Raw genomic sequence first — 71,637 nt, forward strand, 5'->3', positions numbered from 1 at the left:
CCTTTTTATAAGTCTTGAAACCCCACTGAAAGCCTTCTTTCCAGACAGACATTCAGATGAAATGCTGCAATGTTAGTTGAGTTTCTGAGTTTAAAATCTATGTGTATTCACTTTTTAGATTTAAAATTCTGGGTAGTGAGAATAAGGATTTTTGATCTGCATTTCTCTTATAAGTAACTGACCTTTTCCTCTGATTAAATTTAGAAGGTGTGTATAAATAGGTCAAGCAAAAGAGAAAGGATTACAGGTTACACAAACGCATTGCCTGCCGTGACTCCACATTATCAATGTTCCTAAGTTACTTATTAAATATCAACTGAGATACAAGGTGGGATAAGGAAAGGTGACTTACCCATGATCACAATGAATTCTGAGGTTGGCTTTTGTTTTCTTCAATTACTGAGAAGGGTATTTTTTTCAGCTGATTCTTCTGAGACTTCCACATTCTACAAAACAACTCCCAAATTAGTACCCAGGATAGGACAATTAGAAAATGCTTAAGAGGACAATACACAAATACAGCAGAAATGCCTTTAAAAGACCTTAGGGAATGAATGAAATGCAATGGAGAGTAATTTCATACGGCCACCAACCATCCACCCAGCAAAGATATACTGACTTCCCATTCATGCGTGGGGCCCCTCTGTCTCTAATTCCATAGTTGGAATGCTCTGTTGGCTTTACTGTGTGTGTTATGGCTAAACTCTGGCAATCAGCTAATGCCCAGATGTAACTGGGTCTTTGTCAGCTTAATATAGACCTCGGGGTGAGCCCTGTGTAAAGACAGTGGTCACTGGTCATCAAGAAGAATCAATTTTTTAATCCATTACACTGCCTACTGAGGTTTTAGCTAGGTGGGTTTGGAGGAGATAGCTTAAAAAAGAAAAAAAAGGGAGTTCCCGTCGTGGCTCATGGGAAACAAATCCGACTAAGAACCATGAGGTTGCAGGTTCAATCCCTAAAAATCAAAAACAAACAAACAAGGTAACAGTAGGCTCCACCGGAGGGGAGGGGATTAAATGAGATAATAAGTGAAGTGTGGTTGACACAATGTAAATAAATTTTTTTTTTGGTCTATTTTCCTTTTCTAGGGCCGCTCCCGCGGCATATGGAGGTTCCCAGGCTAGGGGTCTAATTGGAGCTTTTGCTGCCAGCCTACACCACAGCCACAGCAACACGGGATCTGAGCTGCATCTATGACCTACACCACAGCTCACGGCAACGCCGGATCGTTAACCCACTGAGCAAGGCCAGGGATCGAACCCACAACCTCATGGTTCCTAGTTGGATTTGTTAACCACTGCGCCACGACAGGAACTTCAAGAAACTCTTTATTCACAAATGAATGACAAGACTGTCTACATAGAAAATCCTAAGAAAATCTACTTGAATATCAGGTGAATTAAGCAAAGATGCAATTTACAAAAAGCAATTATAGTTCTTTATCACCAAAAAACAATTTGAGAATGAAATTTAAAATACGATATATGATGGCATCAATAAACAAAATATTAGGAATAAATTTAACAAAAGATACCTACAATAAAAATCACAAAACATGGTCCAAAGAAAAGAAAGATCTAAACAAATGGAGATATACTCTGTTCACAGATAACAGTTCTTCCTAAATTAATCTAAATTCAATGAAATCACAAAATCAGACAATATCAGAGTATGCTTTTTTTTTTTTTTAAATGAGAGTTGCAATGTTTATTTCAGGTTCTTTCTCTTTTTCTTTTTTGCCACTCCTACAGCATGTGGAAGTTCCCAGGCCAGGGATTGAACCTGCACCGTAGAAGTGACCAGAGCCAGAGCAGTGAAAAAAAGAACTGCCCAGATTGTACTTTTAAAAATTGGAAAATTCAGAACATTGTAAATCAACTATAATTTTTTTTTTTTTGTCTTTTTGTCTTTTTAGGGCTGTACCCAGGACATATAGAGGTTCGCGGGCTGGGGTCTAATTGGAGCTACAGCTGCCGGTCTACGCCACAGCCACAGCAACGCCAGATCTGAGCCACATCTGTGATCTACACCACAGCTCACGGCAACACCAGATCCTTAACCCACTGAAGGAGGCCAGGGATCAAACCTGCAACCTCACAGTTCCTAGTCAGATTCCTTTCCACTGAGCCATGACGGGAACTCCTCCAACTATAGTAATTTTTTTAAATAAATAAAATGAAGATAAAAAAATAAAAAATAGAAATTGAAAAATTGATTCTAAAATTGCTATGGACCTGGCAAAGGGCCTAGATTAGCCAGAATAATTTTTCAAAAGAAGAAGAAAGTCAAAGACAATACTGATTTCAAGACTTTCTATAGCATTACATAATCAATTCAGCGTGGTATTGGTGTAAGGAGAACAACGAGATCAATGGAAATGATCGGAGAGTCTAGAAATAGACCCTTGAATATATAGTCAATTGATTTTCAGCAAAGTTGCTGAGAGTAATTCAACAGAAAAAGGGCAGTCTTTTCAACAAATGATGCCGGAGCTGAATCTGTATGGAGAAAAATGCACACTGATCATTGCTTCCCACCATCCACAAAATTTAAATCAAGATGAACCACAGACCTTTTCTACCACGTAGAAAAAAAAGAAAAAAATGGACTGGACTTCAACAAAATTTTAAATTTCTGCCCTTCGAAACACATCTAAGATAATGAAAAGGCAAGTGATAAACTGGGAGAAAAATTCATTACATATCTGACAAAAGAAAAATAACTTGTGTCTAGACTATATGAAAAATTCTTATAACTCAATAACAAAGGAAACAACTCAATTTTAAAATGGGCAAAAGACTGGAGTTCCCATTGTGGCGCAGCAGAAACAATCCGACTAGGAACCATGAGGTTGCAGATTTGGTCTCTGGTCTCGCTCAGTGGGTCAAGGATCCGGCGTTGCTGTGGCTGTGGTGTAGGCCAGTGGCTACAGCTCTGACTGGACCCCTAGCCTGGGAACCTCCACATGCCATGGGTGGGGCCATAGAAAAGACAAAAAAATAAAATAAAATGGGAAAAGACTTAAAGAGACTTCACAAAGGAAGATCTATGAAGGGCCAATAAGCATAGGAAAAGATGCACATCACTAGGTTGTAGGAAAATGCAAATTACTAAACGGCAAGGAGATTTACGGTGATGAGCCACTTTGGATTTACCAGAATGGTTAAAATCAAAGGGACTGACCAAACCAAGGTTAGGTGAGGATGTGGAGCATCTGGAACTCTCATAACACAGCTGGTAGGGATGTGAAATGGTACAATTACTTTGGAAAATGATTTGACAGTTTATTAAAAAGTTAAATCCTAGAACTAGCAATTCTGCTTCTAGGTATTCACCTTAGAGAAATGAAAATGTAAGTCCATTTAAAAAAAAAAAAAGCTAATGTAAAGATGTCCATAGCAGTTTTATTTGTATTAGTTCACAACTGGAAACAACCCAAATATCCTATCTACATGAGAATAAACATTCTGTAGTCTATTCATACAATGGAGTACTACTCAGCAATAAAAAAGGAGTGAATGAGGTTGCAGGTTCGATCCCTGGCCTCACTGAGTGGGTTAAGGATCTGACGTCACCATGAACTGTGGTGTAGGATGCAGACGGGGCTCGGATCCTGTGTTGCTGTGGCTGTGGTGTAGGCCGGCAGCTGTAGCTCCAACTGGGAACTTCCATATGCTATGGGTGTGGCCCTAAAAAGCAAAAAAAAAAAAAAACAACCCACAAAAGTGGGACAACCAGATATGAGGGTCTCCAGATATGATGGAATAGGAGGTAGACTGCATCATCCATGAGGAGTTGTGCCAAAACAAACAAAAAACTGAAACTGACCCCAAGTCTAATCAAGTCGCTAGATGGAAATACTAGTTTACAGGAGTTTATCAGGATAGATGACTGTGTGAAATGACGGTGAAGATGGAGTCAGCAAGATCCAGGTTGTGGGAAATTTTACAGGACAATGACCCATGTTTCCTTTAATGAACAGCACTAAAAACAAAGAAAGAAGGAGTTCCCGCTGTGGGACAAGAGGTGCAGTGTCTGCAGTGCCACGATGCAGGTTCAAGCCCCAGTCCAGCACAGTGGGTTAAGGAATCCGGCATTGCCACAGCTGTGGTGTAGGTTGCAACTGTGGCACACTGGGCTGGGAATCGAATCCACATCTCCACAGCGACCCAAGCCACTGCAGTGGGATCCTTAACCCAATGCACCAGGGCGGGAACTCCAGTGATTTACTGTTCATTTGTTTGGGTCCTTATCTGTTAGAGATACAGAATGAAGTACATATAAGCAAAAAGATAGGACGTCCAAGATTTGCTTTAAAATGTTTCAGAAGAAAACAGGTATGGATGGGGGAGGTTAAAACAGAAACAGAAGAAAGCGGAGGGTCACTGAAGCTTTGTGATTATGAGTATTCTTTCTACTTCTGTATTTGAAATTTTCTATACTGAAATGTTTTTGAAAAGTCCCCTGGAATTTCTATGCATTGGCCCAGATAATTGGAAAGAGGAAGTGTGGGCGTGGTAATGTTTGCGTATGGCTCTCTCTTTCTTCCTTAAAACCGACGTGCTACCTGCAGCCCTGAGAGACATAGACACTTTCATTCTAACAGAGTGAGGTTTGCACACAGCTACTGGAGGATTTGCACACCAGGGGTGTGGTCAAAAGGATAGGAACCACGTACGTTTTTGGCGCCAGTGCTGAGATTCTCAGAGCTGATGGGGAGCAGAGTGCTCAGTTCCAGATCAGTGACCATTTGACGAGATTCTGCCAGCAAACGCTGAAGCTTACTTGTGGGTGAAAAGTCATCCTGCAAAGACAACACAACGTTAGCCTTCGTGAAATCAAGAAGCACTTTTCCCTGTGCATGTTCACAAATGGAATGTGACAAATACAAATAACGCTTCATTAATATTTCTTTGACTTTAGGTATTACAGGTCAAAGTAGGACATTAAATCCCAGGAGAGCCAAATTCTGTTCCTTCTTAGAACCTACTTGGCTAGATCATTCCACTTAAATAGAACTTATCACAACTAATTAAGTAATATCCACGTGATAAAAGAATCCTAGGCATTGTTTACCTCTCTTAAATCAACTTGCCGAGGCCTTCGTGACCATGTCAAAATACTTACAAAATGTAACTCTAAACTAATGGCCTGTTAGCTTTTAAAAATATGTGGAAATATGCTTTAGATTGTTTGTTCTTGTTTAATTTTCAACTTTGTGTAAAAAGTTTTCCACAGTGTACAATCTTTGAGTTTTCCACAGTGGACACACAACTGTACAATGAAGTGTACAATCTGATGAGTTCTGACATATGTACAAATCCATGAAACTGTCCCCACAATGAATAAGGGTCACTTTTTTTTTTTTTTTTTTTTTTTTTTTGTCTTTTTGCTATTTCTTGGGCCGCTCCCGAGGTATATGGATGTTCCCAGGCTAGGAGTTGGAATCGGAGCTGTAGCCGCCCGCCTACGCCAGAGCCACAGTAACGTGGGATTCAAGGCGTGTCTGCAACCTACACCACAGCTCACGGCAACGCCAGATCATTAACCCACTGAGCAAGGGCAGGGACCGAACCCGCAACCTCATGGTTCCTAGTCGGATTCGTTAACCACTGTGCCACGACGGGAACTCCAAGGGTCACGTTTTTAATTTAATTTTTATTTTATAATGGAGTATGGTTGACTTGCAATGTTGTGTTAGTTTCAGGTGTACAGCAAAGTGATTCAGTTATATCCATATATCCATTTTTTTCAGATTCTTTTCCCATATAAGTTATCACAGACTATTAAGTAGAGTTCCCTGTGCTCTACAGCAGGTCCTTGTTGATTATCTGTTTTACATTAGTAGTGTGTATCTGTTAATCCCAAATGCCTAATTTACCCCTCCTCCATTTACCACACTTATGCCCCTATGGAATTACTGCCTGAGTACCTTCTCCCCATTCCCAGACAACTAATGATTTGCTTTCTGTCACCAGAGATTAGTTGCATTTTCCAGAATTTTATACAAATGCATTACATACTTTACATACTTTCATCTCTCTTCTTTTTTTTTTTTTTTTTTTTTTTTTGTCTTTTTGCCTTTTCTAGGGCCGCTCCCATGGCATATGGAGGATCCCAGGCTAGGGGTCTAATCGGAGCTGTAGCCGCGTCTTCAACCTACACCACAGCTCACGGCAACGCCAGATCTTTAACCCACTGAGCAGGCCAGGGATTGAACCCCCAACCTCATGGCTCTTAGTCCGATTCATTAACTACTGAGCCACAACAAGAACTCCTCCAGTTTTTTTTTAGCTAGTGCAAATAAAGCTACTTAAGTACTTGTGTGGATGTATGGTTTTATTTCTCTAGGATTCGAATAGCCAGGTCATACAGTAGGTGTATATTTAGCTTTTTTTTTAAAGTAGTTCTTTAAAAGAAACAACCCAAATGTTTTCCAAAGTGGCTATACTATTTAGGAGTTCCCGTCGTGGCGCAGTGGTTAACGAATCCGACTAGGAACCGTGAGGTTGCGGGTTCGGTCCCTGCCCTTGCTCAATGGGTTAACGATCCGGCGTTGCCGTGAGCTGTGGTGTAGGTTGCAGACGCGGCTCGGATCCCGCGTTGCTGTGGCTCTGGTGTAGGCCGGTGGCTACAGCTCCGATTCAACCCCTAGCCTGGGAACCTCCATATGCCGTGGGAGCGGCCCAAGAAATAGCAACAACAACAACAAAAAAAGACCAAAAAATAAATAAATAAATAAATAAAAATAAAAAAATAAAAATAAAAAAACAAAGTGGCTATACTATTTACATTCCCAACATGGGTGAATGAAAGGGCCAGTTGCTCCTGATTCTAGTCAACATTTGCTATGGTCAGTTTTTAACAAAGAGAACTAACACACATCAAACACCCATCAGGGGCCAGGCCCTACGACATCTCATTTAAACCAAGCAACTGTGATGTTGTCATTGCACATTTGCAGGTGAAGAAACGGAGGCTCAAAGAAATTAAATAACTTTCCCAAGGTCACTGATCTAAGACAAAGCAAAATGGGGATTTGAACCCAGATCGATTTGATTTCAGAGCCAGATACTTCCCAAAATAACATCACCAAAAGCAACTAAGTTTACTTGAACTTATTTTCTTTATGAAAGGACTGTGATGAGGACCCTGTTCATGATGAGGAGATGCTGGCTCATTCACAATAATGAAAAGTAGAAACAACTTCCCGGCCTGTCTGTAGGGGTGTGGACAGACTGTGGTTGATTCAGTCAATGGACTGCACATCAGTCAACAGTCAAGATGAAGAGGGAGGTCCGCAAGTTGGGCATGGATGAAGGTCACAAAATACTGATAAAGTTGGAAAACACGTGGCAAAAGGATATAGATAGCATTTTATCATTTATTTACATTTTTATTATTATTATTATTATTATTTGCCTGTGCCTGTGGCATGTGGAAGTGCCCAGGCCAGTTACTGAACCTGCCCCATGGCAATGACGCAAGCCCTATAGTGACGATACCGGATCCTTAACCCATTGCACCACAAAGGAACTTCCTAAGCACATTTTAAACACACACAAAACAAGAGTATGCAATGTTTAAGTGTACACTTTTACAGAGTAAAATCATAAAACAAGTATGGAAGCAGCTTCAGGGTTAACTGGTAGGGGTAAGGGACAGGGACAGGATGGCCCATGGACTTGTCCTGTAACATTTTATCTCTTTAACAACTTGAAAAATAAAGCAAATATGGCAAAATGGAATCATATTAAATCTGAATGTAGGTGTGCATACTCATTTGTTGTATTTTTCATTTTTTGTGTGTTTAAAATATTTATTAAAAATGGATATATCGGAGTGCCTGTCGTGGCTCAGTGGTTAACGAATACGACTAGGAACCATGACGTTGTGGGTTCAATCCCTGGCCTTGCTCAGTGGGTTAAGGATCTGGCGTTGCCAAGAGCTGTGGTGTAGGTGGCAGATGTGGCTGGGATCCCGTGTTGCTGAGGCTCTGGTGTAGGCCGGCAGCTATAGCTTCAGTTGGACCCCTAGCCTGGGAATCTCCATATGCCGCAGGAGCAGCCCTAGAAAAGGCAAAAAGACCAAAAAAAAAAAAAAAAAAAAAAAAAAAAAAAGATATATTAATCACTTGGAGCGCCTGAGGGACACCTTACCTGAAGCTAATCTAAAGTATACTGAGTTAAGAATACGACATAGTGTCCCTGAGGATGTGGGTTTGATCCCTGGCATTGCTCAGTGGGTAAGGATCTGGAGTTACCATGAGCTGTGGTGTCGGTTGCAGATGTGGCTGAGATCCCATATTGCTGTGGCTGTGATGTAGGCCAGCAGCTATAGCTCCGACTTGACCTCTAGCCTGGGAACTTCCATATACTGCAGGTGTGGCCTTAAAAAGAAAAAAAAAGAAAAAGAAAACAGAAGGGAAACAAAAAATAAAACAAGGCGTTCCTACCACAACACTGTAAGTCAATAATATTTTAATAAAACTTTAAAAATGAAAACAAAACAAAAAAAATCAAGGAGTTCCCTAGTGGCTCAGCAGGTTAAGGATCCAGCATTATCATTGCTGTGGCTCTGGTTACTGCTGGGGTGTGCGTTTGATCCCTGGACTGGGACCTTCCTCACGCTGTGAGCCCAGCCAAAAAAAAAAAAAAAAAAAAAGTAGTAAGGAAACAGAAGGTAAGTAACTATGACTTCAGTTAAAAAATATAATTATAGTCCTATAATTAAAAAAAGAAAGGAAAACTGAAGAATAGCCAAAATGAAGCATGCTAACAATTAGTGCTACAGGAGAATGAAAAGGATGCTCGAGGAAAAGTCTTGCTTGAGTAAGCTGGGTATTTCTAGGCGAAATACAAACCTTTTCACTGGGCAATGCTGCATCTTTGTTAATTAACAACATCTTAGGTGAGTTCTTTTTATCAGAAGAGGACTCTGTCTCTCTCAACTTGTCATCCTCTCTTAAGGCAGATTGGGAAGAACCCAAACAGCGGGAATGCTGGATGGCAATCAGCTCACTGTGAACAACATCAAAGACAGGCAGCTTGAAATAATAGCAAACTTATGTGTTACCAAGACTCAAACTTGTAAGTATCTCAACAGGACAAAAAAAAAAAATTTTTTTTTCTTTCTTTTTGACTGAAGCAGCTCAATTTGAATAGAATATTATAGATGTGAATATTTGTGTGGAGTATTATAAATTCATACACACCCTTCACAATAAGAAGTCAAAATTCTTCCATAAAAGGTAACTATAGAGAATTGCCCTCCTCCTACTAACCACCCCCCCAAAAAAAGCAAAGATTTGAGGGACAGCATCATCCATAAGAGAAAAAAAAATAACAGTATAAGGTTAAACATGTAAAGATTGTAGGTTTTTCCAGAGTTCCCGTTGTGGCGCAGCAGAAATGAATTCGACTACAAAACATGAGGTTGCGGGTTCGATCCCTGGCCTCGACCAGTGGGTTAAGGATCCAGCGTTGCTGTGACCTGTGGTGTAGGTCACAGACGAGGCTCGGATCTAGCGTTGCTGTGGTTGTGGTGTTGGCTGGCAGCTACAGCTCTGATTAGACCCCTAGCCTGGGAACCTCCATATGCCCCGGGAGCGGCCCTAGAAACAGCAAAAAAGACAAAAAAAAAAAAAAAAAAAGATTTTAGGTTTTTGATTTGTAAGATTAATTTTTGTTAATGGTTTATTTTTTAAATTTTTATTTATTAATTTTGGGTGCCACACCTGAGGCATGTAGAAGTTTCCAGTCCAGGGAACCAGTGCCACAGCAGCAGCCAGAGCCACAGCAGTGACAACGCTGGATCCTTAACCTACTTCACTGCAAGGGAACTCATGTTAATGGTTTTTCAGAAGTCCTTTTGTGAAAGTAGAATAGCACTGTTGTTAATATCCTTAATTCTCTATCAGTTCTTGGTAGTTAGAGAACAAACACATGTAGCTAAGCTTCTGGGATGTGATTCAAGTCTGGGCTCAAAGCAGAGATAACAGCAAAAGAGGCCCTGGAAGCCTCTGCCTCCTGGACCCGGTAACCAAGGCAGAGCAGGCTTCTCCCTCCACAGGTAAACCCCTCTCTGTTAGATGGAACGGTGGTATAAACGCCAAGTTTTGTCAGATAATGAAGCAGGTACACAAGCTCTTATAATCTAAGGAAAAAATAAGAAAACACAATTATCTTTTCTACTGCATCACATATTTGTCATGCGATGACTTGGCATGTGTCTCTGCTGGCAGGACAAGGAGTCATGTGAGTTATTTCATGCCAAGGATGTAAAAAGGGCCTTGAAAGAAAACTGTAAAGCTACTTTTAAATTTCTTGCATGTATTTATTTATTTTTCTTTCTTCAGCCACCCTGAGGCATAGGGTAAGTTTCCAGGCCAGGGATCCAATCTGAGTTGGAGTTTTGACCTATGTCACAGCGGCCGCAACACCAGATCCTTAACACCTGTGCCACAGTGGGAACTCCTGGAAGGAAGTTCCATAAAAACCATAAAATCCTATGAAAGTCAATATGGTGATTAAAATAAGGCTCTCAATATAGAAACTTCACCTTTTCTATAATTTAAGATTAAAGAGCTAGGTTTTCTCTAAAAATAGCAGACATTAGTATAGTGCCACTCAACTACAAGATTCAGTAATTCTAATAAGATGAGCCTAAATACTAACTTATTACAGTATACTTTATTACAGACTGTATATGCTAAAAACAAATCCATTTTCTTCTCTTAAAGAAACTAGTGGGGGAGTTCCCGTTGTGGCTCAGTGGTAACAAACCCAACCAGATCCATGAGGATGGGGTTTGACCCCTGGCTCTGATCAGTGGGTTAAGGATTCTGTGTTGCCATGAGCTATGGTGTAGATTGCAGATGCAGTTCAGATCTGGCATTGCTATGGCTGTGATGGAGGCCGGCAGCTGCAGCTCTGATTCGATCACTAGCCTTCCATATGCCGTGGGTGTGGCTTAAAAAGACAAAAAGCAAACAAACAAAAATACCTAGTTGGGGGAGTTCCTGCTGTGGCACAATAGGATCAGCGGTGTTTCTGCAGCACCAAGTTGCAGGTTTGATCTCCAGCCTGTACAGCAGGTTAAATATCCAGTGTTGCCACAGCTGCAGCTTGGATCTGACCCCTGACCAGGGAACTCCGTATAACTCGGTGTGTGGGGTGACCAAAAATGAAAAAAAGAAAAAAAGTTGGATAAAGGTGGTCAAAAGGCACAAACTTCTGGTTATAAGATAAATAAGAACTAGGGATTTAATGTACAGTATGTTTAATATAATTAACACTGCTGTATGTTATATATCAAAGTTGTTGAGACAGTAAACCCTAATAGTCTCATCACAAGGAAAAAATATATATTTTTTTCTTTTATTTTGTATCTATATGGGATGATGGATGTTCACTAAACTCACTGTGGCTATCATTTCATGATGCCTTTTTTGTTTGTTTGTTTGTTTGTTTTGTTTTTTAGGGCTGTACCCGAGATATATGGAAGTTCCCAAGCTGGGGTTGGAACTGGAGCTATAGCGCTGGCCTACACCACAGCCACAGTAACTAGGAATCTGAGCTGTGTCTGTGACCTACACCATAGTTCAGGGCTACGCTGGATCCCCAACTCACTGAGTGAGGCCAGGGATAGAACCTGCGTCCTCATGGATACTAGTCAGATTGGTTTCCGCTGAGCCACAACAGGAACTCCTCAAGACGCATTTAAATCAAATCACTATGCTGTACACTGAAACTTACACAGTACAGTAGGTCAGATATTATCCCAATACATCTGGAAGGAAAAAAAACCCTGGAGTTCCCGTCGTGGCGCAGTGGTTAACGAATCCGACTAGGAACCATGAGGTTGCGGGTTCGATCCCTGCCCTTGCTCAGTGGGTTAACGATCCGGCGTTGCCGTGAGCTGTGGCGTAGGTTGCAGACGCGGCTCGGATCCCGTGTTGCTGTGGCTCTGGCGTAGGCTGGTGGCTACAGCTCCGATTCAACCCCTCGCCTGGGAACCTCCATATGCCGCGAGAGCGGCCCAAGAAATAGCAACAACAACAACAACAACAACAACAACAACAACAACAACAACAAAAAAGACAAGAAAAAAAACCCAATAACTTTTACCACCTTATTAAATACAATTATTCTTTCTCTTGCATGATTTTAAAAAATAAGTTTGGGAAAGGTAAGGTGAACACAAAGGCCAAAGCAGTTAGATGTATAAATAAACCAATGGGGGCAAAAAGAACTTCTTATCTGGGGTCTGGGAATGTAATCTGGACATGAAAGGAAGAGCTTATCAATTCAAAAGGATCCTGGGTGAGGAATGCCCCAGAGCAGCATTCTATTCTATAAAGTGACCTCCCCATTTGTTTTAAAATAAAACATGTTTGCTCAGCTTGGGACAACTGGCTTTGTTTTTAGGCAAAACCTTTGCCTCAGAAGCTATCCTAGGTGCAAACTTCTCACTGGAATCTAATACAGTCTCTTTGCACCATCAAAAACTCAACAACCTAGGAGTTCCCGTTGTGGCACAGCGAAAAGGAATCCAACTAGTATCCATGAGGATGTGGGTTTGATTCTCAGGCTCACTAGTGGGTCAGGGATCTGGCGTTGCTGTGAGCTATGGTGTAGGTCACAGATGCGGCTTGGATCCTGTGTTGCGACAACGAGCTGTGGTGTAGGCCAGTGGCTGCAGCTCAGATTGGGCCCCTAGCCTGGGAACTTCCATATGCTTCAGGTGTGACTCTAAAAAGCAAACAAAACAGAACGAAGAAAAAAAAACCACCAACAAAAACTACTCAACAGCCTAGGCTGTGATGAAAAGAGGAAATGGCTTGTCTTAAGCGCAATTTCTCTTTGCAAATACTGCTTTCCCTCTAATGGTCGGCCTGAAGTGGCTACTGTAGCCCCCTTGATATGTCTAAGCTGGCTTCCTGGGTGTTTACCAAGACAGGAAAGTTGACTAACCTGGTGGAGGAGTTATATTTGGTTCCACTGGCACTTTCGGCACAAGTGCACACGGATTTGTGGCGAACAACCCTCTGCACTTTGGAAGGCTTAAAGATGCTCATCCACTCCACATCAGACATGTGGCCAGGGGCTTCAATCACAAAGTTACTTGGGTGGCAGCACTTGGACTCCCACATGTCACTTTCATCCAGACAGGCTTCATTTTTATGGCAACAGGAGACTCTAGACCTCTCCAGCTGATCGTGACATTCGGTATCCAGCTTTTCTGGTTGTTTGGAGGCAGAACAGTTGGCCAGGCCCAAGTAAACACTGACGTCATGCCACTTTTCGTCTGATACAGACGTTGATGTCTCTGAGAGTTGTTTCTCTTCATTCTGAACCCCAATTCCATTACCTTTTGGTGATTTTGCATGGATCTTGCAAAATGTACTTGTGTTTTCTGGTTCAGTCTGGATTTTTGCTCCCAAAGACCAAGACTTTTGTTTCTCCACTAAGTCTTTTGCAAACAGAGATGAGATAGCAATTACACTTTTCCCCCCAAATGAAGTATTAACCTGTAGTTTCTTCTCTTTGCATACATCACAAGAGCTCTTGTCTGACCTATTTTGCTGAACCGACGTGGTCTCAAATTTTTGGTCCTTAACCAGTGACTTCTGATTTTTCTCCCTCTTAAAATCGACTTTTAGGTGGTTATTTTCAAGGTCTGATAAACACATGTCTCTGCTATGGTGGCATTACAAAAAACAGAAGTTATAAGGTATACTTGATATGATACTATCATCCTAAATATTTCACTCAAACCTTATCAGTTGTGCTAAACTCTACTAAGACCCATTTGTCTGAGTTGAAAATACAAGGTAGAATTTTTATATTCCTCAGAGCCCGATTTTAGCCCAACCTCCTCCAGGAAGTCTTTCTGATCACCAAGCCCACAGACCCACTCTCCTCTTACCATCCTTAATGCCCACTGTACTTATCATCCATATTGCAAGTCATTATTTCACTGATTATATTATCTAATGAATCAGACAGCAAATTTCCTGTTATATCATTCACTGATGGTTTCATATGAATACCCTGTCTTCTCCATAGACTCTTTTGTTTTGTTTTGGTTTGGTTTTTTTGCCATTTCTTGGGCTGCTCCTGAGGCATATGGAGGTTCCCAGGCTAGGGGTCGAAAGGGAGCCGTAGCCACCGGCCTACGCCAGAGCCACAGCAACGCGGGATCCGAGCCACGTCTGCAACCTACACCACAGCTCACAGCAACGCTGGATCCTTAACCCACTGAGCAAGGCCAGGGATCGAACCCGGAACCTCATGGTTCCTAGTCGGATTCGTTAACCACTGAGCCACAACGGGAACTCCCTCCATAGACTTTTATTTTTAACAGGTAGAGGCATTATTAATCTTCCTGGCACCTATCACCTAGGACAGCCTTTAGTATATACTAAGCGTTCTGTAAATACTGGTTGATTATCTCTTATTTCTCTTCTTAATTCCATTAGTTTCACAGTTAATGGAGGTAAAGGCAGGACTGAAAGGCAGTGGAGATTCAAGGTCCAAAAATAAACTGTAAAGTGCCAAATGTGTTTACCACACTGTTTTCTTGACCAGCTCCCATTCATCTGTTGGATTCTTATGTAGCTACAGACTGAAAGCTGGTCTAAAGTAAAAATGACACATGTGCACAAAACAGAACTGAAAATGTGATAACCCTTTAATAAATCATCTGTTGCGGTTTTTCATATCACACGTGTTCGGGTATTCTAATCTGTGTGATTCTGATGCAATCTTCAAGAATGGGCTAAGCCACTTTACATTCTTAAGGACAGCCTCGGTCATCTAGCCCAGGTACCTCCCAGGGGAAATGAAGTGCCAAAAGGAAGGGCCAATATGTGAGGGGGTTTGCCTGCGAGAGAACGCTGGGTTGGTTTGGTTTATTAGCAGCAGCTGCAGCTGGATACAGAATAGTGTAACGGTGCCCAGAAAAAGACTTCGAAGAAAAAGTACAGCAAATGCAGCAAGTTCTGGTGAGTCCCCAGTCACACTGTCTGTGGAAACAGCTGCTTTTTACAACCCTCCCTGCAACTACTAACCACCCCCACCCTGAACTCTTCTCCCTGGGGAAAGGATCTTGCAGCTCCCAGCCAGGCTTCTGACCTTACGCGCAGTTGTGGGGAACTCCCTGAATTCCTGTTCCTTTCCACAACTCCCTGTGTCATTTCTACTTGGAGAAGTGGATTAAATTGAACTGTAGGACAGTTACATGCTTGTTAAATTAAACCACACCTCATGTATTTATATTCTAGCTTTACAACTGAATTCATACACTGCCTGTTATAGGCAAGAGTAGTAAATGTTTCCTATTAACAAGGAAAACAGGAAAATCAAGCTAAGAGCAGAGATCGCCCTTAGCTGAACTTCGACTGCTGTAATTTATTGCATTCTTTGGCATTATTTCTTTTAGGCAAGTACCGTGCCCTGTACATCTTTATTTCCCCTATTCCTAGCCCAGCTCCTAAAATAGTGAGCATACTGAATGAATGAATAAATGATTCATTTCTGTAATTTCTACTTTAGCTCAAAGCCTTCTGCCTAACAGACACATAGATACTGTGTTTAATGAATTTTATCAAATGGCTAGAGTAAGATCATGCCTACGATTTTTTTTTTTTTTTTTAAGGGCAGCACCCACGACATATGGAGGGGTCCAATCAGAGCTGTAGCTGCCGGCCTACACCACAGCCACAGCAATGTGGAACACGAGCCCCATCTGTGACCTACACCACAGCTCAAAGCAATGCCAGATCCTTAACCCACTGAGCAAGGCCAGGGATGGAATCTGAGTCAGATTCATTTCCTATGAGCCACGACAGGAACTCCTAATAACTCTAAGATCACATCCTACTACAACCTAGGATTATAGTGATAGTTATTAGCTCACGTTAATTTATTCCCTACCCTTTAGAGAACAGTAGTAAGTGCTAGCCCACTGTAGATACTTAACAAATATTGACTGCATGATGGAAAAAAATACAAGATCATATTAATAGCATCTTACTAAGATTACCTGGATTCCAGGGCCTTTGATTCCTCCATCTTTGAGTCATATATTTGTATTAATTCCTGAGAATTCTCCACATTGAAATTAAGAAACTGCAGATCACGTTGTTGTTTTACGTAAATCTGCAGCGGATATTGATAAATCAATACAAGTGCAACAAGAAAAGTAAAGCGACAACTGGCACTTTCAAATGCTAAAACAGATCAAATAGTGATGGGTAATACGCTAAATATGTTTGCTTCTAGCTTCCCCATGTTAATAATGAGACTTGTTAATATAACTAATCTTCTCACCTTTCATTACCATAAGCAAGAACCATCTTTTAGGTTAATATGATATACCTTTAATGTAGTTAGGATTCTAAAAGCACCATAAGCAAAATCACCAGGCATACACTTAACCTAATTTGATGTTAGTTTATAAATGTTTCCCATTCAATAGAGAAGGTACCTGGGACCCACCTGTCTCAGATTGTGCAGTTCTGCATTCATGCGTTCCTGCTTTGACTTTGCGATATCAAGTAACTCATCTTTCCTTTTTTCTCTCTCTTCTATTTAAGAACAATTATTATTAAAATATTTTCTATCAGCCATATCAACACAAACTTCTCCATTTCCAACAAATTTTTTAATAATGCTTTTTTTTTTGGCTGCACCCACAACATGTAGAAGTTCCCCAGGCCAAGAGTCAAATCAGAGCTGGAGCTGAGGCCTACGCCACAGCCACAGCCACATTGGATTCAAGGTACAGCTGCCACCTATGTCACAGCTTGTGGCAATGCTGGATCCTTAACCCACTGAGCAAAGCCAGGGATCAAACCTGCATCCTTGTGGAGACAACATTGGGTCCTTACCTGCTGAGCCACAGTGGGAACTCCAACAGAAGTTATTTTTATTTTTTATTATTTATTTATTTGTCTTTTTTTTTTTTTTGCCATTTCTAGGGCTGCTCCCAAGGCATAAGGAGGTTCCCACGCTAGGGATCTAGTCGGAGGTAGCCGCCGGCCTACACCAGAGCCACAGCAACTTGGGATCCAAGCCACATCTGTAATCTACATCACAGCTCACAGCAACGCTGGATCCTTAACCCACTGAGCAAGGCCAGGGATGGAACCCGCAATCTCCTGGTTCCTAGTCGGATTCATTAACCACTTAACCATGATGGGAATTTCCAGAAATTATTTTTATTTTATTTTTTAATTTATTTTTATTTTTTGTCTTTTTAGGGCTGCACCTGCATCATACGGAGGTCCCCAGGCTAGGGACCTAGTTGGAGCTGTTGCTGCTGGCCTAGGCTGCAGCCACAGCAACACCAGATCCGAGCCTCGTCTACGACCTACACTACAGCTCACAGCAACGCTGGATCCTTAACCCACTGAGCAAGGCCAGGGATCAAACCCGAAACCTCATGATTCCTAGTCGGATTTGCTTCCATTGCGCCATGATGGGAACTCCCAGAAGTTATTTTTAGATGAAAGTATTAATCAAATTATTTTCCTCTTTTTTTCGGGGGGTAACTTCTAATCTCTAAAGTTAATACATATTGTTTTATTCTTTATTCATTTTATATTACACAGGTAACTTATGATGCATTTTCCTTATAAAAATCCAAACAATATATTGCTTTTATCAACAAAAAGAAAATTAACATTATAAGTGGTGAAAAAATTACTGTTTTCACCAGTATATGAGTCACTCTGATATAATCTTACAATCAGCCCATTCCTATGTATTCTTTTTTTTTTCTTTTTGGTCTTTTTAGAGTTGCACCAGTGGCATATGGATGTTCTCAGGCTAGGGGTCGAATTGGAGCCATAGCTGCTGTCCTACGCTACAGCCACAGCAACCTCAGATCCGCCTATGTATTCTCACTGACCAAAGACTAAAGATATTTTGGACCTATGATATTTGAGCTAAAGATACTTGTGACCCCCATAGGCAGACAGACTTGTATTTCCATTTTAATAAAAGCACAGTGGTCCTTTAAAGACTTTCTGCTTGGAATTCAGCAGTAACTAGTCAGATTCATTTCCACTGCGCCACAACAGGAACTCCTGTTTGCAAACTTCTTATAACAACATGTACAAACAAATGAAACATGTCTCTAAGCCTGGGTGAAAAACTTCAACAAGAGGAAAAAACGTTTTGGACTTAAATTTTGAAGATATCTTCCAACCTCAAATTAAAAGCGTTAATTTTTAGGAGTTCCCATCGTGGCTCAGAGGTTAGCAAACCTGACTAGCATCCATGAGGACGAGGGTTTGATCCCTGGCCTTGCTCAGTGAGTTGAGGATCTGGCATTGCTGTGAGCTGTGGTGTAGGTCACAGACAAGGCTCAGATCCCACATTGCTGTGGCTGTGGTGTAGGCTGGTTAATTTGACCCCTAGCCTGGGACCCTCCACATGCCACAAGTGCGGCCCTAAAAAAAAAAAAAAAAAAAAAAAAAAAAAAACGTGTGTGAATTTTTAGCCATGGCACCTGACAGTGTATTATGTTAAGCCTTTAAATATTATTTTTAGGCTTTATTCATTTTTTTTAAAATTAGATTTTTTTTTTTTTCTTTTTGCCTTTTCTTGGGCCGCTCCTACAGCATATGGAGGTTCCCAGGCTAGGGGTCCAATCAGAGCTGTAGCCGCCAGCCTACGCCAGAGCCACAGCAACGCCAGATCCGAGCCGTGTCTGTGACCTACACCACAGCTCACGGCAACACCAGATCCTTAACCCAGTGAGCAAAGCCAGGGATCGAACCCGAAACCTCATGGTTCCTAGTCGGATGTTAATGACTGAGCCATGACGGAACTCCAAAAATTAGATTTTTATTAGTGCGGTTTTTTTGGTTTTTGCTTTTTAGGGCCGCAGTTGCGCCATACGGAAGTTCCCAGGCTAGGGGTCTAATTGGAGCTGTAGCTGCTGGTCACAGCCACACAGGATTCTTAACCTACTGAGCGAGGTCAGGGATTAAAGCTGCATCCTCATGGATACTAGTTGGTTTCATTACCACTGAGCCACAAAGGGAACCCCTTTAATTCACTTTTGTAGTTTAAACATATAAAATAATGTTCTGAGACAAGGGATATGAGTGGAAAAGATGTTAAAGAAATCAGCTTAGGAAATGAAAAAAATTATTTCGCAAAATTGACCCATTACTGTATTACCTAACAAATTCCAGATACTTTACCTAGTAACACATAAGAGAATGTATGAGTAAACATAGATGAATCAAAGGAGACTATTAAAAGAGCCTGTGAATTTTTTTTTCCTTCCTCTGACCTCCCATAGCAATTTATTCATAGCAGTTGTATAGACTAAAATCTGTGGCCAGTGAGCTTCTTAGTCACTAGCAAAGTGCCTGGCACACAAAAGCTGATCCAAAGATTGTGGGAATTAAACTGTAAAGCTAAATAATGTGTGTGTGTGTGTATACATATATATGTATATATACAAATATGTATCTATATATATATTTACATATATAAGGATACAATATGTATCTTTATGTAAGAGATACAGTATTACTTTGAGATGCAGCAATTCTGGAAATAATGGAAATAGTGACCTCTAGTGTTACAAAACTGCATCTCCCCAAACTTTAATCATATGAGAATAAAACTTGGAATCTCATTTGAAAATGCATTTTGGAAGTTCCCGCCGTGGCACAGTGGGACTGATGGTGTCTCTGTAGTGGCGAAGTGCATTAAGGATCTGGTGTTGCCACAGCTGTGGTGTAGGTTGCAATTCTGGCGCTGATTCAAATCCCTGGCCCAGGAATTCCATAAGACGGGGCCAAAAAAAAAAAAAAAACACCCATTTTGCGCTTTAAGTTACAGAGCTGTGTTCTCTGTATTGTCTTCCTAGAAGGAAGGACACTGAAGGTGGGTATGAGCAGACCCCAAAATGTTCACTTCATTTCTATTTGGAACTTTACCTCCAAATCTATGATTTTCTTAATACAAACTACCAAAATCTTCTTGGCTAGCAGGGCCATATATAGATTATATCCATATTCCAGTGGTTCTCAGTTGAGAGTAGAGAAAGGAGGAAACTCTGGCATACGGGGGTGGTTGGGGTGGAGTGTAGGAGAATAATGGGGATGTAGCACAATTTTTACACTTAGGAGAAGGGGCCCTAAGTTAGACCTTATTGATAATTTTTTTTTTTTTTTTTTTTTTTTTTTTTTTTGGTCTTCGTAGGGCTGCAACCAAGGCACCCTGAGGTTCCCAGGCTAGGGGTCGAATCGGAGCTGTAGCTGCCAGCCTACAGCACAGCCACAGCAACGTGGGATCTGAGCCGCATCTATGACTTGCACCACAGCTCATGGCAATGCCATATCCTCAACCCACTGAGCAAGGTCAGGGATTGAACCTGCATCCTCATGGATGCCTTTGGATTCATTTCCGCTGAGCTGCGACAGGAACTCTGACAAATTTGCTTTTAAATCATGAAATATTCATCTCTAACATTTTTATTTTGGGGTCATACTGATGTAATAAGACACATGAGTATTTTTCCAACTGTAACAATTATAGGTAATATAGTTGCAAACCCAGAAAAATGGTAAATTCCTAATTTTTATCTAGTACTAGTTGTAAAAGTATCAACATCCTTCCTTCTTCAGCTCATATTCTTCATTCATGAAGTATTATGTATTAAAATGTATGTATTATATAGTAATATGTAGGTATTAAGCACAAGTAGTATGTTTTTAGTGAGAAGCATAGTCACGCACTTGAGCTGAAAGGGAGCGCTGCTCCTCATTTTACAGAAGAGGAAACAGGGTTACCGGGAGGCATAATGACAGCTTTAAAATTCCCTACCTGGTCCCTCCTCATTTCTCAAAGGGTGTTAAATTATTTTGTGGGAGGTACAATTCTTTTACCTCCTGTCATGACAGTATCATAGAAAGTTCAGGTTATAAATACATAACTATACAGTTACTTAAACTAGTTATCTTTTTTTACCAGTAAAAACTAGTTCATCATGCAGGCAACTTTTCTCTTGCTTGAGGCGAATGATCTCTTCTCGCTGTTCATTATTTTCTGTTGTCTTTTCATTGAGATCCTCTTCACAGATGGAAGGAATAGAAAGTTCTCAGATAAATACTAGTTTCTAGAAGAATATACACTGTGAATACTTCTCGTGTCCTCAGCACCCTCTTCCAGTTAATATGAATCTACAGCCAAATCTACAGTTGGATCTACAGCCAAAACATGTCCCATATTCAACATCTCATGGCACCCCTGGCAATGACCCTGCCAAGGCTTCCACCATCTCCCCACTCAAACCTTGCATCTCCCCTTGCAGTCTTCTGTCCACAGAGCAATCAGAGGCATCTGCTGGTGTCACTTCTCTGTTAAAAGCCCTCAGACTACACTTAGGACAAAATACAAACTCATTATCTTAAGCCCTGCACAGCCTTTCAATCTGTTCCTTAAACTTCACCCAACATTAAAACCCACCCCAGGGCTTTTGCATTTGCTGTTTCTTCTACCTGGAAGGTCTTGGCCCAGATCTTCACACATCCTCCCATCATCCAAGTTTTAGCTCAAATGTTCTCTTTAAAGATGTCTTCCTAGCACACCCTAACTGAGTCTCTTTCCCTCACTTCCTAGCCCTCTATCCATGATCCTATTTTTATTTTTTAATAATGAATTTATAAAATAAGGCATAAAAGTTGATAAAACAGACTGCTTTTTATTTTTTTATCTTTCCTAGGTATACAGAACATTCAAAAAACATTTATCGAATGTCCGCAATGTACCTCAGGGACTGTGCTATTAACCAAAGATCAGAAAAAGAGAGGACAGAGCCCGTCCCTGCTGTCAGGGGTATTATGTAAGTCTGATTACGGTTTTAGCTGGAGCTACAAATGGAGACAAAATTATGATCTGCCACCACTGAGGGCATCCTAAGAACAAGACTTTAGTAGGTGGAGTCTTTTAAATTAAGCCTGCTACCATAATCTTTCATGATTTCAGGAGTTCCCATCGTGGCTCAGTGGTTAACAAACCCGACTAGTATCCATGAGGACTCGGGTTTGATCCCTGGCCTTGCTTAGTGAGTTAAGGATCTGGCATTGCTGTAAGCTGTGGTGTAGGTTGCAGACACGGCTCGGATCCCATGTTGCTGTGGCTGTGGTGTAGGCCAGCAGCTGTAGCTCCAGTTCGATCCCTAGCCTGGAAACTTCCATATGCCACAGGCATGGCCCTAAAAAAGAAAAAAAAAAAAAAGACCAAAAAAGAAAACTTCAAGTAGTAGAAAAATAAACGGTGGAGTTACTGTGGGAATGAAAATGGAAAAGGAGGATGCAAAAGGAATTTTTAAAAATAAAACCTGCACCAAAATGCCACTCTGGTAGTTTGTGCAGTTAGTGGTAACTCCTCATCCTCACTTTTTTGGCAGTTCCTGCCACAAAAGGGGCAGAGACTATCTCCCCACTTCCTGACTCTGGGCTCAGCCTGGCTCGCTTTGGCCAACAGGATGAGGGGGACATGATGGGGTACCAGGTCCTCACATCTTTCTGCTGCTTCTCTTCAGCCTCTGCCTTCACCGTGGGAAGAAATGCCCAGGCTGGCTGACAGGGAGGGGAAGACGGGATACAGGAAGCCGAGCAGCCCCAGGGGAGCAGCTCAGCTGGGCCCAACAGAGATCAGCCCATTCCCATGTGGCTTCCAGATACATGAGTTTAGCAAATGCTCCTGGCTGCATGCCACTGAGATATGGTTGCTGGTTGCTATAGAGCATTCATGGCCATAGCTAACTGGTACAGCATAGGCAGTATTATTATTATTATTATTATTTTTGTGTGTCTTTTTACCTTTTCCAGGGCCGCTCCCACGGCATATGGAGGTTCCCAGGCTAGGGGTCGAATGGGAGCTGTAGCCGCCGGCCTACACCAGAGCCATAGCAACGCGGGATCCGAGCCGCGTCCGCAACCTACACCACAGCTCATGGCAACACTGGATCCATCCTTAACCCACTGATCGAGGCCAGGGATTGAACCCTCAACCTCATGGTTCCTAGTCAGATTCGTTAACCACTGCGCCACGACGGGAACTCCAGGATTATTTTAAAAACACAATGCAGGAGCTCCCATCGTGGCGCAGTGGTTAACGAATCCGACTAGGAACCATGAGGTCGCGGGTTCGGTCCCTGCCCTTGCTCAGTGGGTTAACGATCCGGCGTTGCCGTGAGCTGTGGTATAGGTTGCAGACGCGGCTCGGATCCTGCGTTGCTGTGGCTCTGGCGTAGGCCAGTGGCTACAGCGCCAATTTGACCCCTAGCCTGGGAACCTCCATGTGCCACGGGAGCGGCCCAAGAAATAGCAAAAAGACAAAAAAATAAATAAATAAATAAAATAAAAATACAATGCATTAAGTAATTTTCCCCAACTGTTATTTATCTCGTAACACAAAAAAGGCAGTATAATTCTATACAAATGAAATGACCATTTTATTTAGGACCTAAAGCCAGCAACGGATCTACTCTCAGTTATAAGATTAAGTGAAGCCAAATGAAGAAATATATTTCTAAGATAAAATGCTTAGATGTATGCCTCTTCCTTACCTTTTAGTTTGTTGACTTCCATCTTAAGTACCTTCAATTTCTGCTTATAATCTTGCTTTTCCTTCACAATACAGGACTCCACCATCTTGGCATCGCGTAAGGCATGCTCTAACAGTTTAAATTTACCTGAACAGTCAGCAATGTGATTGACTGCCTCAATAATGTCTTTGTCCTAAAAAACAAATTTGTGAAAACTGTTACGTAAGATTTTTTAATTCCAATGAATCAATATGAAAAGGATACACTTATTGAGGTTTCATTGTGTACCTGGTTTCATTCCAAGCACTTCCATGTGTAAACTCATTTAATTCTCACAGTAACTGTGAGGTAGGGGTTAGTGTTATCCCCACACAACAGAGGTGCTGATAGTAAATTGGCCATGGTTACACAACTAGTTAGAGGTGAAGCTCCTGAAACCATGCACACACCACCGTAGCTTACTGTCGCAGAAAGTTTAAAACCAAACGTCAGATTACTTATGAAACTAATAGCAAAAGGAGGGCTGGTGGCCCTTGAGGGGGGCTTATTCTCTGAGTTACAGACGAATCTCATAGGGCCCTGCTGTCTCCCTGTTTTTTCAGCTTGTTAAAATGTCAGACTCTAAGACCTGATCCCAAACCTACCCAAATCAGAACTTCTTACTGTTGAAGTGGGTATTTTAATTATATGAGTTATCTGCTTGTTGAAAAGCAATTTATTTATTTATTTTTCTTTTTGGCTGTGCCCACAGCATGCAGAAGTTCCCTGGGCCAGGAATGGAACCCCTGCCACTGCAATAAACAAAGCCATAGCAGTGACCACACTGGATCCGTAATCTGCTGCACCATCAGGGAACTCCAAAAATCAATTTAAATAAGACCTGAAAGTGTAAAAGTAATACATAAAAGTACTCCCCTTCCTCTACTCACATGGAATAAATGTTAGCAAGTTTTACCTTTGCTTAAGGAAAAGGTTTACACTATAACTTCATACATGCATTCCTAAAACACTTCACTGTTTGCACATCTCACATTAAGAGGACTTATGGGAAAATACAGTTGGGACGGACCATTCAAAAACAGATGGAACTTTGTCATCAGACCCTCAGCAAAAAACAGTAGTCCTATTGAGTATATGAACAGTTAAACAAACTCCTATTATACCAACATCACTCGTCTATTCATCTGTGGTCCAACACATGTTTTAGCCAACAGAAGAAACTGTTTATCAATCACTGTTTACGGAATGTTAGTGACCATATCAACTGCTTAAGTGCTAAGTTTTCTTCTCAACTAAAAAAAAAACATTAATATGTTGGAGTTCCCGTCGTGGTGCAGTGGTTAACGAATCCGACTAGGAACCATGAGGTTGCGGGTTAGATCCCTGGCCTTGCTCAGTGAGTTAAGGATCTGGCGTTGCCATGAGCTGTGGTGTAGGTTGCAGACGTGGCTCGGATCCCATGCTGCTGTGGCTCTGGTGTAGGCCGGTGGCTACAGCTCCGATTAGACCCCTAGCCTGGGAACCTCCATATGCCGCAGAAGCAGGTCAAGAAATGGCAAAAAAAAAAAAAAAAAAAAAAAAAGACAAAAAAAATTAATATGTGATCTGATTGCCAACGGCGATTTTTTTTTTTTTTTTTTTTGGTCTTTTTAGGGTCGTATCCGAAGCACATGGAAGTTCCCAGGCTAGAAGTCAAATTGGAGCTATAGCTGCCGGCCTACACCACAGCTACTGCATTGCCATACCTGAGATGCATCTGTGACCTACACCACAGCTCACAGCAACGCCGGATCCTTAACCCACTGAGCAAGGCCAGGGATCAAACCCAAGTCCTCACAGATTCTAGTTGGATTCATTACCACTGAGCTACAACAGGAACTTCCACCAATGACCTTATGAGACCTAGTAATGGATACCTTAGAGGAAAACAAGTTAATCCACGCCTGCGGTGGGCCTTGGAGACAGAGACCCTCATTGCAGTCCTATCTTCTCTCAATGCCTTGGGGGCATCATTTTTTTGGGGGGGCATCATTTTAAACTTGTCTCCCTCATTTCTAAAAGCAGAATTTAAAAAAAAAGAGCAACACTGATAGCCCAACCTACCTCAGGAGCTGTGGGACTTCAGTGAGATAATGCACGTGACTATATGTTAGAGCCCACAGAGCGCCTGGCAAATGGAGGTGTGGTTATTCCGAATTACCTTTAGCTTTATCATGGTGGTAAGAGCCTGTTCTCGAGCTTGCAGTTGACCCACCTGAGCAGAAAGTTCCACTAATGTGTTGCTGAGATTTTCATTTCTAGCCTATGAGGGAACAATAGAAAATACTGATTGAGTCATTTAGAAGCTTTCATTACTCTCCCCAGCCACAATCCATGCTCATTCTTCCGTTTTTTCTTTGTTTAAGGTTTTTAGTAACAAAATGGGCCAAGTAAGCAGTTGTCAAAAAGGAACACAAATATCTATTTCTCCATTATCTGTAGCATCCTCTCATAACTTGTGTTTGCCCTACTGAATTCTATCAGTTATGCTTATAAACATGTCTCTTCCCTAATATCTTTTTTGTATAATTCTAAGTTGGCAAGAAAGAAGAATATGAATGAATGAATGAAAACTGGATTAGTAAGAGATTTCCTTTGCTAAAATAAAGTAGCATTTGTGAACATCTGTGCATTTTTTTTTAACACTATGTTGAAATAACTTCATGGAGTTCCTGTCATGGCTCAGTGAAAATGAACCTGACCAGTATCCGTGAGGATGTGGGTTTGATTTCTGGCCCTACTCAGTGGGTTAAGGATCCAGCATTGCTGTGGCTGTGGTGTAGGCCAGCAGCTGCAGCTCCAATTTAACCCCTAGCTGGGAACCTCCATATGCCACAGATGTGGCCCTAAAAAGAAAAAAATAATAACTTCATATTGGCGCATTTTTATAGTGGAGTATTCTTATTTATCAGGGCTTTTTTTTTTTTTTATTCTTTTAATTTTTTTTTGTCTTTTGTCATTTTAGGGCCGCTCCCTCGGCATACGAAGGTTCCCGGGCCAGGGGTCTAATCAGAGCTACAGCTGCCGGCCTATACCACAGCCACAGCAATGCCAGATCTGAGCCACGTCTGTGACCTACACCACAGCTCATGGCAAAGCCGGATCCTTAACCTCCTGAGTGAGGCCAGGGATCGAACCGCAACCTCATGGTTCCTAGTCGGATTCATTAACAACTGCACCACGACAGAAACTCCTATCAGGGCTTTTTTTAAACCACTGATCTGTACTTGATATATTTTGTTCATAATGTGTTTATTGGTTAGGAAAAAAAAATCAGCCTTTTTAAAAGATATCTTTAGGAGTCCCCGATGTGGTGTGGTGGGTTAAGAATCTGACTGCAGCAGCTCAGGTTGCTGCGGAGGCACAGGTTTGATCCTCAGCCCAGCGCAGTGGATTAAGGGATAATGCATTGCTGTAGCATAGATCACAGCGGTGGCTGAGATTCAATCCCTGGCCTAGGAACTTTCATATGCTGCAGGTGTGGCCATAAAAACAAAACAAAAAAACATGAAAGAGATCTTCATGGAGGAAACTTAAATCTGTATTAGTAACTGAAAGAAGCCAATCTGAAACGAATCATATATACTATAAGATTCTAACTATATAATAATCTGGAGAAAGGCAAAACTATGTAAACAGTAAAGAGATCAGTGGTTGTCAGGGGTTCTGAGGGAGAGGGATGGAGCAGAGAGGGTTTCTCGGCTAATGAAACTATTTTGTGTGATATTACAATGGTGGATACAAATCAATATGTGTCAAAACCCACACAGTGTACAACACGAAAAGTAAATCCTAATGTAAACTATGGACCTTGCATGACAATGAGGTTCAGTGTAGATTCTCTGATTACAACAAATGTACTACTCTGGTACTGGGGGAGGCTGGGGGAGGGGGCAGGGGTCTGTGACAAAGTTCTGTACACCACACTCAATTTTGCTATGGACCTAAAACTGCTCTAAAAAATAAAGTTCATTCGTTAAAACAATCTTCCTGGAGTTTCCGTTGTGGCTCAGTGGTAACAAACCTGATTAGTATCCATGAGGAAGCAGGTTCGATCCCTGGCCTCACTCAGTGGGTTAAGGATCCGGCGTTGCGTTGCCGTGAGCTGTGATGTAGGTCAGAGACTCAACGCTCAAATCTGGCATTGCTGTGGCTGTGCCGTAGGCCAGTAGCTACAGATTCCACTCGACTCCTAAACTGGAAACCTCTATATGCCACAGGTGCGGCCCTAAAATCACAAAAAAAAAACACAAAATCTTCCTGTTAATGACTGAACTGCACTCCTCCTCCCACCAATGCTTATGTAGAAGCCCTAACCTCTAATGTGATGGTATGTCGGGGTGGAGCCTTTGAGAGATAATTAGGTTTAGATGAGGTCATGATGGCATTAGTGTCCCCATAATACCCCAGAGAACTTGTTCACATGCTCTCTCTCTTGCCCTGCCAAATAAGGACACAGTAATAAGGTGGCCATCTACAAGCCAAGAAGACAGCCCTCACCAGAAACTGACCATATCAGCACCCTGATCTTGAACTTCTAGCCTGCAGAACTGTAAGGAAAAAAATGTCTGTTGTTGTAGCCCCCTAGTCTACAGTCTTTTGTTATGGCAGCTCAACCCAACACACTTCCAGTATTTATTTGGCTAGTTATCTATTTTTGTCTTTTTAGGGCCGTACCTGAGCATATGGAGGTTCCCAGTTCCCAGGTGAGGGGTCAAATTGGAGCTGTAGCCATCAGCCTACATCATAGTCACAGCAACGCCAGATCCAAGCCACATCTGTGACTTACACCACAGCTCATGGCCATGCTGGATCCTTAACCCACTGATCGAGTACAGGGATCAAAATTGCGTCCTCAAGGATGCTAGTTTAGCTTGTGAACTGCTGAGCCAAATTTTTTTTTTTTTTTTTTTTTTTTGGATGCACCTGTGGCATGTGGAACTAGGCCAGAGATCAAACTCAAGCAACAGCAGGGATATCACTAGGCCACTGGGGAACTCCCACACTTCCATTTTTTAATTCAACAAATCAAGAAATTCCAAAGTAGTTTTTACTTATTTTATGACTAGAAACTGTACAGTGTAATCTGGAAAAAAAAAAGACATAAAATAAAATCTATTATTAGGAATTATTAGGACTCACTATATTACCAAGATCTATACTGAGTATCATTATGAAACAAGAATATGGAGCCTATAACCAAAAAAAAAAAAAGAAAGAAAAGAGAAAGAAAATCTTCCTCTCTGTGTCTCTCAAAATGCATGAGCTCAAAAAATATCTAATTACTCACCAGTTAGAACTGAAAACTGAAACACTACTCTTACAGATTTTCCCAAAAGGCCAACAATGACGTAGATATTTGTCTTATCAGATTAGACTCAGTTATTTAGAAAGCATAATTTCAAGCTACTTGCTGATCCTTATCTCAGACTTTGAGAAAGGGTTTCTAAAATAACCCATTGTCAGAGTTTCTGCTGTGGCCCAACGAGATCAGCGTCTCTGCAGCTCCCGGATACAGGTTCGATCCCCAACCCAGTGGGTCTAAGGATCCAGCATTGCTGTAGCTGTGGAGTAGGTTGAAATTGTGGCTTGGGATATGATCCCTGGCCCAGGAACTCCATATGTCTCAAAATAAAAATAAAATAAAGTAACCCATTGTTGATAAAATGATACATGCTATTAAACCAAATGACCTAACAGTTAGAAAAGGCTTGTAATAACCTTCATCTCCAAGAGAGGAGAGGGCTGGCAGCTAAACAAAGCTCCACAGTGAATACGAAATATGATGATGAATAGACTCTCATTCACACACATATGCATTTTTAATGGAAACATTTATATCTAATCTTTCAGTAACTGAAATACAAACAGCATTTAGGCTAGCAAAGTTTATCTTACAATAAAACCAACCTCAAGATCTTCAGAAAGGAGAGAGGAATGGGTTGCCTTTTGAGCCATTTCCTGAAGTTGTAGCTGAGTCTTTTGAAGAGCAGCTTGGCATTCGATTTGATTGGATTCAAGGGTTTTTACCTTCTTTGTGAGTGACCTAATTATTTCAGTTCTTTTATGTAGTTCACCTGAGGGAAATTTCATCAATAACTTATTCGTGGTCTGATATGAGGCTGAAAATGCATTGTTTTAAAATACATGGTTAAAAAATAAGTGTGCTAAGACATCTTTTACAGGATAATTCTTCTTTTAAAAGTTTTTAGGCGCTTACAGAGTTCCCGCCATGGCTCAGTGGTTAACGAATCCGACTAGGAACCAAGAGGTTGAAGGTTCGATCCCTGGCCTTGCTCAGTGGGTTAAGGATCTGGCATTGCCATGAGCTGTGGTGTAGGTCACAGACGTGGCTCAGATCTGGCGTTGCTGTGGCACTGGCGTAGGCCAGCAGCTGCTCTGATTAGACTCCTAGCCTGGGAGCCGCCATAGGCCGAGGGTTCGGCCCTAGAAAAGGCAAAAAAAAAAAAAGGTTTTTAGGAGTTTGCATCGTGGCTCCGCAGAAACAAATCTGACTAGCATCCATACGGAAGCAGGTTTGATCCCTGGCCTCACTCAGTGGGTTAAGGATCCAGTGTTGCCATGAGCTGTGCCGCAGGTTGAAGACGTGGCTGGGATCTGGCATTGCTGTGGCTGTTGGGTAGGCCGGTGGCTACAGTTCTGATTTAACCCCTAGCCTGGGAACATCCATATGCCGCAGGTGCAGCCCTAAAAAGACAAAAAAAATTTTTATTATGAAACACACAATACTGTGTCCTAGTTGGGAAATAAAACACTATCAGCCCGTGTACAGTATGTCACTTCCTGACGACAGTCTCTAACTTCCCACCTTCCCAATCACCATCCTGATCTTAATCCTTTCCTTGCCTTTTATTATAGTTTTACTACCTATGACCACATCCCTAAAAACTTTTTTTTTTTTTTTTTTTTGCTTTTTAGGGCTGCACTCATGGTACATGAAGGTTCCCAGGCTAGGGGTCCAATCGGAATTACAGCAGCTGGCCACAGCCACGCCAGATCCGAGCCTCATCTGCGACCTACACCACAGCGCACAGCAACACATGATCCTTAACCCACTGATGGAGGACAGGGATCAAACTCTCAACCTCACGATTCCTAGTCGGATTCGTTTCCGCTGTGCCACGACAGAAACTCCCCCCAAAACAGTTTGATCTGAAGCATACATAAGTGGAATTATACTCAATTATTTCTTCTATTTGTTTTTGCTTAGGATTATGACCGTGAGATGTATCCATGTGGCTGTGGGTAACTCCTGTTTGTTCACTGTCGTTGCTATATAATATCATTATATAATTATGCCAAAATTTATGTGCATTCTACTAATGATGGTCATTTGGATTGTTTCCACTTTGTAGCTATTAACAACAACAATATTGCTCTGAATTTTCTTTCTTTTTAGGGCCCCATCTGGGGCATATGGAAGTTCCCAGGCTAGGGATCAAATCGGAGCTGCCGAAGCCACAGCCAAAGCAATGCCAGATCTGAGCCATAACTGTGACCTGTGCTTCAGCTTGCGGCAAGGCCAGATCTTTAACCCACTAAGTGAGAGCAGGGATTGAACCTGCATCATCATAGACACTGTGTTTTTTGGGTTCTAAACCCTCTGAACCAAGACAGGAACTCCTTGAATATTCTTTTTTTTTCTTTTTCAGCAACCCCTGAGGCACAGAGAAGTTCCCAGGTCAGGGACCAAATCCAAGCCAAAGCTGCAGCCTATGCCACAGCTGCAGCAACACTGGATTCTTAACCCACTGTACCAAAAGCAGGAACCCCTGAATATTCTTGCAGATGCATATTGGTGCATTTTTGCAATTGATACTCCAAATGTGGCTCCTTGAGCTACAGCACTGATGTTATCTGGGAACTTGTTAGAAACTGCAGACTTTTAGGCCCCAGACCTATTGTATCACAATTTATGTATTAACAAGGTCCTTAGGTAACTCATATGCATCTGAAAGTGTGAGTGTATTTCCTAGAAATGGAAATGCTGGGCCATAAGCCATGTATTGCTTCAACTTTACCAGAACTGTTAAATGATTTTCCAAAGTAGTTGTACCAACTGACACTCCCACCAGCAGTGAATGAGCTTTCTCTTGCTCCATATTTTTACCAATACCTGATATTTTCTGCCCGTCTCATAAGTGTAAAGAGGCCTCATTATGGTTTTAATTTGCATTTCCCTAATTACAAATGAGAATGAGAACTTTTTGGTATATTTACTGACCACTCATTTCGCTTCCATGAAATGCCCATTCGAGTGTCTTGCTCATCTTTAAACCAGATATTGGAGTTCTCTTGTGGTTCAGTGGGTTAAGGTGCAAGTGTTGTCATTGTTGTGGCTTGGGTCACTGCTGTGGCATGGGTTCAATTCCTGGTCTGGGAACTTCCACATGACTCAGGTGTGGCCAAAATGAATAAGAGGGCATAAAAGGAAATTTTCGTGAGTCATTTTTGAGACTGCTCTAATTTTAAAAAATGACCATTTTAGGTATTCGAGATCAAGTTCAATACCAAAAGTTTAAAGTCTCTGAGTCAGTTCAAGAGAAATGGCTAGTCCTGTGGCATCTTCATTTATATTCTAGCCCAAAATGAATTTCTTAAAGGCTCCCTCTTGACTCCATGTTGACTGGAGTTCTCCTAGCACTCTTTCTCCAGTTAAGTACTTTGCTTGCCCTACTTTTAACTCACTCTGTGTTTGTCTGTTTGGTTGTGAGTGTTGGTGAAGTCCTCCCATCTTCAGTTACAATAAGCTCCAGGACAATAGGGATTGTATTGAGATGTTCCTTCTCTATCTTTCCTGTGAGCCCTTGTAATGAATGTGTTGTCATAGACAAGTGCATGACGGATGTTGCTGGATGTCTGTCTGACCTTCTAACTTGCTGCAACGTTCTTCCAAAGTCAACACTTTCTGCCGATCCTCTTCCCACGAAAGAAGTTGTCTCTGATGTACTGCAACCATATCATTGAGCTCTTTATCTCGATCTTTTAATTCTCCAATGAGCAGCTGCAGCTCTTTCCGTTGTTTCTCGATAGTGGAAATCTCAATTTCTGACCCGGTGTTCTAAACATAGAAAGTGGCTTTATGTCAAAATAAAACTAATCAACACAAATCGGCCAAAGTATATTTTCCAAACAACAGTATCTTCTTTTCCTGTCAATTCAAGGTAGTTTAACTATGTTTTATTCATTGATAACAAGTTCACATCTACTGTGCACCCTGCCTCAATCATTTCTGTCATGCCATATTCACCACTCTTAAAATGTTGGACCAATTTATAAAACTCTACTAGTTAATCACAACAAATTCAGTTCTGCATTTTATTCTTTGCTCTTAGCCCTCTCATATCAATCAACAATTCTAGAGCAATCAAGTAAAGGGAAACAGGAAATAATTACTGCTTAAATGTAACTGGTCCAAACTCAACATATCTACTTATATTTTGTAAAGGAAAAATTTCAAATATACACATAAGACAAGAGAATAGTACAATAAATTTCCATTTGCTCAGTACCTAGATTGCACCACTATCAAGATTTTGGCACCTCTGTTTCAACCTTCCTTTCTTTTTCTTTCTTTCTTTTTTTTTGGTTGGGCTTTGCAGAAGGCAGAAGTTCCCAGACCAGGGATCAAATTGGCACCACAGCCTCAAACTAAGCTGCAGCTGCCAGAGCGCCAGATCCGTAACACACTGTGCCAGGCCAGGGGTCGAACCTGAGTGCCAGGGTTTCCTAAACACTGCCAATTTCGCTGCGCCACAGCAGGAGCTCCAAGAAATGGAAACTTTTTTTTTTAGGGCTGCACCTGTGGCATATGGAGGTTCCCAGGCTAGGGGTCCAATCAGAGCTGCGGCTGCCAGCCTGGCCTACACCACAGGCACAGCAACGCCAGATCCAAGTCGTGTCTGCAACTTATACCACAGCTCAAAGCAATGCCAGATCCTTAACCCACAGAGAGGGGCCAGGGATCTAACCTGAATCATCATGGATACTAGTCATACTTGTTTTCGATGACCTAAGATGGGAACTCCTGAAATGGAAACTTTTATACCAGCCAACCTAAGGATTATAACCTGGAAGACAGTCTTTCTGAAAGCTCTGAGGGCTGTTCTGCCTGTAAGATGTCGAGGAATGTTTTCAAGACAAAGGATTATAGATAAATAATACATTGACCTTTACAGAGTCCAGATCTGTGCGTACAAGGTGAGTCACTACCTGACCCCTTATAGGATTGAGAAAAGACTGTTATCTTCTAAGGTGTAAACCTACTGGTGCCAGGAGAAAACTGTTTTTGGGGGCGGGGGGCAAGTAAGCATTCCTGTCTTCTAAAGAGATCTAGTTAATGTATAATGCAGATACATTATGTACACTAAAGTGGAGGAGGTAGTGGCTCAAATGGGAGAAGAAACTTTATGTTAAATTTTTCTTATCCTGCCTCAAAATAATTTTGTGGGAGTTCCTGTTGTGGTGCAGTAGAAACGAATCTGACTAGGAACCATGAGGTTGTGACTTCGATTCCTGGCCTTGCTCAGTGGGTTAAGGATCTGGTGTTGCGGTGAGCTGTGGTGTAGGTTGCAGACTCGGCTCAGATCTGATGCGGCTGTGGCTGTGGTGTAGGCTGGCAGTTGTAACTCTGATTAGCCTGGGAACCTCCATATGCCGAGGGTGCGGGCTTAAAAACCAAAAAATAATAATAATAATTTTGTTTCATCATAAGCAATCCAACAAACATTAATTATTATTGTTATATTATTATTAAGATTGTAAGTCACATTTCAAAGTACAATACTGTCTGCATCTATGAAATAAATAGCTGAAAAACAAAAACGAAACAATCACTATGCTCTACTCTGAAACTAACACAATATTGTAAATCAACTGTACTTCAATTAAAAAAAAAAACTGAAAGTGTTACTTTAAGAATTCTATCTTGGAGTTCCCGTCATAGCTCAGTGGTTAACGAATCCGACTAGGAACCATGAGGTTGCAAGTTCGAATCCTGGCCTTGTTCAGCGGGTTAAGGATCTGGTGTTGCCGTGAGTTGTGGTGTAGGTCGCAGGCCGCGGCTCGGATCCCAGCTCGGATCCCACGTTGCTGTGGCTGTGGCCTAGGCCGGAGGCTACAACTCTGATTAGACCCCTAGCCTGGGAACCTCCATATGCCGCTGGAGCGGCCCTAGAAAAAGGCAAAAAGACCAAAAAAATAAAAAAATCTACCTTACAAACAGTAATTTAAAGTTCACCAGGAGCCCATGTACATCACTACTGCTTTCTGGAAAAATAAAGAATTGCAAATAAATAAAAATGACGAGTGAATTTCAGTTACTTACTAAACAGAGAAAATGGAATTTGGAGTCAAGGGATTCCAAGTCCACAAACTTGAATTCCAGTCTTTGGTAAGTCATTCACTCACTTATTCATTCCTTCAACATTTAGCGCCATTTTGGGGATACAGCACTGAGCTCACCGGCAAGGAGCACGTATTCTAGTCGAGCAACACAAGCAACAGGCCAAGTGTACACATCCCGTTCAACTCAACCAATACCGGTAAATGCAAATGTCAGACAAGTTTATTTTCAAGACTTTTTAGTAAAATGGATTATAAGAGTGCCGCTCCACTAGCAGGCTGCTGTTAAGCAACGTTAAGGACAGGAAGCGAGAAGGCGTATATAAAGGCAGATCTACAAATGCCCACTGTTACCCTTAAAAAGTGAGCAGCACCTAATGCTCGCCACTCGACTTTGCGCCTGGGCTGAAAAACAAGATTTTATTAAAGGAAACGGATGTGACGCTCCCTCTTCCCTCTACATCCCGAGTATTGTTTTAAGCAGAAACGGTTCCCGAAAAACCAGCCACGTTCGGCCCAGACACACGTTGTCCCCGAGATCTGCCCTCCGCTTCCCACCGACCCGCCGGCGGAAACGGCGAGTCCGCCCGCGGCGGGAGGGAGGCGCCAAGCGGCGGCCGCTCACCTGGCGCCCGGCCAGGAAGGAGGCCGAAGGGTTCATAGGTGTTTCCTCCGCCCCCGGAGAGTCAGTGTGCGCAGCGTCACCTTAGAAACGCCATAGGCGCGCCTGCCCGGAGCGGCGGGGGCCAGCCCCGAGCGCTGGAGCCCCGCGCCCTCGCTGGCCCAAGCAAGCCCGCCTAAACCGCCAGCCCCGCGGAGCGTGCCCGGCCTCCCGGCCTATAGGGTCGCTGAGGGGCCGCCCCGGTTCTCGCGACACCCGGTGGCCGGTTGCGCGATCCCGCGGGAAGCCAGCTCCTACCCGGGCATTTTGTTCTTCCAAATCCGGACCTGGGGGCTCTTGAAAGGCATATCTGACGATGTAAAAGCCATTACCCACCGCCTGCAAAGAACCATCACCCAGGGAATGATAAAGCAACGAATGGCTGTTTCTGCTCCATGATCTCCTGCCAAACTGTGAACACGGTCGTTAGCTGCTGTGTACCCCTGGCATTCAGGCAACAAAGAGACTGGAGGCAGAAGCCAGCCCTGGCAGTTCATAGTCAGCTGCTGACCATCCTAGCAGACAGGCCTAAGCTAAGAATCAGGTGAAAAAAGAAAACAATTTTTTTGGACTCTTGATATAGCTCTTGAATTGCAATGAGAAACTTGACACTTTGTTGTGACAACATTTACTGTTCTGGGTTGAAACTAAGCTTTTTTTTTCTTCTTGGCCCTGCGTGAGGGATGTGGAAGTTCTGGACCAGGGGTTGAACCTGTGCTGCAGCAGCGACCCAAGCTGGCACAGTGACAACGATCCTTAACGCACTGCGCCAGAGGAGAACTCTGATACTAAGCTTTTTTCACCCTTTCTTCTACATTTTATTCTTCATGTTATAATAGGAATTGAACTATACAAAAATAATTGGAGGCGTTTCCACTGTGGCTCTGCAGAAATGAATCTGACTAGCACCCATAAGGACGCAGCTTCAATCCCTGGCCTTGCTCAATGGGTTAAGGATCCAGTGTTGCCATGAGCTGTGGTGTAGGCCAGCAGCTACAGCTCTGATTTGACCCCTAGTGTGGGAACCTCCATATGCCCCAGGAGCAGCGGCCCTAAAAAACCCCAAAAACAGGAGTTCCTGTCGTGGCTCAGTGGTTAACGAATCCGACTAGGAACCATGAAGTTGTGGGTTCGATCCCTGACCTCACTCAGTGGATTAAGGATCCAGCATTGTCATGAGCTGTAGTATAGGTTGCAGACATGGCTCAGATCCTACGTTGCTGTGGCTCTGGCTTAGGCCAGCGGCTACAGCTCCAATTCAACCCCTCGCCTGGGACCCTCCATTTGCCTCAGGAGTGGCCCAAGAAATAGCAAAAAGACAAAAAGACACACACACACACACAAAAAAAAAAATTGGAGTTCCCTGGTGGTGAGGGTTAGATCCCAGCCTGGGAACCACCGCATGCCAGAGAGCACAGCCGAAAAATGAAAAAAGCTTATATTTAACCTCTGATTGTCCACCCACTGCTGCTTAACTTGTAAGATGGCATTCCTGTCAAGACAGATCACCAAACACAGTCTTAATAGTATTTCACCTTTACTTTCTGGTTGACTGTAAATTAGCAAGACACGCCCTTGTGTTTATAAAAGACGATCCGAAAATGAAAAAATAAAATTTGAATTTCTTACTGTGAAGCTTTACTGATTTGGATGACACTTGCATCCTTAGGACAAGGTCATGTTGAGAATGGACAAGACAGTGCCTTCGAACTTAATCGAGAAAGCAAATGCTCTGAGTTCCTGTCGTGGCTCAGCAATAATGAAACCAACTAATATCCATGAGGATGCAGGTTCAGTCCCTGGCCCTGCTTAGTGCGTTAAGGATCTGGCATTGTTGTGAGCTGTGGTGTACGTCCCAGATGCAGCTCAGATCCTGTGTTGCTGTGGCTATGGCGTAGACTGGCAGCTGCAACTCCGATTCAACCCCTAGCCTGAGAACTTCCTTATGCTGCACAGTGGCCTAAAAAGGCAAAAGAAAAAAGAAAGAAAGCAAATGCTGACTAGTTGTTAAAAATGGCCTATCAGTAGCTGATTATGCAGTAACTCTTGGTAGTGGAATGAGAAAAAAAAAAAAAGGAATGTGGTTGAATGTCAGTTTTCCAATTGAGGAGCATTTTAATATTTCACATACTTCTAAAATTTCACCTTTGTAAAATTTGGTATTTTTAGGAAGCTCTAAAATGCCATCGTTCACAAGACAACCACATGCTTAACACTCAACTGTAAGAGTTGAGGTACAGGAAGCAGTAAGAAATGAGGCTGACATTTTAAGATTATGGCTGGTAAATATTAACTGAATATGGTAAGGGATTATTATGACTAGTTGCAAATCAAAAATTTCACTATTTTGGATTCCTGTTGTGGGTGAGCAGGTTAAGGTTCGAGTGCTGTCACTGCTGTGGCTCAGGTTACTGCCAGTTTTGATTCTTGACCCAGGAATTCCCCACATGCCAAGCATGCTGACAAAAAGGAAAACAAAACAAAAAACATAAAGTTAACTTATCAACTTTTAAGAGTGAGAAAGCTACCATGGATTATACCTTAAGAGACAGCTGATTTACTGGGGCTTCTATGTAATAAATAAAAAAGAAGTGTTTTTTTTTTTTTTTTCCGTCTATTTAGGGCTGTACACGAAGTATGTAAGTTCCCAGGCTAGGGGTCAAATCAGAGCTACAGCTGCCAGCCTACACCACAGCCACAGCAACTCAGGATCTGAGCCTCGTCTTCGACCTACACCACAGCTCACGGCAACGCTGGATCCTTAACCCACTGAGCAAGGCCAGGGACCGAACCCGCAACCTCATGGTTCCTAGTCGGATTCGTTAACCACTGCGCCACAACAGGAACTCCATCCAGCATCTATTTTTTAAAAATAAATAAAAGACCACCCATCAAAACTGTATTTGGGAGTTCTCGTTGTGACGCAGCAGAAACAAATCTGACTAGGAACCATGAGGTTGCAGGTTCAATCCCTGGCCTTGCTCAGTGAGTTAAGGATCTGGCGTTGCCATGAGCTGTGGTGTAGGTTGCAGATGCAGCTCGGATTGGCATTGCTGTGGCTCTGGCGTAAGCTGGCAACAACAGCTCCGATTGGACCCCTTGCATGGGAACCTCCATTATGCCACAGGTGGGCCCTAAAAAGACAAAAAAACAAACAAAAAACTGTATTTGCATTTGAAGTTGCCATATTGATGGCAACTCTCTTATACATAAAATAAGTCTATTTAAAGGTTAGTATTCTTTTGGAAGTTCTCTGACACAGCGGTTTAAGGATCTGGCATTGTCACTGTAGCAGCTTGAGTTGCTGCTGTGGTGCAAGTTCAATACCTGGCCTAGGAACTTCCACGTGCCACAGGGGTGGGGAAAAAAAAAACATTGTTTTTGCTAAAATACTAGATTGTGAAAGCATTTATTTAATACAAACATACACAGACCATATGAATTAAAATCAATCTTTAAACTACTAGTACATTTTAATCAGAGATTTAACTGTTGCATTTTAAATTTCAGGTAAAAGAAAAAGATTTAGGAATTCCTGTTGTAGCTCAGCAGTTAGCGAACCCAACTAGCATTCATGAGGACTCGGGTTCAATCCCTGGCCTTGCTCAATAGGTTAAGGATCTGGCATTGCTGTGAGCTGTGGCATAGGTCGCAGACTCAGCTCGGATCTGGCGTTGCTGTGGCTCTGGTGTAGGTCGGCAGCTACAGCTCCGATTAGACCCCTAGCCTGGGAACCTCCATATGCTGCAGGTGCGACCCTAAAAAGACAAAAAAAAAAAGGAAGAAAAGATTTACACATATTATACACAAGGATGATTTTAATCTTGCATTTTCCTGCAGTAACATCCACTGCTGGCTATATATGGATTGAAACTGCATTTGCCAAGAACTGTGAACATTAAGAATCTTTACATGAAGTCACGTGTTGATACGATCACGTAGACATCTTCCAGCACCAAAAGAATACATACATAACACATACCAAATGGTTTTGATGGATAAATTTGCTTCATCAATTTTATTTAGCTAAATTCACAGTTAATGCAGAGTTTCATATTCTTAATTTACGTCTTTGTTACACATTCTAAGATTTCAATTATTTTAAAAACCCACTTATTCATTCAAGATTGTAATTTGCACGGTAATGAACAATGGGTTCTAAATTTCTTCAAGGTGTCTACAGCAATTTAAAATACCATGAATCTTTTCAATTGGTAGCAGCTGACTTAGGACCTTTATAAAAACCAAGTTTAAATTCATTTAATGCATTCATTAAAATTCATTGTCACTGTTTCCCTTGTGAGAAAAGTGTTTCAATTGCTGTCTCCCACACTATATATTGAGCAATACAGTACGTTTTCAACTGATTAGCAGAATTTCACTTACATATAAATTTATAGCCAGAACAAGAACTTAGCCTCTTTGAATGGCTGTCCAGTCAAAACAATAATAATGTATAAAATGGGTCTGGGGGGGTCTGACCTCCTGCTTAACATTATCAAACATGTTTCCATGTATTCTTGGAAAATACTTTAATTATATGCAAATATTCTACCATACTACACATCATTTCTTTAATCATTTCCCAGTGTTCATTTATATCACTTGCAGTTTTTTGACATTATGAACAGCACTGTGATGAACACCCTCACCCATAATTTTAAGCCAGACATTGTATCTTTAGGATAATGTTAAAGAAAGTGGGTCAAACAGTGTAGGTGGTTTTAAGGCTTTTAATATACTTTACCAAATAATCTCCAGAATAGCTTGAACAACTGTTACCCAACAATATGTTAATATGCCCACAAAGTGAACTTGGTTGGAAATGAAGCAAATTCAACCACAGATCTCTGAGATGCTCAAGCATCTCAAAGCTATCACACCAAAGAAGCAAGGAGACAGTTATTACTGGTGATGAAGCCAAATTCAAATTCTTTAAAATATTACTCAGCTCTGAAAAACAAACAAAACCATGATTTAATTAAATCATGATTATTTAAAAATAATCAATAGAAAAGCTTTCCACAGAAAGTCTACAGTGTTTTCCCAAAAATAAAGTTAAAAAGAAAGAGAAAAGTCAGTACCAAATGACCAAAAATTTTTATTTAACTAAATTCTATTTCATGCATAAGCATGACAGTCTCCCCTGTTTATTAGACTTTGGCAATAAAAAAAAAACAAGCAGCCTTGTATAGAACAGTGAAAATGCCAAGGGTGAGGGCAGGCTACAGTTTTACTGTAGGATAAATATATATATTTTTAAAAGTCCTCTCTCCCTTTGGCCATTCAACAATCAGTTCAGATCATTAAATACAAATTTTCAAAATCACTTCTTCACTTCGCCAAGATCTTCAATGCTATCATCATCCACCTATAAAACACAAATAATTACATTGCATGAGTTGTGGTATCAACTAACATGGAAGAAACTGGCTTCAATAACTTATTATTTTTTTAATAACTTACTTCTGCAGACACACATATTCCAAATACTCACCTCTGGCCATTTTTCCTGAATGACATCAATTATGTCATCTGTAAAGTCTCCCTGAATGATGATTTCATCCTCCCCTGTTACTGAGGCACCACAGGAGAATTTCTGAGCAAAAAATCTTTGTGCTTCTTTAAGATCAATTTCTGTTATTTTAAAAAAAGAAACAGTAAGACTATAATTGTAATCATACATCAAAGATATTTTCCCATTTTGAAATTTAATCTGCATTTTAAATTCATAAAGCAGATTGTGTTAATGGGTTTCATGTTCCCTTCAGAACAATAATTACAAACTACTCACAGGAAGTGATACGACAATTCAACTTCTATTCTCAAGGTCAAATAAAGCATCAGTACATAAAAATAAGATCATCCATACTATTCATAACTCATACAATAAGATCAAAATAAATCCAGGACACATTAATTGCAACTTTACATATATATTTCCAAGTTCATGAAGTTCTTTTGTTTATCCCTTTTTTATGAAAGAAAAATTTACAGTAGAGAAACAAGCCCAATATTTATGATGTGGTCTAGTGACTGTTTTTCAATTCATGTTGTCTGTCAAATAAAGGAATCTATCCTTCCGAGTTTCACTATTCATTCAAGGCCTCTAGGAAATGGAGGGGCTTTGAAGCAGGACATTCTGCTACTAACCACCTTCTCTTACCCTCTACTGTTGTCCCAGAGGGGACAGGTAATTTTGCAATTGATCTTAAAGAAGCCTTCAGGAACAGAGGAGCAGACTGGTAGGTTTAAAGGGAAATCTATCTAGCCCTCCTCATTCTACGTAAGTGCCCAAGCAGAAATCCTTGAAAGGAAAAAGTTAAACCAGTCCCCTCTGCAAAAAATCTTTAAGTTGCTTCAAAATTTGATTTTGGGAGTTCCTGTTGTGGCTCAGCAGAAATGAACCTGACTAGTATCCATGAGGATGCAGGTTTGATCCCTGGCCTCACTTAGTGGGTTAAAGATCCAATGTTGCCATGAGCTTCTATGTAGCTCCAAGATGTGGCTTGGATCCTGCGTTGCTGTGGCTGTGGTATAGGCTGGAAGCTGCAGCTCTGATTTAATCCCTAGCCCTGGAACTTTCATATGCTGCAGGTGTAGCCCAAAAAAGCAGAAAAAAAAAAAAAAAAAAAGATTTTGAAGCCACAGTTAGAAACACAAAATCTCATTTTGGATCTTCCTAGCAAAAAAACAGAACTGTAAAATTTTCATGAGACTAAAAAGAGAGAGAGGGAGTTCCCGTTGTGGCACAGTGGAAATAAATCTGACAACCATGAGGTTTCGGGTTTGATCCCTGGCCTCACTCAGTGGGTTAACGTTCTGGTGTTGCCATGAGCTGTGGTGTAGGTTGCAGACATGGCTTTGATCCTGCGTTGTAAGCCAGCATCTGTAGCTCCTATTTGACCCCTAGCCTGGGAAACTTCATATGCCGCAACTGCAGCCCTGAGAAGCAAATAAATAAATAAATAAAGGATGAATAAATGAATGTAGTTCACACATTTGAAACATACTTAAGCTTAGACTCACCAAAAGTTGCAAGGCCACACACTCTTGTTACGTATTTCTTCTTTGCTCTTGGAATTTTGGCTATCGTAACTTTTTGTGGTACAGTCTTCTTTTTTTGTTTTATTTGACCCCTTCCACCTTTATTTATTAAGAAAGAGCTCAGGATTAGTTGTTTTGTTTTTATCATAAATACACAGTACCATCTTTAAATTTCTTAATTCTCAAAAGGTATCAAATGTTAATTTCTAAAGCTTCCTTTTTTAATACAAAATTAATAAACACATGCATGAGTGTTCATTCAATCAGTACTTATTAAGTACTATGTACACTGCACTAAAGACTAAGGACACAAAGATGAACAGACCAAGACCACAGTCCCTGCACTCCAGGGATTCTCAGTCCAGTGCAGAGAGACAAAAGATAAAATAATTTGAGCAACCAGATGTATACTGTAATAGGCCCCCTGAATACGGCACCACATAGCTATGTAGAGGAATGGCTTACTCTGCTTCCAGAGGACAGAAAAAGTTTCCTAGAGGAAGTGGCATCTAAGTTCTTGCAAAATAAGGAATGGTCCACTTGAAGGGAGAAGGGCTGGGGAGATATAAAAAAAGGATATTCTAGGAAAAGGAAACAAGTACAAAGATAAGAAAGGGCATTATATTTGAGAACTATACTTGTATTTTTTTTTTTTTTGGACAGGAAAGTAGGACTCATTGGTTGGCATTGTGTAAGCCACTGCACACCAGACGCCCTTGGGGATAAAAGCATGGCTGGCTTAACTGGCTGCAAATACACTTGTCTTGATGAAGGGACCTTATGGATATGCAGGAGAGGAAGCCAGAAAAGCAAAGATTATATACCAGTCACTGAAGGACTAGTACATCATGCTCTGTCATTTTATACTGCAAAGAAGAGAAGCCAGTGAACAATTGACTATGCATGAGTGAAATAACCAATTTGTTTTCTCAAGATCACTGTACAGTGTGGAGGATGAGTCCATGACAAGCAAGTGTGAGAGGCCACTGAGAGGTTCCTACAGTAGTTCAGGCAGAAATTAAACAAAACCTAAATAGGGAGTTCCCATAGAGGCTCAGTAACAAACCTGACTAGTATCCATGAGGAGCAAGTTTGATCCCTTGCCTCGCTCAGTGAGTCAAGGGTCCAGAGTTGCCGTGAGCTGTGGTGTAGGTGGCAGATGCAGTTCTGATCTGGCGTTGCTGTGGCTGTGGAACAGGCTGGCAGCTGCAGCTCCAATTCAACCCCTGGCCTGGGAACATCCATATGCTGCAAATGCAGCCCTAAAAAACAAAACAAAAACCCTAAACAAAGTAGGGGCAACAGTAATCAGTAGACAAGGATAAACAGAGGAAGGATTTAGGACTGGTTAAAAGGGGCAACAAGAGAGAAGCTAAGACGGGTCTCAGGGTTTCTGGCTGAGAAGACTGGATAAACTGTGCCGTCAATACCAAAGGTAGAGAAAACAAGATGCAGATTTGGGACTTAGTAAGTTTATTAAGGAAATGCTGCTCTGGAGGTGTCTGTGGAACCATGAGCATTTCCAATCTAGAGACATGGGATTTGGGAACTGTAAGCATAGAGTGGTGGCGCAAGTTAAGGATGTGGACAAATCACCCAGGGAGGAGGTACAGGATGAGAAGGTAAGTGGGCTGAGGACAGAATCCTGGGAAACAGTAACTTTTAAGGAACAGAAGGGAGAAGAGAAGTCTGCATGTAAGACTGAAGAGGAGTTAAAGGACAATGAGGGAGGACACACAACACCTCAAGGGAATACTCTTACCACCTGGCAATCACCTAGCTGTTTGTGACCCTTGTTAGAAGAGTTTCAGTGTCATGGAAGTCAGGTTAGGATGGACTGAGGAGTAGAGAGTGAATGACAGAACTCAAAGGTGGTAGTAAGTCTAGTCTTACTAAGTCTGGCTAAGAAGGGAAGAGGGAGGTAAACCGTGCAAAAAAAGACACAAGCTCTTGGGGGCATTTTTCTTTGAAGGCAGAGTCCTACAAATATTTGTAAGCTAATTTCAGTCAGGGGAGGATTAATTAAGGAGAAGAAATACACGGGGACAGGATTCAGAGCATGAGGAATTTGTTTTACAAAGAGGTAGTGAGTTCCTGTTGTGGCTCAGCAGAAACGAATCTGACTAGCATCCATGAGGATGCAGGTTTCATCCCTGGCCTTACTCAGTGGGTTTTAAGGATCTGATGTTGCCATGAGCTATGGTGTAGCTCAGACTGGCTCAGATCTGGCACTGCTGTGGCTGTGGCATAGGCCAGTGGCTACTACTCCGATTTAACCCCTAGCTGGGAACCTCCATACGCCTTGGGTGTGCCACTTAAAAAAGACAAAAAAAAAAAAAAAAAAAAAAAAAAAAGAGGAGAGGCATACAGGTACATGCAACAGTTATAAAATTCAACTGAGCTAACAGAAGTAATGAGAGAACAAAATCTTTTCTCAATGTCCTCACTCTAAGTAGAATACACAGGTATTTTAATAAGGTAACAAGATTTTTAAGTCATCAACAAGCTATCTGGTGGCTTCTTACAGCAAATAAAGCATGTTTTCTTAGGTCCAATTTCCTGATAAATCCAAATCATATGACATCCAGTCATCCTGAGAATATGCTTCTGTATCCCTCTGTAGTACACATAGCGAATTATAGTAAAAGGTAGATGATGCTCACTTTGGAAATGCTTTCATTTCTTATTCTATCAGAAGGAGGATATGTTATATAGAATCAAATCATAGATTCTGGTCTCACCTCTCTTTTGCTTTTTCTTCTCTTCTTCTTCCCCTGCTGTACCTTGACCCTCAGTAATTCCAGCTTCTTGTTTGGGTGAATTTTCTAGATGTAAAAACAAAATCCAAAAGCTTCATGTAAACCTTGGAAAAAATGACCTTTGAGGAACCTCATACACAAATTAGATATTTTACCAACAAAGGAGTGTAACATTTATAAAACAAATGATTCTATTGCTAGATTCCTATCAAGCCTAATTCTGAAGTCATTATGATAGATGTATGGTGACATGAGACAAGAAGTCTTTGATATGTGAGGATTATAATTTTTTAAGCCACATTAAAGGCACTCATAACACTCAAGACTCCACAGGAGTCTAAGCATACTAATTCTGTTAACAGCAAGCCTGGTCTTGGATATGAAGTTATATCCTAGGGGGTCATGTTCAGGGCCCACTACGAGGACTGACTATAACATCAGATTGGGGGGTTCTTATACAGCCACGGACAGTGACTATGTTGTTTCAGGGATTGGACCTCAAAGAAACGACCTCAAATAGGGGACTAACACTATTGGATACACCTATAGGCCTGTCTCCAGCCCAGGATTTTCATTCTTCCTGCTACTGCCTTCATTTTTACCAATCTTGTGAAAGAAGACATCAATTGTAACTAACTGAGGATATCTGTTCTCTTCTGCAGGCTTCTTAACCTCTGAAAATAGCAACTCTTCTTCTAGGAGCTTGGGCCTAAAATCTAGCTGTCCTCTTTTCACATATCAGAAGACTGTCAGCTCTATCTTCAAAATATATCCACAATCGGACCATTTTCATCACCCTCATTGCTACCTTTCTAGACTAAGTCATTATCATTCTAACAGACAACTGCAGGAGCCATCTCTCTGGTCTCCCTGCTTTGCTGACTATGCCTCTCTCCAGTCTACTCTTCTTTTTTTGGGGGGGGGGGGGCACCCACAGCACATGGAAGTTCTTGGGCCAGGTATTGAACCAGTTGTGACAATGCCGGATCCTCAACCCGCTGCGCCGCAAGGGAACTCCCACTTCAATCTGTTTGTGACATAGCAGCCAGATGATGTTGAAACAAAAGTCAGATCTTAGTATCACTCTTCTACTCAAACTGCTCCAACAGCTCCTCACCTCACTGAGAGGAAAAGATGAGATGTAGCCTTTAAGCCAAGGTCCCTTCATTATATTTCTCTGACTTTATCTCCTATTTTTCTCCCTGTCCTTCAATAAGCTCCAGGAACAAAGATCTCCTTGCTGTTTTCTAAATATGCTGGTAAGCATCTGCCTCAGGTCTTTTGCACTAGCTGTACCATCTGCCTGGAATGTTCTTCTCCCAGATATCCAAATGACGCTCTCTCTTACTTTAGGTCTTTCTTCAAATGCCATCTTTGCAGCAGAATCTTTCAGGCCTAACTAAAATTTCGAATTCCCTCCCCAACAATTCTTATTTCTTCACTCCATGCTTATAATTTAATGTACTTATTTGTCTTGTTTTACTGTCTCTCTTTATGGAATATAATTTCCAAAGAGTAGGTCTTTTGTTTACTGCTTTATCCCTAGCATATAAAACATTGTACAGCATATAGTGTACTTATAAGAAAATAAGTTGTTAGATGAATGAGTAAAAATACACATTCCCTTGTATCATTTACTCTTCTTTATATAAGAAAGTTGAGGAGTTCCTTTGTTAACACAGTGGGTTAAGGATCCAGCATTGTCACTACAGTGGCCCAGGTTGCTGTTGTGGTGCAGCTTCAATCCCTGGACTGGGAATTTTCGCAGGCCTTGGGCAGGCGAGGCAACAACAACAACAAAAAAAGTTGATATCCTGACCTGTCCTTTCTCAGAGATAAGACAATGAAGCCGTCTGTATTTTTACATAAGGAATTTTAACCCAAGAGCTTAAAACAGTTTTAAAGTTAATATCTTTAAAACAATGCCTTATGTGCATTTGTTTCAGGTATATAAACTTTGACGAAAGAAAAAAAAGAGTTCATACCTACAGTAAGTTTTGCAAACTCATTTGGAAAATTCTTCTCTAACCACTGTCTACATTTAGCAACATCAGGCATATATTCACAGTACTGGAGGGGGGGAAAAAAAGACAAACTGAATCACAACAGTACATCTGTAATCATTTTAATTAAAAATCATTCCCTATGCTTCCTATATATAGAATGATAAAACCAACTCCCACCTGACATCTTATCCACAGGAAATCTGTATTTAATCAGGAAATGCCCCATAAGATATTAAAAGTTGAATAACACCTCCTCCTGCAGCAATTTATTTCCTATCCACAAGCAGATGGGCCATTAGAAAACGAGAGTTCTCTTATAGCGCAGCGAGTTATGAATCTGTCGTTGTCACTGCAGCGGCTTGGGTCACATCCCTGGCCTGAGAACTTCTGCATACCATGGGCATGGGCAAAAAAAGAGAAGAAAGCAGGGAAAAGGAAAAAACAGACAAAAACAAGTATGTCTGTTTCATCCTTTGGGTACATTTACAGTCTCTCATTATTTTCAAGACTTGCCCAGAGCCAGACTTAGAAGCTTATCAACAGAAAAGTCTTACACATTATTTATGCTTTCTCTTCTCTGTTAAGATGTTAAATTTTGGCCTTAAGGATATTCTTGTTTTATTAGCTGACTATTCATTAATTCCATGTAAAAATCAAAACATATAGCCAAGTGCAACAGATGCACATATGTGACTCAAAGTCTAAAGAAAACAATTTGCATGACCACATAATTATTCTAAACCAACGTTCTCTAAAAAGGGTTGAAAATCTGCCATCAAAAAATAGAAAATGAAAAATAAGAAAATGAAGTTCCCAAGTTAGCTCTAGTCAATGATCTCAAATGCAAAGTTAAAGAACTCTGAAAGGACTTACCTCTGTTGGTAATGAACAGACTGGGGAAATGAGAAAAAAAAAGATTTAAAAATATAAATAAATATGTATACACACACACCTTAAAATAACTTTAAAAAAAATCTGACAAAATGCTTCTATATTTTCCTATAACTTTTCTGTAACACTTTCAAATATTACCCCGTCATGTGCCTTTTTTTTTTTTTGCAGCAAACAGCACATGGTTAATAGAGATATTATCTTGATTTCTTTTTTTTGATCTAAAGAATGTCTCTTCAGTTGATGACACATCAAACTATACTATCTGGCATGACTTAAGGTTTTACCACAACCACTTCAATGGGTCTGAAACTAAGCTAAGATGGAAACAATTCCCCATATAACAAAGCCTAAATGGAGTTAGTTATTGCTTTTGATAATCCCACCAAGACACCTACTACTTTCTATTCATACTAACATATTTACAGATTTTAGTAGCACTTTTACTACCATTTCTTTGCAATATACTTTTTCTTTTCTTTTTGATGTTTGCTACATAAGATAGAGAAAGTATGAATTTCCTTCCTTAGAGGGAAAGTTGCTTCAATCTTGTCAATGAATAACTGAAAAAGGCTAAGGAACAAGAAAAACTCAAAAAGCTTCCCTGTTTTTAACTATAATTGTATTACTGCATAAACTGCTTATTTTATTTTTATTTTTAAGGTGAGGAATGGAGTAGTTCAGTGTGCCCAACACCTTGACATTTGTGAGAGGAAGGGTGGTATAACATTACTAATTAATTACTTTATACTGGGTACATGCTAGGCACTTTGTTCTGCTTCGTATTATTATGCTTAATCATCACAACCCTATAAAGATATACCATCCCTGTACTACAAGTGTTAGAACACGTAACTCATTTGCATCTCATTAGAACAGGACTTGAAAAAAAAAAAAAAAAAAAAAAGAACAAGATTTGAACCCTGGTCTGTTTCTGCAGCTCATGCTCTTAACCACTAAATCAGATCATACAACATAAAGGCAAGGTTGCTATATGCCAGCCCACCATCACTCTTTTATCGATGAAGCCCTGAAAAAGGCAAAATAGCTCATCCAATGACACAGCTGATACACAGCAGAAGAAAACTGAATCCAGCATTTATTTCAAGTTTAGAATTCTTTTCCCTAAAGTTCTCCCTGGTTAACCAGAGCTAATTCTGAAAGTTCAAGTTCAAATACTAGAAGGTAGAGATATTCAGCCACACTTTCAGGATATAATTATAGGTTAAATCCCATTACAGCAAATATTAAGACCATAAAACTCTGTACACCACTTCACTAATATTCAGTTCAGCAAAATTCTAATACAATGAAAAACTTTGGACAATTCTTCCAAGTTCCAAGTTGTTATTTGCTTTTAAAGTCAGTATCTCTCCACAGATGACTGTGTACCTCTTTGTATTTAATTTAAAAGATAAAACTGGAGGGTTCCTGTCGTGGCGCAGTGGTTAACGAATCCGACTAGGAACCATGAGGTTGCGGGTTCGATCCCTGGCCTTGCTCAGTGGGTTAATGATCCGGCGTTGCCGTGAGCTGTGGTGTAGGTTGCAGACACGGCTCGGATGCTGCGTTGCTGTGGCTCTGGCGCAGGCCGGTGGCTGCAGCTCCGATTAGTCCCCTAGCCTGGGAACCTCCATATGCCGCAGGAGCGGCCCAAGAAATAGCTAAAAAGACAAAAAAAAAAAAAAGATAAAACTGGCAGGGAGAATCTGAGCCCTGTCATGTGTTCTGCTGTTGACCTGTGGCCACAATAAAATTTATGAATTTGCTACTTATAAAACTGCAGCTTTTCAAGGAAAAGATCTGTCACTAATCATATCACTAAGAGTGGAACAACCTGACATTATGTACCTGCTGACGTGATGCAATATGAAGAACAAAGCCTCATCATCCATGAAACCTTCTGCTCTGATCTCAATGTCTGTGTCCCCTCAAAATTCATATTGAAATCCTAACGCCCAATATGATGGGAATTGGAAATGGGGCCTTTGGGAGTATTATTCTTCTCAATAGCCCTCTGAAGTAGGGTCTACAGTTATCCATTTTATGGATGAGGGAACTGGCCAAGGTCAACCAGTGAGAAAATGGCTAAGCCAGGATTCAAACTCAGATGACTTCAGATTCTGAAGCCTCAGTCTTGTAGATAAATGTTGCCTGGGAAATGACCCCATCTTAGTTGCTCTTGTGTCTCACTATATTCTAACCAGCATTCTGCTCCAATCACCCCTTATTTTCCCTCTACCTTGAAGATACCATATTAAATCTTACCACATTCTTCTTTTTTTTTTTAGGGCCACACTGCAGCATATGGAGGTTCCCAAGCTAGGGGTCAAATTGGAGCTACACCAAAGCAACAGCAACACCAGATCCAAGCCTAAACCACAACTCACGGCAACGCCGGATCCTTAACCACTGATTGAGGTCAAGAATCGAACCTGCAATCTCACGGTTACTAGTCTGATTTGTCTCTGCTGCACCAAAGTGAGAACTCCACCACTGTATAATTCTTAAGAATTCCTTCAGCTTTCTTTGCAAATTCTACTTATTACCTAAGGCTTCTCACTCCCTCACTTCACCTTCCCAGCTTCCCTCTGAACAAAGACCCCTCCTTTTCCTGATATCCTATTTCGTAGTTATAGTCAGCACAATTTAATATTCCCTAAGTGCTTCTCCTACAACTAGACCTTAAATTCCTTGAGGAAAAGGTAACTCCATCTCCATCTTAATGCCTGGAGTATCAATACAAACTAGGGAGGGAAATAAAAATAAACCTTTCTTAAAAAGATTAGGGACCTCTGGTCAACACATTATCATTGGGATGGACTGCTATTTAGTGCAGCTGTTCAATCCATCTTAGCTGACATAAGCAACTGAACAGGATGGCTTTCATATACTGTAATTCATCAATTTTAATTTTTTTTCCTGTTTTTAGAGAGATTCATCTCATACTGATGGTATATCAATCTAACAATTTTTTCTTTCTTAGTAGAACCTAAAATAATGGTGCATCTTATAAAATATGGAGATTTAGGAATCAAATATGGAGACTTAGGAGTTCCCGTCGTGGTGCAGCAGAAACAAATCTGACTAGGAACCATGAGGTTTCAGGTTTGATCCCTAGCCTCGCTCAGTGGGTTAAGGATTCGGCCTTGCCATGAGCTGTGGTGTAGGTTGCAGACGTGGCTCGGATCCCGCGTTGCTGTGGCTCTGGTGTAGGCCGGTGGCTACAGCTCCGATTGGACCCCTAGCCTGGGAATCTCCATATGCCATGGGTGCAGCCCTAAAAAGGACAAAAAGATAAATAAATAAATAAATAAAATAAAATATGGAGACTTAGATTCGATGAACTAAGATATAAAGAATAATAGGTCTTAAGAACATCTGACAAGGATGGATAAATTATACTAAACTGGTATACTTTCCTAATAATAGCACTTACTGCATCCCATTTTTATGTTAGTTGCTGAACTAGCTTTATAGGAATTATCTAACTTAAGATGTAATCATCACCTTCATTTGACCATAAGAAACAGACCTCTAATCCTAAGTGAAATCAGGTAACTTGCCCAAGGTCACACAGCTAGAATTTAAGCAGGAGCAGCTGATGCCGCCCTAGATAAGGGTGCAATCCTTGGTCCATGACTCCAAAGGCAAACAGTTTAACCATATAAGACCAGCATCATAGTAAAACTCGATCAACCCCACAAAAAGTCCCCCTGTCTACTCTTTGAGGTATTTTACACTAATTTTATTTCAAAGATATTTAGTAAATAAGTTGATTCAACTTTTTAACTCAGTGATATCACCTCTCCTCTAGAGTAATTAAACTCCAGATGAAATCTCTATTAAACACACAAGAATGTAAAGTCCATGAGAACAAGGACCTTTTCTAACTTATTCCTTATTCAGTCCCCAGCACTTAAAACATTGCTAGACACATAATAAGTGGTTGAAAATATTTACTGAAGGACCCACTGTGGCTCAGCAGGTTAAAGATCAGGCATTGTCTTTTTTTTTTTTTTTTTTTTTTTGGTCTTTTTTGCTATTTCTTGGGCTGCTCCTGCGGCATATGGAGGTTTCCAGGCTAGGGATCGAATCGGAGCTGTAGCCACCGGCCTACACCAGAGCCACAGCAACGCGGGATCCGAGCCACGTCTGCAACCTACACCACAGCTCATGGCAACGCCGGATCGTTAACCCACTGAGCAAGGGCAGGGACTGAACCCTCATGGTTCGTAGTCAGATTCGTTAACCACTGCGCCACGACGGGAACTCCAGGCATTGTCTTTGAAGCGTCGAGGGTTCAATCCCAGCCCACTACAGTGGGTAAAGCTCTGGCTGGTAGCTGCAGCTCAGATTCAATCCCTGGCCTGGGAACTTCCATATGCTGTGGGTGTGGCAAAAAAAAAAAAAACTTACTAATAAAAGTAATATTTACTTGCCCTTTTACTTTACTGTCTTGTATCTTCAAGTTTTTCTGAACCTTTCCAAGATGCTAGTAAAATTAGAGTATTTCCAATTCACAAATATTTCTTTTGAAAATGAGGAAAAACACTCAAAGGGGAAAAAAAATTTGATTTATATTTTACTAATTAAACCCACTTCCCCAAGACCATCCCATCACTCCAACCTCAACAATTTCCACTTGTTATTGACATCAGCCCTATACTACACTAAGACAAAGCTGCTTATTTCTCCACAGAAATGCATCAAGCTTTATCTTGGCAGCTCTTTGCTTCATCTGGGATGCCCTTCCCCAATTCCTCATCCAGTCCCTGCCATCCCTTAAGAATCAGTACCTTCCAAGAAGCTCACCTTTAATAGCTAGACTAGGAAATAACATTAAGCTGAAATGATCTATTTGCTCATCTCTATTGGACTGCAAACCTCTCCAGGCCAAGTAGCAAAACAGAAGTCACAAGGCTGGGAAAATCTGTTAATCCATGCCTCCTTTTCCCCAATCTCCCCACCTCCCAATTAAATATTCACCAAATGACAAAAACAGGAAAAAAGGATTACTACGACCATATGTGAAACCACTTATTGTAATACATAATACAGTGAATAAAAGCCATTTGCTGCCTTCCAACACTTGCCTCCGCAGTAAAGGACTCGAAGTGGGTAATCTGCATCTAACTTGGTATTGCTCTTCAGGTCTCCTTTGCAATCATGCCCACCAGATTCAGAAATGTCAGCAGCCATTTCACAAACCTGTAAGCAAGGAAAATAACACAACTTCACTCTTTTGGAGCAAGACTCCCAGAGAAATAGTGTTCAGGTGTAGCCTCACCTCCTCCTACTAGAAATCCCCCTACCCCTCAAATCTGTTTCAATTCTCTGCTGAATTAAAGGTACAATTTGCACTAGGATTCATAAAATAAGTAATCCAGTCAACTGTATTTCAATAAAAAATTTTTTTAAAGAAGTAATTCGGGCACATTCTTTTCCAGGTGTACAGGTGAGATTCATAGCTAATGGACCATGACAACTAGGGAGTGGGGGGTACTCGTGGAAGAGGAAGCAATGGGGAAAAGGATGGGGAGGGTGACCTCGGTAGAGGCGGGGCGAAACGTCTGGGGGTGATTTGGAAGGGATGAAAACTGCAACAACAGAGAAAAACCACAAAGCATCTGAAAGAAGATGGAAAAACCTAGGAATAAGGGGTGGGTCACCGGAAGTACCCGGAGTGCAAGGTGTAGGGTCGGCTAGATGACAAGGGAGGGACGCTGAGGAGTCAGGAAAGGGGATGGGAGTGGGAGGGGGCAGGGAGGCCAGAGTCTGAGGAGAGAAAATGCGGGCAGAAGTACCAGGAAGGGGCAGATGTAAGAGCACTGAGGCGATAAGGGCGGCAAGATGTGGGGGTGCGACCTGAGGTAAAGGGGCAATCCCGGGGACACCAAAGGGGCCCATGTGGGCGGGGGTGTGGAGACGCCCGGCCCAGCCCCCTTCCGCCGGGCAGCACCTCAGCTTCCCCCACGCTCTCTACGAGCTTCTTGGAAACGGGAGAGGCACGAGGGGTCATTACCCAGGCGGTCGCACAGCCTCCGCCGCCTCCGCTCCCGCCACTACCGCCAGCTGAAGCGACACATGCGACTCCTCTTCCCTGCCCAGAGCCGCCCGAAAGCCCGTCTGCCAGCCGCGGTCCCGCGAGACAATAACCCTTTATCGCGAGATTAAGGCCGCCGCTGGGCGGCTGTCGCGAGAAACCTGAAGGCGGGGGCGGAGAGGACTAGGGAGCCTGCGCATTTTGCTCGGGGGCGGGGCTAAACAGTCTAGCGGCTGACGGCCAGCAGGCGGTGCTCGTTATCCGTAGCACAGGATGGGCGGTCCGCGCACGTCAGGGGTCGCGACGCGAAAGCGGAGACGTGCGTCTAAGTCAGCAATGACTCTTTATTACTGGGTTGGGAACGTTGCCCAGGGGTCTGGGGTGCATCCTGGAGTCCTGACTAAACCTCCAGCCTGTTGTATTAAGTCATCCTCCGCAGGGAGATTGCAGCTGGAAAAGGCCTTTGTTTTCATTTCAACACCATACCCTACCTTGGCAGAATTCATCGTGAAAAAATGAGTGCTATTTACATTTTTCTCGTCTCCCCACAATCTCATCACCCTATTTTCACAGCTTCCTCGTATTTACCACTCCTTATATGTGTTGTAAATTGGAATTAATTTCTCCCATGTCAAGCTTTCACACACGGTGTGTCTTAGCTTTGCTTCCAACCTAATTTCATTTTGGGAAAAACCCTTCATATCCATCTTCAGCCTGAGCCCTGTTTGTGAAATGGAAGTAACACTACAACACTCACAGAGCTAGGAGAGTTAGGGAAATGGTGATTAAAAAGTGCTTTGTAGGAATTCCCGTCGTGGAGCAGTGGAAACGAATTCAACTAGCAACCATGAGGTTGAGGATTCGATCCCTGGGCCTCGCTCAGTGGGTTACGGATCCGGCGTTTTGTGAGCTGTGATGTGGGTTCAGAGGCGGCTCGGATCTGGCATTGTTGTGGCTGTGGCATAGGCCGGCAGCTGCATCTTGGATTAGACCCCTAGCCTGGGAACCTCCATATGCCGGGGGTGCGGTCCTAAAAAGACCAAAAAAAAAAAAAAAAAAAAAAAAAAGTGCTTTGTAGATGGTGGAAGTTGTTCTTTTCTATTTTGCTTTATCCTCCACTCACATCTGCCTCATTCCCCTCCTTCCCTGTAAACTCCTTTGCCACCACCGCTACTGCCCTTAAGTTTTCTGCTCAAATAATTATGTTTGCATGAAACCATCTGGCAAAATCATTTGCACCAGAAACTGTGGCCTCTACTCTGCTGTCTTTTTTTTTTTTTTTTTTGGCTATGCATACGTAGTATGGGAAAGTTCCTGGCCAGGAATCATACTCCACACTCGTGCTATAGCAGTGACACCACTGGATCCTTAACACTAGGCCACCAGGGAACTCCCCATCTTTCTTAAGTAAAAGAGGAGTTTCCTCCCCTCTCAAAAAAGAGAGTCAATTCTAAATGACATTAATGAAAGAAGATCTGGTTCCTGAGCCTGTTTGATTCCAACAATAATAGCTTCCATTTATTGACACCCACCCCCTACTATGTGCCAAGAACCTGCTCATTTGGAGATGAAGTCCAGGTGGATTCATCCCCAAACTTCCCTGAGTTCCTACCATGTGCCAGGCACTGTGCTAGGCACTGGGGAAACAGTGAATAAGAGATAAAGTCCGTACTCTCACTGAACTTAACAGTCTTAGACTTACAAAAACCCAAATAGTAGGTATTATCTCTAATTTTGGATAGATGGTAAAATTGAAGCTCAAAGGTGGGAATGAATTAAATTCACATATTCTTAAGATCGCACAGCTAATAGCATATTACTGATCTTAAGACATACTTTTTTTTTTTCACATTTTTGCATCTCTCATACCAAGCTGCACTGCAATGGATGAAGTTTTAGCATTGTGTCATAGATTAATTTGGCAGCATTTTTCTTTCTTAGTGATGCATAAAATAATGGTGCATCTTACTGAGGTAGCAGGCAGATGGGGCCCCGGGGGCTGAGAACAGCTGGGACTTGTTAGGCTGAGTAAATTGGGCCTTGCTTCTCTTTGACACCTCAAAGAGAAAGTTCATGGTAGGAGTTGAGCTCTGCTGGAATAAAAAGATAAGATGACCACTTCAATCATTCCTGGGGTCCAGGAGACCTCCCCAATTACACATGTGCAGAAAGACTCCTAGGGGTCAGAAAAGGAGCAGATGCCAGGCCACAGTAGGTCTATAGATAACCTTCCCACAATACTTTGCTCTGGAATCCATCTTGGCCAAAAAGATGCGCGTGCATAATGGGGAGGGCCCTGGGTCCAGTCAGGTGTGAGAAATAAAACAAGACAATTGGCCAAAGGAAAACAAAGACCCGGAAGAGGTGTCTTATTTAAGTGATTTACATCACCTCTCTGGCACTCCTCACTCAGGGGGATGCCTGCACCTGCTCTCTTTTGGGTGTGTATTGGTGCTTTGCCTCGGAGCTAAATAAATAGACCACTTCTCCGTGCTCTCCCACTTTTTTTTTTTTTTTTTTTTGTCTTTTTAGGGATGCACCTGCAGCATATGGAAGTTCCCAGGCTAGGGGTCTAATCAGAGCTGTTGCCACCCACCTACGCCACAGCCACAGCAATGCCAGATCCAAGCTGCGTCTGTGACCTACACCACAGCTCACGGCAACGCCGGATCCTTAACCCACTGAGTGAGGCCAGGGATCGAACCTGCAACCTCATGGTTCCTAGTTGGATTCGTTTCTGCTGCACCACTACAGGAACTCCACCTCCCACATGTTGTACTATAAATTTTATAACTGTTTTTACGGGCTTTGCCTCCTGGAAACATTCTTGCTTTCAGTGGGGGTAAGAATCAGGGCAATTCTACTTTTAGCCTCTAGTTAGTCCAGTGGCTAGGATTCCTGGTTTTCAACCAGGCTGCCCAGGTTAATTCCTGAGCAGAGAATTCAGATCTCACTTCAAGCTGTCTCACTGCTGTCTCTCCAAGATCATTACAATCAATGGCATCTTAGATGTGATAAAATACAGATAAGCGGCCAGTTCTTTTTAGTAGACCCAATGCCTTCAGTTCTGTTCCTCACCCTTGAGACAGCAGTGTGTCCAGCTAAGGATAGTTTCCTTCTCAGCCTCGCTTGCAATGACGGTGGATATGTGACACAGTTCTGATCAATGAGATCATTCCTGCGCCACAGCTGCAGTGACAATGCCAGATCCTTAACCTGCTGTGCCACCAGAGAACACCTTTCTTGTTGTTGCTGTTTAGCATTCTCTTTAGTGTTATCTTTCATTGTCTTTGAGCTATTTTATTTTATTTCCTTTTTTTTTTTTGTCTTTTTAGGGCCACACCCAAGGCATATGGAGGTTCCCAGGCTAGGGGTTGAATTGGAGCTATAGCTGCCAGCCTACGCCACAGCCACAGCAACGCCAGATCCAAGCCATATCTGTGACCTACACCATAGCTCTCGGCAATGCCGGATCCTTAACCCACTGAGTAAGGCCAGGGAGCGAACCTACTTCCTCATAGATGCTAGCCAGATTCGTTTCTGCTGAGCCATGACAGGAACTCCATCTTTGAACTATTTCATAATTTTGTAAGTTGTAGAGAACTGATGGTAATACAATTTGCTCTTGTCCCTAGAAATGCAAATGACTATGCCTGGTGTCGCTGTCATTGATTATTTCTCTGTTGACTAGTTTCCCATCTTCTTGTAAATCCATTTCAGCATTTCTGATTTTCTCTGTATGTATATGTGGTTGTATGTGTTTGTTTTTTAAAAAAATTCTCCCTTGAATTGGTTTTAACATCTGCTAATATCCTTATTAATTAATGAGTGAAATAAAATCTTTGACACGTGTTTATTTATATTTGGATAAGAGTAATCCTTTTTTTCTTTTAAAAGTTTATCATGGGAGTTTTCTCGTGGGCAGCGGGTTAAGGATCTGGTGTTGCCACTGCAGGGTCTTGGGTCATTGCTGTGGCTTGTTTTCGATCCCTGGCCCAGAACTTCCACATGCCATGGGCATGGGTCCCACCCTCCAAAAATACATATCACTGAACACTTCTTAAATAAAATGGCAAAGCATCACTAAAAAACAAACAACAACCAAAGAAAAACCTGTTGACTTTTCTGTCTTCTTTCCCATTGAAACACTAACATAAGCCATCTTGCAGTCATGAGGATGGCTTGCAACTATCTTGCAAGCCTGAAAATGAAGGTGCATATGCTAAGTATTTGGAACTGGAAACATTAGTAGCCTGTGTTCTTGATAGCAGTGTTTGTTTTTTGTGGCTGTTGTTTTTGTTTTTCGGTTTTGGTGGGGTTTTTTTTTGCTTTTTAGGGCCACACCTGCAGCATGTGGAGGTTCCCAGGCTAGGGGTCCAATCAGTGCTACAGGTGCCAGCCACAGCCACAGCCACAGCCACAGCAACACCAGATCTGAGCCTCATCTTTGACCTATACCACAGCTCACGGCAACACCGGATCCTTAACCCACTGAGTGAGGCCAGGGATGGAACCCACAACCTCATGGTTCCTAGTCCGATTCGTTTCTGCTGCACGACAGCGAAACTCCCCTGATGGCAGTGTTGAGTCACTATATCTGTTCTTGACTGTCCCTCTTCCAGAGCTTCCTACCGTGAAAGATGAACATTTGCCCATCCCTACCCTGACCCCACTCCTAGTCTGTTTAAACTAATACAGTGGGGTTTTCTATTATACAGAACATATTCCTAAAGGATACTGTCAGGAAGTGAGATATTTTGGGTTTTTTTTGTTTGTTTGTTTGGCATATGGAGGTTCCCAGGCTAGAGGTCTAATTGGAGCTACAGCTGCCAGCCTACACCACAGCCACAGCAACGCCAAATCCAAGCCATGTATTCGACCTATACCATAGCTCATGGCAACCCTGGATCCTTAACCCACTGAGCGAGGCCAGGGATCGAACCAGAAACCTCATGGTTCCTAGCTGGATTCATTTCCACTGCACCCTGACGGGAACTCCAAGAAGCGAAATGTTTCATTTAACACAAGATGGGAACCTGTGGTCTGAAGGAGGGAGGCAAAGGTGAACCTGGCTAAAAGATGATGGGAAGTGATGTTGCAAGACCCATCATTCAGATGAAGGGTGGAGGAAGGAGCATTCTGACACTTAATTTCTGAGAAGCTGGTCTGTCAAAGAGAATGAAAGTACCTGATCTGGGCTCCTTGAATGACAAATGACTTCTTACCTTGTCATAGCATCATCTATTTTCTCAAGAAGTCATGGGTTTTATTCTTCCACTCTTGTGGATGCCTTGGCCATTAGCCAGATACTTTCTTTCATCTGGTTCTTTCTGGGCATTTTCAAGATTGTCACTTGAGGTGGTGTGGATATTTGTTGATTGGGAGGGTCTTGGTAACAGGTCCATTTTGGTTTGGAAGGGTTCATTTCTTCCCCACACTCAACCCATGTGGTCCGATTGAACCATCACAACCCTCCATTCAGGGGGGAACATGTGACCCAGGCCTTGGGTAATCAGCATGTGGTGTCCTGCTGGTAACAGTGATTAAGTGATTCAAGGGTAGATCAATCAGAGTGAATCCCAGCACACTTTTGAAGGATCTTCTAGAAAAGAGGCTCTGTCTTTCCCACTGGACTTGAGTCTCAGAGGATGCACAGTAGAGTTGCTGGCAGCCATCCTGCTACTATGTGGTTTGAGAATAAAGTTAATATGAAGGAGAGCAGAGCTGAGAGATGGAAAATGTTTGACCCCTGATAACAGCCACATCTGAGGTCAGCTCTAACTCTCAATTTTTCTATATAAAAGTCAACAAATTTTGATTTTTGCTTAAGCCAGTTTGATCTGGAATGTCACTCTCAAAGTACTTTTTTTTTTTTTTTTTTGGTCTTTTTAGGGCTGTACCTGAGGCATGTCGAAGTTTCCAGGTTGGGGGTTGGATAAGAGCTTCAGTTGCTGGCCTACACCATGGCAATGCCAAATCCAAGCCGTATCTGTGACCTATACATACCACAGCTCATGGCAACACTGGATTCTTAACCCACTGAGCAAGGCCAGGGATTGAATTGAACCTGTGTCCTCATGGATACTAGTTGGGTTTGTTACCAATGAGCCAAAATGGGAACTCTTCATAGGGGTTTATTAAGACTTGTTCTACCCACAGTTTCCTAATATTTTCTCCCCACTATAATACTCCCAATAGATATGATGCTCTTGCAAAGCACAATATCGTAAACAGCTATTCCCAGCTGGGATGTAGATTTGATTCCTGGCCTGGCACAGTGGGCTAAAAGGATCCTGTGTTGCTGCACTTGCAGCGTAGGTCAAAACTTAGGCTGGGGTCTGATTCCTGGCCCGGGAACTCCACATGCCACAGGGTGGCCAAAAGGAAAAATTTTTTTAGGAATCCAGGAGTGGATTCCAGTTTCAGGCCCAGTTGGATCCTAGAGATAAAACAACTTCTTCAAGAAAATTATAAAGCAAATGTGAAAAATGCTAATACTTGGTACTTCTGGGTATGTGAATGGACATTACTTTGTACTATTCTCATAGCTTTTCTGTAGGTTTGAAATTATTTTGAAAAAAAGAATTTTTTTGGCCATGCCTGAGGCATGCAGAATTTTTGCCACAGCAGTGACAATGCCAGGTCCTTAACCACTAAGCTACCAGGGAACTCTGAAGTTATTTCAAATTTAAAAGTTTTTTAAAAAGGAAACCATCTCCTTTCATATTTGTCTCCCTATGCTTGTCATACTCTCCAAATACTTCCCCAAAATGTCTACTAATTTAGCAATCCCAGAAGAAAGAAAGACTATCTTTTCTGATGGTTAGTAAACAACTCATGTTGGTATATGCCACAGGCTGAATCTTTGTATCCCCCCCAGAGTTCCTATGTTGAAATCCTAACTCCCAATGTGATGGTCTTAGGAGGTGGGTGGTGATTAGATCAGGAGGGTGGTGCCCTCATGATGGGATTGGTGCCCTTATAAAAAAGATCCCAAAGGTCAGTGGTAACAAATCCGACTAGCATCCACGAGGACTTGGGTTGGGTTCGATCCCTGGCCTTGGTCAGTGGGTTAAGGATCCAGTGTTGCTGTGAGCCATGGCGTAGTTGGAAAATGCTGCTTAGAAACCATGCTGCTGTGGCTGTGGTGTAGGCCAGCAGCTGCAGGTCCATTTTGACCCCCAGCCTGGGATCTTCCATATGCCCTTCTACCATGTGAGGACACAGTGAGGAAACAACAAATTCAGAAGACAATGAATCTGCTGGCACCTCTGTTGGACTTCTCAGCCTCCAACACTGTGGGCAATAAATTTCTGTTGTCCATAAGCCACCTGGTCTATGGTATTTGGTTATAGCAACCCAATTGGAATCATTAGTCCTTTGAGTCCTGTGCCTTTCTGAGCCAATCACAATGGCTGCAGGTATGAAACGATCTGATTGGTCAGGCCAAGTCACATGTCTGTTCCTAGAACCAAGGGATGGAACCAGATCCTCCAAACCTCCAAGATAGTCAAACCTCAGGAATGGATGAGTCAGCAAAGGATATCAGGATGTCAGTGCCAAAAGGAAGCACACAGACACCCGCAAGACCAAAACAGCCTATAACTCCGAGCTCTTGATCCCAGAAGCCTGCTCAAAGGAGGAGGATCCAGAGACTGAAATGATGAAGGAACAGACATGACAGAGGGTGATGAAAACCAACCTGTTCTGCTTCTTCAAAAAGCAGACAAAGCTTCATAAGTCATATGCTCTTCCAGCAATGCAGGACTAACAAGGGATACAACCAGTTCTGCCACAGGAGGCCCATAAATATTCAATACAGAGGAGGATTAAATTACAAAGATGATACAATTATAGCATGATGAGACAGGCACCTGATCAAGTTTGCAGTGAAACCCATCTTTTCTGAGCCCTCTGTAAGGGCCCAAAGCCCCTTGACATGCTGAGAGTCGTATTACAATACATTCAAATATAGGAGTTCCTGATGTGGCAACAGCAGAAATGGATCTGACTAGTATCCATGAGGTTGTGGGTTAGATCTCTGGCCTCCCTCAGTGAATCTGGGACCCAGCATTGCCCTGAGCTATGGTGTAGGTTGCAGACTTGGCTCCAATCTCACATTGCTGTGGCTGTGGTATAGGCTGGCAGCTGCAGCTTCAATCTGACCCCTAGCCTGGGAACTTCCATATTTCAAGGGTGCAGCCCTAAAAAGCAATAAATAAATAAATAAATCTCACAAATAATTACAAAATATTCAAAATGTATGCAGTAAAAACAAACAAACAAACAAAAAATACCACTCTCCAGGGTGCTATTAACAGCTTGGTGCATATAATGATAATAACAATAATAGAAATAGTAGCTAAAGTGTATACAACATTTACTCAATGTTGTATATTGCTCTAAGTACTTAGCATAGATTAACTCCTTTTGTTACCAAGTCCAGGCTTGTGCTGCTCGCTGCAAAACAGGCCAATAAATCAAGAGAAGAGTTTATGGGAGAAGGAATAGGGACTTTATTCAGAAAGCCAGAGATGGAGAAAATGGTGGATGAGTGTCCCAAAAAGTGAGAATTTAGGCTTCTTTTAAAAGGGGAAGGCATAAAGTCCTGGTTCCTGTCATACTCAGCTGGGGATGTGTTAATTTCTTTCTTCCTGCAGCCATTCACAGGAGGGCCTGGTCAGGAGGCTCCCTGTGAGCTAAACCAAGGTATTTCAGCTTAAAGCTCCTTACATGGGAGGCAGTGTTCCCTGAGATGGGCCATTATGTATAATTTAAGCTTATAGGCAACATCCCTTTAGTGATTAACTTGTAATAGAATACAAAGGTTCTTCCCTATTACAATTTTACCTTCATACTAGAATGATGTGGGCACTATCATTTCCTTTTTACACCTGAGGAAATTGAGCCTTAAAGAGGGAAATAGCTTGCCTACGGATCTCACAGCCAATAAATGAGAAAATTAACTTTAAGCCGGGGCAGCCTAACTCCAGCATACTCTTATTGTCCAGATTTTTTTTTTTCTTTTTAGGGCTGTACTTGTAGCATATGGAAGTTCCCAGGCTTGGGGTCGAATCGCAGCTGTAGCTGCCAGCCTAGGCCACAGTCACAGCAATGTGGGATCCGATCCAAGCCGAGTCTGCAGTCTATACCACAGCTCATGGCAATCCCGGATTCTTAACCCACTGAGCAAGGCCAGGGATTGAACCTGCATCCTCATGGATCCTAGTTGGGTTTGTTAACCGCTGAGCCACAAAGGGAACTCCCTTCCAGATTCTTTTTTAATTTTAATGTTTTTCATTTTAGGGCCGCATCTATGGAATATGGAAGTTCCCGGGCTGGGGGTTGAATCAGAACTACAGCTGCTGGCCTATGCCACAGCCACAGCAACACCAGATCTGGGCTCTGTCTGTGACCTACATCACAGCTCATGGCAAGGCCGGATTCTTAACCCCTGAGTGAGGCCAGGGATGGAACCCACATCCTCACGGATACTAGTTGGATTTGTCTCCGCTGAGCCACAACAGGAACTCCCTAAAGTGTTTTTTTGTTTATTTGTTGATGTAGGATCTAATTCCCAGACCAAGGATTGAACCCAGGCTGCAGTGGTTAAAGCTCTGAATCCTAACCATTAGACCACCAGGAACTCCGCTAAAGTATGTTTCATTTTTTACTAAAAACATTTTTTTGGCCACCCCCACAGCATGTGGAAGTTCCAGGGCCAGGGATCGAGTAATTGTCACAGCTACGACACAGGTCATAGCAGTGACAATGCCAGATCCTTAACCCACTGCACTGCCAGCTGGCATTGAGTCAGAGTAAAAACAGCTAGTTACTATAGCTCTTAAATCTCTTTGAATCTATAGTTTCCTCTGCTCTTTTTTATTTTTCTTATGCTTTATACACAGGGGGAAAAATGTTTGCAATTTTTGAGACTCATTTTGAAATGATGAGGAACTTCCTTGTCAGCTTGTGTCAGGTCAGGGTAACCTCCCTCCTCTCCTCATCACCCTATGAAGCAACCCCATCCCTCCCCTCAGCCTTCAGATCCCCACCTTTCTTCCAGGCCGCAGCAGGAAACAAAACAAAAAAATGTGATAAATCATTGAGACCTTAAATGTGGTCAGTAATTCCTCTTTCCTTCCAGAGAAGGCGTTTGGAAATAGTTCCAAGGAGAAAGGAGTTCTAAGACTAACATTGACGTTAAAAATATTTCTGTAATGGGTGGAGTGGTTACCCCTCCCCCAAAGACATATCCACATCCTCACCTGCCCCTCTCAACGGTATATATGAACTTACTTGGAAAGAGGGTCTTTGCATAGTTGGAGCTCCTGCTGTGGCGTCTTGGGAGCACTAGGACTCGGGTTCAATCCCTGGCCCGGCTGAATGGGTTAAGGATCCGGCATTGCCACATGCTTAGGTTGAGACTGCGGCTCGGATCTGATCCCTGGCCCAGGAACTCCATATGCTGCAAGGTGGTTAAATAAATAAATATACAAATAAAATCTTTGCAGATGTAACTAAATTAATGATCCTGGGATGAGATCATCCTGGAGGATCTACGTCCTAAATCCAATGACAAGTGTCCTCACAAGAGGCACACAGAGGCAAAGCCTGTGTGACCACAGAGGCAGAGACCTGTGTGATGGGGCCACAACCCGAGGACGGCCAACAGTCACTAGAAACTGAAAGAGGCAGGGAGCAAACTCTCCCCTGGAGCCTCTGGAGGGAGCACAGCCCTACCAATACCTTCATTTCAGACTTCTAGTTTCCAGAACTGTGAGAGAACACCTTTCTGTTGTTTTAAGCCACCAAGTTGTGGAAATTTGTTATAGTCACCAGGGGAAGTCATAGTCACATACTCAGGCCTCTGGCTGGGAAAGGCATTTTGGAGAAGAGCCCCTGAATTTTTTTTTTTTTTCTTTTCTTCTTAGGGCTGCACCTGCAGCATATGGAAGTTCCCAGGCCAGGGGTTGAATTGGGGCTGCAGCTGCTGGCCTACACCACCACAGCAACACCAGATCTGAGCTTCATCTGCAACCTGCCGTTGCAGTTTGGGGCAACGCTGGATCCTTAACCCACTGAGTGAGGCCAGGGATCAAACCTGAATCCTCATGGGGCCTATGTTGTGTTCTTAACATGCTGAGCCACAATGGGGACTCCCTGAATTTCTATCTATGACATCACTGAAATACAGGTGTTGGTCTCTGCCCCTGGTTCCTGACACAGAACTCCTAAATCCCTTGGAATTTCCTGGGTGTCTTGTGTTCTAATGAGGTAACTCTTGGTGGACCCTTGAATGGGGCTGGTCATCAGAAAGACGGAGCCATGATTAGAAGTTTGAATTTTTCAGCCTCACCTCCCCCATTCTGCAGAGAGGGAAGAGGGGCTGGAAATGTAGTTAATAATCAGTTGTGCTTAGGTGGAGAAGCCTCCACAAAAATCCCAGTTCTATGAGGTTTGGGGAGTTTCTGGGTTGGTGAACATGTTCATGAACCAGCAGGTCCCTAGCTCCATAGGGACAGAGGCTCCTGCACTCAGGCACTTCCAAACATCGAGGCTTCTACCTCTCTTCTGTCTGTTCTTCTGTATCCTTTACGTCCATTATATAATAAACTGGTAAACATAACTGTTTCCATGAGTTCTGTGGGCTCTTTTAGCACATGATCAAATCCGGGGGAGGGGGGGGACCTTGAATGGCAGCCAAGTGGAATGGAAATCGTGAGTAACCAGGGGACCCACGATGTGCAGTTGGCATCTGAAGGGGGCCGGAGGGGGGCAGTCCCGGGGGATGGAGCTTTTAACCTGCGGGGTCTGTGCTAACTCTGGTTGATGTCAGAATCGAGTCAAATTGTAGGACACCCTACAGTTGGTGTCACAGACAACTGTGTGGTGTGGGGGGGAAAGCCCCCGTATATCTGGCATCAGAAGTGCTGTGAATGTGGCAGAGGAGCCAAAGGGAAGGAGAGACGCCCAGGAGGAGCGCACCTTCCCGGCACCCAGCCACGCAGACCATCCCAACTCCTGCCACCTGCTGGGCAGCCCCCTGCAGGCAGGTCTACCTCCTGCCCCTGTCACTTATAAAGTGAAATGTTATCTCACAAAACAACAGGTGAGGTGACTGGATGGGGTCCAAGAGCCAGATCACCCCGGCAGGTGGGGTCCCACATCCTTTCAACCTGCCCTCCTTGTGTCTCTTCACAGTCAGGAGAATAAGTAAACTACAGAGGTCTGGGGCCATCTGCTCCCCAGCTATTCGTGTATTCAAGACATACTTCCTGAATGTGGAGAGCAGACTTGTGGCTGCCAAGGGGGAAGCGAGAGGGAGGGGGATGGACTGAGAGTTCAGGTTTAGCAGATGCAAACTACTCCATTTAGAATGGATAAGCAATGAGGTCCTGCTGTACAGCACAGGGAACTATATCCAACCACTTGTGACAGAACAGGATAGAAGATAATATGAGAAAAAGAATATATCTATAGGGAGTTCCCACTGTGGCTCAGCAGAAACAAACCCCACTAGTATCCATGAGGTCTCAGGTTTGATTGGTGGTCCCACTCAGTGGGTTAAAGGATCTGGCATTGCTTTGAGCTGTGGTGTAGGTCACACATGCAACTTGGAACTGCATTGCTGTGGCTGTGGTGTAGGCCAGCAGCTGTAGCTCTGATTCAACCCCTAGCCTGGGACCTTCCATATGCCGAAGGTGCAGCCCTAAAAAGCAAAAAAAAAAAAAAAAAAAAAAAAAAAAAGTATATGTATGTATGACTGGGTCACTTTACAGCAGAAATTGATAAAAGATTTTAAATCAACTATAATAAAAAAATTTGAAAAAGAGACATACTTCCTGAGTGTCCTCTTGGTGGCAGGCTATAGACTGGGCATTCAACACTAAATCAGACACAGGCTTCACAGAGACAAGAGGCCGAGGGGAGACATGGAGGTAAACCACTACAATACTGAGTGGTAAGTGTGCAAGTGGCAGACAATGGGCAGAGTAGAGGGCTTAACTCAGACTGGAGAGGGAGGAGCCCAGAAGGCTTGGGGGTTTGAGGAAGTGGTGTCCCCTCAGCTTCCTATATGATAGCCACAAACCACATGTGGCTTTTACATTTTAAATTAATTTAAATAAAATAATATTGAAAATTGAGGGTCCACCAGCCCCAATTTCAAGTGCCCAAGAGGTACATGCATAGTACAGAACATCTTCATCATTGTAGAAACTTGGATAAGAAGATGCTGGTCTACTGTACTCTGAAAACTACAAGCCACTGATGAAAGAAATCAAAGATGACACAAATAGATGGAAAGATAAACCATGCTCGTGGATTGGAAGAGTTAATATTATCAAAATGACTATACTACCCAAGACAATCTACAGATTCAATGCAATCCCTATCAAATTACCAAGGACATTTTTCACAGAACTCGAACAAAATATTTTAAAGTTTGTTTGGAAGTACAAAAGACCCAGAATAGCCAAAGACATCCTGAAAAAGAAAAATGGAGCTGGAGAAATCAGGCTCCCGGACTTCAGACTATATTACAAAGCAACAGTTGTCAAAACTGCATGGTACTGGCACAAAGACAGACATATTAGATCAGTGGAACAGGATAGAAAGCCCAGAATTAAACCCATGCACTTACAGCCAACTCATCTATGACAAAGGAAGCAAGACTATACAATGGAGAAAGGACAGCTTGTTCAATAAGTGGTGCTGGGAAAACTGGACAGCCATATGGAAAAGAATGAAATTAGAACACTCCATAACACCATACGCAAAAATAAACTCCAAATGGATTAAAGACCTAGATATAAGACCAGGCACTATCAAACTCCTAGAGGAAAATGTAAGCCAAACACTCTCTGACATAAACGACAGCAACATCTTCTCAGATCCACCTATCAGAGTATTGACAATAAAAATAAAAATAAACAAATGGGACCTACTCAAACTTCAAAGTTTCTGCACAGCAAAGGAAACCCTAAACAACACAAAAAGACAACCCACACAATGGGAGAAAATCTTTGCAAATTAATCGACTGACAAGGGATTAATCTCCAAAATTTATAAACAACTTTGGCAGCTCCATACCAAAAAAACAACCCCATCCAAAAATGGGCGGAAGATCTAAACAGACAGTTCTCCAAAAAAGACATACAGATGGCTGAGAAACACATGAAAAGCTGTTCAGCGTCACTCATTATTAGAGAAATGCAAATCAAAACCACGATGAGGTACCACCTCACACCAGCCAGAATGGCCATCATCCAAAAGTCTACAAACAATAAGTGCTGGAGAGGGAAAAATAAGTGCTGGAGAGAGAAAAAGGAACCCTAGTACACTGTTGGTGGGACTGTAAATTGGTGCAACCACTGTGGAAAGCAGCATGGAGATTCCTCAGAAAACTAAACCTAGAACTACCATTTGACCCAGCAATCCCACTCCTGGGCATCTATCCAGAGAAAACCACGACTCGTAAAGACACATGTACTCCAATGTTCATTGCAGCACTATTTGCAATAGCCAAGACATGGAAACAACCTAAATGTTCATCGACAGAGGAGTGGATCCAGAAGATGTGGTACATATACACAATGGAATATTACTCAGTCATCAAAAAGAACAAAATAACAGCATTTTTAGCAATATGGATGGACCTAGAAACTATCATGCTAAATGAAGTCAGCCGTACAATGAGACACCAACATCAAATGCCTTCACTGACATGTGGAATCTGAAAAAAGGACAGACAGAACTTCTTTGCAGAACAGATGCTGGCTCACAGACATTGAAAAACTTATGGTCACTGGAGGAGACAGTTTGGGGGGTGGGGGGATATGCTTGGGCTGTGGGATGGAAATCCTGTGAAATCAGATTGTTATGATCATTATACAACTACAGATGTGATAAATTCATTTGAGTAATAAAAAAAAAAAAGAAGATGCTGGTCTAGGCTGAAGCCGACAAAAGAGGGGTTATCCAGGACTAGGAGGGAAGGAACTGTGTTCCTGGCGGTCCCTTTAAGATAGCTTCTGGACACTAGACACTGTTATGGCTCATGCTGGGGGCATCGAGGCCAGTTCCTATGGTGCCTGGTCATTGGCGATCTTGAATTCCCTGCTAAGGACAACAGGGAGCATGGGAACATTCAGCTGGGCAGGTGAGACAATCAGATTTGAGTCTGGGGGGAATGGAATGGAGGAGGAGTACAGCAGGAGGCAGGAGGCCAATCGGGAGGCGGTTGCATTCCTCCAGGACCTTGGACCACCCAAAGTGGGAGCAGTGGGGGCAGAGAGGGGTTTAGGTATATGATCAATAGATGGGGGACTGTGGCAGCCAAGGATGAAGAGGAAACTAAACTCATGGCTTTAGCTACTCGGATAATGCTGACAGTTCCCTTTGCCTGATGGGGAATCAGAGGGAGAGGCCAAGAAACTTTAAGTGTTGGTACTTAACGGGGTGAGCTTCAGTTATCCAGAATGTCTCATTCCTCCATAACATCCTCTCCCCAACCTCCCCTCCCCACCGTGGCTCACCACCAAGCACCAAGCATGCTAGAAAGAAAAATCATGGGCTCTGAGCCTGCAGAATTCACAGGTGACAGCAGTGGACAGGAAGGGGAGGGGGGCACATATTAAAAGCCTGTTGCTTTTTCAACTATTTCCTCCAATCCTTTAAATGCCACTCACTCAAAAATGGCTCCTCTGCCGCTGATGGCAAGGTCCCCTGCAAAACAGGCCCACTCAACATGATCTCTTTTATTCATTATGATTCTGTGACATAGACTCCAAATTCCAAACGCCTCAAATGTTCCTCAGAGGCCCCCTCCAGCCCTACATTTTCCATGTTCCTCATTTTGTTCGGAATGGCTGTTTCTCTTTCTCTTTCTTTCTTTCTTTCTTTCTTTCTTTCTTTCTTTCTTTCTTTCTTTCTTTCTTTCTTTCCTTCCTTCCTTCTTTCTTTTTGTCTTTCTAGGGCTGCACTCGTGGCATATGGAAATTTCCAGGCTAGGGGTCAAACTGGAGCAGCAGGTGCCAGCCTCCACCACAGCCACAGCAAGGTGGGATCCCAAGCTACATCTTTGACCTATGGTTCGAGACAGTGCCAGATTTTTAACCCACTGAGCAAGGCCAGGGATTGAACTCATGTCCTCATGGATGCTAGTTGGGTTTCTTACCTCTGAGCCACAATAGGAACACCTTGTTCCTCCTATTTCTGCCTCAGCCAAAAAACTCCAATAAGCCAGTTGTATTTTTTTCAAATGCACATTAAACAAAAGTCATAGCTATAAAATCAAAGTACATTGGATATTATTTTTTGTCATCTAAAATATTCTCACATATCATCTGTAGCATGCCTACTGCATTTTGGAAAATATTGCCTTGAACCATGTATTCGATTTGCTTTTCCTTTATTGTTATTTTATGCACTTGTCTTATTTCTCCTCTTAAACATTTACCTCCAGAGAGCAGACAATATCATTTTAGGGATCCTGAAGCATCTTGCTAAAGTACCTCAGAGGTTTATTGACTAAACTTTATTTTTTATTTTTGGCCTTCCCTGCAGCATGTGGATTTTCCCGGGCCAGGAATCAAACTCATACCACAGTGGTAACCCGAGCCCCTGCAGTGACAACACTGGATCTTTAATCTGCTGTGCCACAGGGGAACTCCTGAAAAAACTTTTTTTTGTTTTCTTTTTTGGCTGTCCTGGGGCATATGGAGTTCTGGGGCCAGGGATCAGATCTGAGCTGCCGTTGGGACCTAAGCTGCAGCTGTGGCAATGCTGGATCCTTAATCCACTGTGCTGGGCCGGGGATCAAATCTGTGTCCCAGTGCTCCCAAGACACCTCTGATCTCATTGTGTCACAGCAGGAACACCTTGGATAAACATTTTTAATCAATAAAGCCTCTATTTTGTATCGGGCACTGTAATTAGTAGCTTGAAGTAAAAAATGAGATCGGCAATAAAATGGCTTAAAATTTTTTTAAAACATTTTTTAGAGCAGTTTTAAGTTCACAGCAAAATTGAAGGGATAATACAGAGATTTCCCACATATGCACAGTGTCTCTTATTAAGAATCGACTTTCAGGAGTTCCCGCTGTGGCTCAGCCGGTTAAGAAATCAGCTATTATCCATGAGGGTGTGGGTACAATCCCTGGCCTTGCTCAGTGGGTTAAGGATCTGGCGTAGCTGCAAGCAGGAGCGTAGGTCACAGACACGGCTTGGATCTGG

General features: G+C 42.3%; 2 protein-coding genes across 14 annotated transcripts; both read right to left on the minus strand.

Moving 5' to 3' along the window:
• Positions 1 to 381: 381 nt before the first annotated feature.
• On the minus strand, positions 382 to 35,800 carry CCDC62 (coiled-coil domain containing 62). Of its 11 annotated transcripts, XM_084996202.1 has the most exons (14): positions 35,615 to 35,800; positions 34,973 to 35,127; positions 32,515 to 32,707; positions 29,536 to 29,702; positions 28,303 to 28,711; positions 25,787 to 25,888; positions 23,608 to 23,779; positions 21,003 to 21,104; positions 16,506 to 16,594; positions 16,051 to 16,166; positions 12,978 to 13,703; positions 8,867 to 9,023; positions 4,682 to 4,807; positions 382 to 446 (listed from the first exon to the last, which is right to left on the minus strand). In XM_084996202.1, exons 6-14 carry the CDS (start codon positions 25,799 to 25,801, stop codon positions 393 to 395), a joined length of 1,557 nt encoding a protein of 518 aa, XP_084852328.1. In that variant the 5' UTR covers positions 25,802 to 25,888; positions 28,303 to 28,711; positions 29,536 to 29,702; positions 32,515 to 32,707; positions 34,973 to 35,127; positions 35,615 to 35,800; the 3' UTR covers positions 382 to 392. The 11 variants fall into 11 exon arrangements, with proteins under 11 accessions (XP_084852328.1, XP_013838254.1, XP_020929734.1 ...); XM_013982800.3 differs by lacking the exon at positions 28,303 to 28,711; XM_021074075.2 differs by lacking the exon at positions 28,303 to 28,711 and having other exon boundaries at positions 34,973 to 35,394.
• A 3,243-nt stretch (positions 35,801 to 39,043) lies between these two features.
• DENR (density regulated re-initiation and release factor) lies at positions 39,044 to 54,501 on the minus strand. Of its 3 annotated transcripts, XR_014827348.1 has the most exons (9): positions 54,379 to 54,501; positions 53,450 to 53,564; positions 48,336 to 48,355; positions 47,442 to 47,526; positions 45,439 to 45,522; positions 43,163 to 43,252; positions 42,680 to 42,796; positions 41,148 to 41,287; positions 39,044 to 41,021 (listed from the first exon to the last, which is right to left on the minus strand). XR_014827348.1 is itself a non-coding variant. In XM_001928848.7 (8 exons), the coding sequence occupies exons 2-8, from the start codon at positions 53,553 to 53,555 to the stop codon at positions 40,977 to 40,979; spliced, it is 597 nt and encodes a 198-aa protein (XP_001928883.1). In that variant the 5' UTR covers positions 53,556 to 53,564; positions 54,379 to 54,501; the 3' UTR covers positions 39,044 to 40,976. The 3 variants fall into 3 exon arrangements, 1 of the variants encoding a protein (XP_001928883.1); XM_001928848.7 differs by lacking the exon at positions 43,163 to 43,252; XR_014827349.1 differs by lacking the exon at positions 47,442 to 47,526 and having other exon boundaries at positions 40,732 to 41,021.
• Positions 54,502 to 71,637: the final 17,136 nt, after the last annotated feature.

This window comes from Sus scrofa, chromosome 14 (assembly GCF_054392235.1).
Source record: "Sus scrofa isolate SSC_HxYL_T2T_F1_AM1 chromosome 14, Sscrofa_HxYL_maternal_Yorkshire_Landrace_v2.0, whole genome shotgun sequence".
Classification (NCBI taxonomy): domain Eukaryota; kingdom Metazoa; phylum Chordata; class Mammalia; order Artiodactyla; family Suidae; genus Sus; species Sus scrofa.

Excerpts from the sequence above, each read along its gene's own strand:
- DENR (XM_001928848.7), bottom strand. The coding sequence starts at position 53,555 with ATGGCTGCTGACATTTCTGAATCTGGTGGGCATGATTGCAAAGGAGAC. Across the intron at positions 42,797-45,438 it reads GAAGAAAAAGCAAAAGAGAG|GTGGAAGGGGTCAAATAAAA; the intron begins GTGAGACCAGAA and ends TAATAAATAAAG. Across the intron at positions 41,022-41,147 it reads TTCAGGAAAAATGGCCAGAG|GTGGATGATGATAGCATTGA; the intron begins GTGAGTATTTGG and ends TGTGTTTTATAG.
- CCDC62 (XM_013982800.3), bottom strand. The coding sequence starts at position 35,047 with ATGACTTACCAAAGACTGGAATTCAAGTTTGTGGACTTGGAATCCCTT. Across the intron at positions 21,105-23,607 it reads GGAAGTCAACAAACTAAAAG|AGGATCTCAATGAAAAGACA; the intron begins GTAAGGAAGAGG and ends CCATCTGTGAAG. Across the intron at positions 4,808-8,866 it reads CAGCATTGCCCAGTGAAAAG|GATGACTTTTCACCCACAAG; the intron begins GTTTGTATTTCG and ends TTGTCTTTGCAG.